Source organism: Emydura macquarii, unplaced genomic scaffold (assembly GCF_026122565.2).
Source record: "Emydura macquarii macquarii isolate MOO-44397 ecotype Brisbane River unplaced genomic scaffold, CSIRO-AGI_Emac_v2 contig_1630, whole genome shotgun sequence".
Classification (NCBI taxonomy): domain Eukaryota; kingdom Metazoa; phylum Chordata; order Testudines; family Chelidae; genus Emydura; species Emydura macquarii.
Window position 1 is genome coordinate 25,105 of NW_027131767.1, and position 71,808 is coordinate 96,912.

The 71,808-nt window shown below is 46.8% G+C and overlaps 2 protein-coding genes and 2 pseudogenes across 2 annotated transcripts; all 4 read left to right on the plus strand.

Moving 5' to 3' along the window:
* Positions 1-12,596: 12,596 nt before the first annotated feature.
* LOC137157923 (putative olfactory receptor 10D4) lies at positions 12,597-25,306 on the plus strand. The gene is made up of 5 exons (XM_067555350.1): positions 12,597-12,847; positions 13,030-13,260; positions 17,566-17,647; positions 18,400-18,461; positions 24,361-25,306. Exons 1-5 carry the CDS (start codon positions 12,597-12,599, stop codon positions 25,304-25,306), a joined length of 1,572 nt encoding a protein of 523 aa, XP_067411451.1.
* A 7,245-nt stretch (positions 25,307-32,551) lies between these two features.
* LOC137157933 (olfactory receptor 10D3-like) lies at positions 32,552-33,469 on the plus strand. Its single transcript, XM_067555355.1, has one exon. It carries the CDS (start codon positions 32,552-32,554, stop codon positions 33,467-33,469), a length of 918 nt encoding a protein of 305 aa, XP_067411456.1.
* A 5,565-nt stretch (positions 33,470-39,034) lies between these two features.
* Positions 39,035-39,960, plus strand: LOC137157924 (putative olfactory receptor 10D4; annotated as a pseudogene).
* A 14,059-nt stretch (positions 39,961-54,019) lies between these two features.
* Positions 54,020-54,998, plus strand: LOC137157925 (olfactory receptor 6N1-like; annotated as a pseudogene).
* Positions 54,999-71,808: the final 16,810 nt, after the last annotated feature.

Here is a 71,808-nt window from a genome sequence, read left to right on the forward strand (position 1 = left end):
ATCTCTATATCGTGAAGGTGCAACTTACAAATGTAGATTTTTTTTTGTTACATAACTGCACTCAAAAACAAAACAATGTAAATCTTTAGAGCCTACAAGTCCACTCAGTCCTACTTCCTGCAGTGAAAGTGTTCTTAAATAGAACAAGATGTGCTGGGTCGTCATCTGAGATTGCTATAACACAAAATCTATGATAGAATGCAAATAGAACCACAGGGCAAGAGGCATGCAATTCTCCCCCAAGGATTTCAGTCCCAAATTTAATTAATACATTATTTTTTTAACAGGCATGATCAGCATGGAAGCATGTCCTCTGGAACGGTGGTCGAAGCATGAATGGGCATCTGGCAGGTAAATACCTTGTAACGCCAGCTATAACAGTGCCATATAACTCCTGTTCTCACTTTCAGGTGACATTGTAAATAAGAAGCAGGTAGCATTATCTCCCGTAAATGTAAATACACTGGTTTGTCTTAGCGATTGGCTGAACAAGAAGTAGGACTGAGTGGACTTCTAGGCTCTAAAGTTTTACATTGTTTTATTTTTGAGTGCAGTTAAGTAACAAAAAAAATCTACATTTATAAATTGCACTTTCACAATAAAGAGATTGCACTACCGTACTTGGATGAGGTGAGCTGAAATACTATTTCTTTTGTTTCTTTTTTATGGTGCAAATATTCATAAGCAAAAAAATATATATAAAGTGAGCACTGTATACTTACCGTGTTGTAATTGAAATCAATATTCTTGAAAATGAAGAAAACATCCACAACATTTAAATAAATGGTATTCTATTATTGTTTAATAGTGCGATTAATCGCATGATTAATCACAACTAATTTTTTAAATGCTTGACAGCCCTACTCTTTATCCAATTTAAAACAAAATGTCAGAAGGGCAGACTTCCTGAGGCTTGTCCACAAATGGCTGAGGATATGACATTCTTTTGAAAGAAGATATGCATTACTGGGATGTAAGAAGATATATTTAGTATCTTTAACCTTCCATAATGGCCAATAAGAATGAATTAGAAATGGACATCTATACTATATTACGGGCACTAGTTCCATTCTACATAGACCAATTCTGGGAGTAATTTTCTTTTAAGGTAATAGCTAAAGAGACGTTATAATGTAGGCCCCAGCACTGTGATGTAGGCCTGAACCAGAGCAGGCCCGGACGATGAATACCTATTTGAAGCTTAAGGGTTAATCCTCACACTAAAAAAACAAAACTAGGCATTATAGATAAGGATGTTCTCGACACATTTATTGTTTGTTCATGCCACCCAGGCTCCACTATGATAAATGACTGCTTGAACATATGAGTGGGAACATCCTGCCTAAACATTTTGTGATTTAACTTTTATGACACATTGGGGCCCTGCTTGTAAACATCTACGAATGAATGTTTAGGAACATCCCAAAATCTAATTGTAATAATTTACAAGTGAAAAAAAGTGTTCAGTGCATATCAGGAATGTGGTTGATGTGTAAATCATGCGGCAATGAGAGGGTAAATAAGATTTATTTTATATTCTTTTTATAAAATTAGTATTAATAAATTTAGTGAAGGTATAAGGATTTTATGATGTTAGTAAGTAAGTATAAAATAACGTACTAATGTAATTAAATAAAAATGTATTGATTTTTAGTAAAAATAAATAAGAAGTGAATGCAATTTTGAGTCTGCTGAGATAAGACGGCGAGGAAGTAATTGCTGAGATAATGCTTCTCAGCCTCCAAGGGCAGAAGGGAGAGAAGATGCTTTTGTTTAAAGAACTTTTATAACCCAGATGGCCGAAGATCTAAATAACCCCGGAAAACAGGGAAGTTAACATCCAAGGACAGAAACAAGACAAAGTGTGAAACAAAAATAAAAAAATAATGAAAAAAAGTCACACTTGCGATATCAAACGTAAATAATAATTACATCAAACACGGAGACAATCTGACATGAAAAATCCAGAGACCTGAATGGGGATGGATAAGTATAAAAATGGGGTGAAGAAACCTGGACTTTGGGCTCGTTCTGCAAACCGCAAGGACCATTGTGTCGTGACTGACAGAGCCTGGCTTCATCCTCATGTCTGAGTCACCTGGCCAGTGATTCAGTTCAAGCAACACAGAGACTAATAATTATATCCCTCCCGCAGAACTGTGTGTGTGTGAGTGAGAGTGGGTTTTAGGCAATTGCTTTTCAGAATATTTTTTGTGTTCATAATAAATGCGACATACTGCCTTATCCCCTAAATAAGATCCTGCTGTTTATTTTATAAGTATAACAATTCCTCTCTGTGGCCCAATCAGCGAACCACCATAAAGATGATCAATAGCTATGGAAACAGTAGAAGATCTCACAGAAGAATCACCTTCCACTTTATCAAGCCCTTATCCAGATTTCGTCCTTTCATATATTTATTGCCTGTGTAGCCTATTGAGCTAGCTTTAGCATTTATTTTATTGAGTAGTAACACAAGGGACCTACAGGTAACCTGTGAGAAATTGACTTCAGCAGTCAGTATAAGGCTTTAGGCCTATGCATTTGATACGGTAAATGGCCCAATATCACCCCAAAGTTTTGGGGAATTGGGAATAGAATGTTTAAGGGGGAAGTTTGTACATAATGACTCCAGGCAACCACAGGAATATGAGCCAATACCAGTTTTTGCATAGGATAGGAACATCTGCAGATGTCATAGTGCTCTTGAGGTCAGACAACGCTTTGATGTAGTGATAATAAATTGAGATCATTAATATGCTAGCCTGTAGGAGAAGGGGACCTCAATGTTAGTAGGGTGAGGAAATAGAAATAAAAAAGAGGAGAGAAATCCCTACCAAATACGCATTAAGCATAATGGCATCAGCGTAACATATAATCAAAGTTGTCTTCCAGCCTGTGGGCAGGAGGAGAGAGAGATGTAGCCGATGGGAGATGCCTGGTAGATGACCACTGGCGATGAGGAGGGAGGAGATGGTGGGGAGGAAGATAATGGCTGACATTTCCAGTTGTTCTGCAAGGGATGGTGTGAGTATATGGATGTTCGGATGTTCATTCTGTATTATCTCTACCTACTTTGCTGGGTTAGAGTGTTTGTGACTTTGCCGAATGCATTAATAAACTATTAAAAATACAGAAAGATACCTAAAGTGTGAGTATGGCAGCCGTGCACATCGGGGTTCCCAACTGAACAACAATTTTAATAATACTGAGTCTGATCTTGGGACCAGAATCTGTCAAACCTCAGAGTGATAACTGGGAATGCCTAAGGAATCGATATAATGAATACACAATTCATGGATCAGGCTATACCTCCATGGACCTTCTTTGCTTTGTTTGCCATGGCCACAATCTTAACTATTTATTTTGCTATCTGTTAATGACTGCAGAGCACCCATCCTTACCATGGAAGCACTGAGAAGGTCTCGTCCAGGTCAGCTTGTCTAGGAATGCGAAAGAAAACAGATGTTTCATTGCTCTCTTGGCATCAAAGAAACACACACAGCTCTTATTGACTTCACTTTCCATGGTGGGGTACTCAGCTCGCTTTAAAATCATGCTGTGATGTTCCCCCCCTGCAATCTGCACTGGTGTGTAGCTGTGTCACCCCGATTCCTCACTTCTGGGCCCCGACTTACCCCACTTCGCTGTGTGAAGCACCCTCTCCTGGGTCAGCCCATGCCCAGCCTCCTGCATGTAATCGGTCGCTGACCTAGTGAAGGAGCACTTCTAGCCAGCCACTCACGGGATAGACTCCCAGCAAACATCCCCAGTCCCAGGTGCAACCCCGGGAACTGCCATTCTGCAGGGCTCAGTGCTGCACAATGCACCCTGCAAGCTTGTTTACTTTTATCTGTCAGTTTATCAAAGACATTGATATGCACCAGCTCTGTCACCCTAAGTGAGGGCTCTGCACACACTCAATCCACGTGCACTGCTTTAGATAACACAAACAAATACATTTATTGACTGCAGCAAGAGTTTCAGTGAATATAACCAAGCAACTAAAGCGATGCTAGGCCTGCAGGACAGAGGTCAGGCAACTCAGATTGCACTGGGTCTTGAACAGCAGCTAAATGCCCGATCAAGCAGACAAAAGATGTGCTAACTCCTGATGCTAAACAAAGGGACTGTTCAAGGTTAAGTGGCCCATTAATGCTGGTGTGGTCATAGACAAAAACAGGGGTTAGTGGGACATAGACTGTTGTAATAAGCCATACATCCAGTGTCTTTTTGTCCCATGACTTCAGGGGTTTTAATGAGCCACGTCATCTTGAATGGTCCGTTAGAAAATGCTGAACTATCCATTTGATCTGGTATTTAGCTGTGACTCTCTGAGTACCTTCCCCAGCCCTGAAGAAGAGCTTTGTGTAGCTCCAACACTTGTCTCTCTCTTCACAAGATATTGGTCTGATAAATGGTGTTTCCTCACCCCCCTTGTCTCTCTAATATCCTGGGACCCACATGGCTACACCGACACTGTCTACCTAAAATGATAACACACATCAGTGGATACAGGAATTGAACCACACAACTATTCAGCACAAGGAATGCAGCACAGCAACTTACTGAGACCCATCTTCTGGGTATGTGACAAATGCTTAGTCACTGGATGTAAAGCATGGGAGGTGCCTCCTGGGAGAGGGCAGGGAGGGAACAAATTAACAAAAAAATCCACCATGAAGTATTGGGTGTTTGTCAACAAGAAACTGCCTCGGTATTGGAGAGTCACATCCTGATGTGCTGAGAATTGGCGAAGATAAGCAGACTTCAACAGAGCTGCTTTTATCAACACCCACTGAGGATCTGGCCCCACTGGCGCTCTGTCACCTTTAGTCCAGTGTTGATAAACGGTACAGTCAATTGACTACACCTGGGTTCATTATGAAATATATTGAAGAGGCCAAATAAGCAGCATCGCTCACGTTTATTGCTATAAGCCAATAATAATATAGGACAGGACAAAGATTCAAAATGATGCCAATCTCCAGGAAGCCGTCTTGTGCAACGTTAAAACAACGAGAGTCCTGTAGCACTTTAAAGACTAGCACATTTAATTTGTGCAGTCATAAGCTTTCATGGGCTGCAACCCACTTCGTCAGATACAACATTGTTACAGTCACATTACACAGAAGGTGGGCTCACAAAGTAACAACCCTGAAACCTTCTTTTTATACCCAACCTGTTTACAAGAAGATCCTAATCTGGATAGTTCCCCTATTTACTTAAAACAAAACTTACTTCAGCAAATGCAAGCTGTTATGGGTTACTTAGCATAAATGGACAGGATTATAGCAAAGGTACAGCCCAATTTAGGCTGCACAATTGTTACAATATTTCTGCTTAATGCATGCTAATATATATATGGTGAGAATAAATCATATTAAAATGTAATAATCTGCCTTGGAATTTTTTTTATCAAAAAATTTTTTTATTCACCCCTAGGTGAATGCTGCCATTAATTCTGGATTCTAGTCCGTCTAGTCATCTAGTCCAACCCCCTGCTCAAAGCAGGACTAACCTCAGCTAAATCATCCCAGCCAGGGCTTTGTCAAACTGCAGCTTAAAAACCTCTAAAGATGGAGATTCCACCCCTCCCTAGGTAACCCATTCCAGCAATCTGCACACGCACCAATTTCCCGAGTAGAACTGCTCTTAAAATAAAGAAAAACAAATTCTGTGGGTGAAAAAAAAATGAAATTTTGGAATCATTTTAATTTTGCAGGTTTTTTTAAAAGAAATTATTTTCAGTTGTTTATTGGCAGTTTTTATTGAACATATTTGGTTTTCCAAAGTTTTTATTTATTATTTCCAAATGTTCCAGTTTTGTTTGGTTTTCATTTTTCTTTCTACTCCCCGCCCCCGCCCCTTTCATTTTCCTTTTTTTCCCTCCTCTCCTTTTTGTGTCTGAACCAGTGAGAGAAGAAGGACAAAATGCCAGAAAAATGAAATACCTCCTCCAAAAAATCTCCAAAACAGCCCTAGACAAACACATGCACCCGAAACCAAGAAAACTCACCTCACTCAAAAAAGGCTACATTTTTCCATTTCCTACTGTGACTGGAAAAGGGAATATTTATTTTAATGAATACTTTCTATGGAGATTTTCAATTTTGAATAAATCATTTTGAATGAAATATTTTGAATGAAAAAAATAATTTGAAAAAAGTTTCATCCAGCCCTACTGAATATGTTCTCTCCCTGTGCCTATTCACGCACCGAGAAAAATGAAAGTTAGCTGATGGACTGGTGCAAATTGGTGTATGCTGCCTGAGGATCAGGCCTGAGTATTTATTGAAACACCCAAAGAACTGATCCCTGCCCCAGCCTGGCTCTCTCTCTCTTTCCCCTCTCCACCTCTGGACCTTGTGTACCCAGCTGCGGCTGGGCTCAATCTCGCCCGGGGGTGTCAGCCGAGAGACACCCCGCATCTCTCTTTCTCTATCTGGGGTCTCTCCTGGAGTCAGGGTCACCCTCCACTGATGGAAGAGGTGCCTGGAGGTTGCGGAGAGTCTCGCTTGCTCAAGTGGGGATGGCTCCGTCAAAGGCAGAGTCGCGCCTGCCGACGTCCTCCGCTCCCGCGGGGTCTGTCCGCCAGCTACCTCGTCCCTGGAGCGCGGGGTGTCCCTCTGCCCCACACGGAGGGAGCCCTCCTTGCTCATTGTACAACAGGGGGGTCACCTAGCCTCCTGTACAACAAGAGCAAGAGCCTTGTGTCCGGCAAGTGTAAATGGGAGTGGTTCCCCCTGGGCTTTGTCTGTGGGTCTGGGAGCCCAGGAGGGGGCCACCCTCACTTCCAGGCTGGGGTGGCCGCATGGCTGGAGTGAGACTGCTGTTAGCCCTGCCCTGGGGGGCACTTGGAAGCTCCTGATGTGTGATGGGAGAGAACACGTCCCATTGACACACCCGGCAGGAGTTGGTTCAGTTGAATATTTTACTCTTTTTTTAAATTTTGTATTTTACTAGGTATTTTAAGTTTTAAACTTTATTTTATATATATTTCAAAACTCTTTAGAAAAATATTGAGATCAAAAGACATGTTCCCCACAGACAACACGCTGAGAGACTTCAAGAAAGTTCTCTCTGTCCTCTACACGGTCCTGACTCCCCTGGTCAATCCCCTCATCTACACCCTGAGAAACAAAGAGGTGAAGGGGGCCCTCATGAAAGCTTTCAGGAAATTCATGTTAGGACAATGGTAGCCGACCATATACCTCAGCTTGAAATAAAATAGATATGCCAGAGGCTGGTTTAGGGCCTGAACCGAAACTTCACTGGGCTGTGTCATGCTTTTAGAGACACAGACAGGGGAGGAAGTGGAGACGGACAGACATCTTGGAACCTGTGACCGGTTCTTGTTAGGGTCTTTATCAGATGCTGCAGTTGGCTGCCACTTGGCTGGTGGGAAATTTAAACTAGTTGCTGCTCAGAGGTCAGCCAATGATGGGGGATTGTGCTCAGTGAGACAGTGCAGGAAAAACAGACTCAGCTGGGAAGCTGAGCATCCCTTCTTGTAGGGTGAGAGACTTAGATTTTTGTATGTCTGTATCGACGATGTCTACATTATACAACTATCTGGTGGCAAAGTCAGATTGGGACTCCAGCGTTAGGATTTTTATAGTGTATTTCATCCTCAGGCTTCTTTCCAAAGGGACAAGAATCAGAAGGAAACCCCCTAACCTGTGCCATAGGGCCCAGCACAGATTTATTACTGGTCCATTCTCAACAACGACATAGGGCCAGTTGCTCAAGAATCTTTGGTGCCCTTTGAGATTTTTCAAAAGCATCTGGGCACCTCACCTGCCAGATCGGGCCCTGCAGACGAGTCAGGCAGGGAAATGTCTCCCTTTCCCAGGTCCCAGTATTTCTCTGCAGCCTCGGCTGCCTGATGTGAGGCTGCAGAAGTCATGGCTAGAGACAGAAACAGAGGGGCCTGTGGCCCTTTTGCTGCAAACACTTAGGCACCCACAGGGTCGCAGGCAGCTGAGCAGGGCTTTGCGAATCCCAGGAGGGCCAGATTCTGGGGTTCAGGTGCCTAAAGTGGAAGCTTTGTGACTCCAGCCCTAGGCCCACGTCCTTATCCTTGTGTTACAGCTGAGGATTTTGTGGGGTTTCAGTTATTAACTATTTTAATTTTTACTCCCTGCACGGCAGCAAGGCCAGTGAAACCAACTCTGCAGGCGCAAGGTGCGGGAGGAGGCTGCGCTAACGTCCAGTGTTACTGACCATTTTTGTTGCTGGTTTCGGTGTTTCAGCTGACATCAACGTTTACTGATGTCTAATGATTGAAATCGAATCCTGCCAAGCTGATCTGTAGGTTTCAAAGAAGGCTCCAGGCATTAGCTGTCCAAATGCCATTGAAATCAGAGGGGCCCATCTTTGAAGTCAGTGGAAGTTTTAGCTTAGGCTTCAGTGAGTGAAGGCTCAGACTGCACAGAGTCATTCCAAGAGCATAAAATTAACTCTGTGCATCACTCATTATTCCGACCCTTTGTTTCCTTTCTTTTAACCAGTTACTGACTCAGGAGAGGGTCCCATGACCACTTATTTTTAAGAGATTTTGATGAGGGACCTGGTCCAAGGCTTTCTGAAAATCTAAGTACACTATCTCTGCTGAATCGTCCTTGTCCACATGTTTGTTGACCCTCCTCAAAGAATTCTTGTAGATTGGTGAGGCATGATTTTCCTTTACAAAAACCATGTTGACTCTTCCCATACAAATCTTGTTAATTTAGGAGTCTGATCATTCTGTTCTTTACTATAGTTTCAACCAATTTGCCTGGTACTGAAGTTAGGCTTACTGGCTTGTAATTGCTGGGATTGCCTCTGGAGCCTTTTTAAAAAAATGGCGTCATATTAGCTATCCCCCAGTCATCTAACACAGAAGCTGATTGAAATGACATTACATACCACAGTTAGTAGTTCTGCAATTTTACATTTGAGTTAATTCCGAACTTTGAGATGGACACCTGGTCCTGTGGACTTATTATGGTTCAATTTATCAATAAGTTCCAAAACCTCAGGCCGGTTCCTCAAATTTGTCACCTTAAAAGAATGACTCAGATTTGGGCACCTCCTTCACATCCTCAGCTCTGTCGCTGTGAAGACCGATGCAAAAAACTCATTTAGTTTCTCCACAATAGCCTTATCTTCCTTGTGCTCCTTTAGCATCTTGTGTCTCCGCTGGCCCCACTGGTTGTTTAGCAGGCTTCCTGCTTCTGACGTACTTAACATTTTTTTTGCAGTTGCTTTTTGAGTCTTTTGTTGCCTGTTCTTCAAATTCTTTTCTGGCCTTCCTAAATATATTTAGGGGCACCCATTACAATGAGTGTCCCCAAAACTGACTGTAACAAGGGCACATCCAGTGAAGGCTAATTCTCAGGGCACAGTGTCTAGCCAGCCCCAGCTACCTTACACAGACGGGCTGCATGCAGGGCCTTCTCCTCAGGGTATGAGGCAACCTATGGCCAGAAGAAGCAGCTACCAACAGGAAAAATTCCAATGATATCAAATATGGCTGTGCTGGCTCCATCTCTGGGAGACTGTCAGGACTTGGTCAGAAACAGGGACACTGCACACCCGTGAGAAGTGTAAGGCTCCAATACGTTTCAAACGATTTCTCAAGGGCCCCCGTAGAGTTAAGCATCCTTTTCTCATTTCAAAGAGATTTTGGAGCCTAACTCCCTTAGACGACTCTGAGAATCTCAGCCTGGAGAGCCACTGGGCTTCTCTCACCATAGGCTCTTTTGGAAGCCTGCCTTGGCCTGTTGTAAGCACTAATGTAGATATCAATCTCTTGTACCATGTGGTTCCCAGTGGCTGTAATCTGGAAAAGCGCACACCGAGCAGTAGGCCGGAAGAGAGGAAAGATGTGATTATCCTGTCTAGGGCCACGAAAGTGCAAAAGAATGGGACACGTCCAGCGGTGCTGCTCAGTGGATAACTGCAAAATTGGAAGGGCTAGAAAGGAGACGTTATGTTGCCAAATGACCAAAAGAGGGAATTGAAAAGGCGGGTGAAGCTGTCTAATGGTGTGTAACTTTTGAGCACAGAGCACTGGAGAGCAGAGGACAGATATACCATGGAATGAATTCTGTGCACAGTAGCAGATGTTAAGGAGTGAGTACATGTGTCATCGGAGCCTCGAATGGGAAAGAGCAGAGCAACAGGCTCTCGGGCTGGGAAATCAATACTATACAGCAGCAAGATCAAGGAAATGGAAGGAGGAAGAAATACTGAGCAGTGACCAAGAGATTTCATTAGCCAATGCAGCCATGGGAAAGCAATACTGTTAAATGGCCATGGGCGGAAGCAAATTGAAAGGATGAGCTATGGGCAGCTATTTATTAGAAATGCCGATTAGCTGGGAGCCTCCATTGAATATTTATCGAGGGACGGTGCAATTGTATTGTAACAGGCCATCAGCTTGGACAGGCATCACTCCAAAGTTTGAGCTGGTGTTTCAATTTGATCTCAAATACTTTTCACATCAGATAATTAGACTAAAAAAAGACATAATTACTCAAGTCTCATTGCACACATCCAACTGGGCGTTGTTAGCTGCAAAGTTTTGGAGACACAAAATTAATCAAGTGGGAGAAAGGTTGAAAAGGAACCATATTAAGAACAGTGAGGACTGAACACTAATCCAGAGGCAGCATTTACACAAATTGAAGGGCAGCCCCTTTTCCAAAGATAGATCAATGCACCTGCTCATCACTTCAGATAACTGCAGGTCTCTGCACTGAGCAAACCCAACTTCTGCAGAAAGAGGAGACACAAGAACCTCAGCTGGGGATCCTGGGTCCTGGAGTCTAATCCGGAGAAGTAGGACATCATCGCTTCAAGCTGGGGCTGCCCTGGGGTGACAGGTGAGCACTGATACCCTGACAGCATTTCTCTCCCACCTTCCAGACAGGGGCATGCATGGGCTTCTCTGGGTGAATGAGTGAATCTTTTGAGCTACTCCGAGCTCTTCTTCAGGCGAATGTTAACAGCTTTAGCCTCACCTTCCCACAGCAGCACCAGTTGGCACCCATAGCACCATTTAACAGAGATGCAGATTGACATACAGCTCTTGTGACAGGTTCTCAGCTGGGGAACTGCCCACCCGACACACAAAATGAGCTACCTTGATTTATATCAGCTGAGCGTCTGGCTCAGTGTGTCCCAATCGGGTGGCAAGTGTAGATAGAGTCTTACTAGCCCAGATCACACATGCCACGTTCTTTCTAGACTCCAAGTTCAGGGACAGCATCTTTTCCCCCCAGCCAGTGTCTTGTTCCTGTATTTATCATATCACAGACGTTGTGCAGTGGGGAGGGACACTCACCAATAAGGACTGAATGTCAGCTTGGTTCTGCCTCTTCCCAAGATCCAGCCTCCAAAGAGCTGCATTGTATTACTGCTACAAAGTGATTGTCGGTAAACAGAAAAGGCACTGCCAATCCCTCAGCACTTCACCATCACCACCCCATGCACTAAGGAAGAATTTACTCCACTTCACTATTTATGGAATTAAGGCATCTCGTGCAAGGGGTGACAATTGTTCCGTTTCCTACCAGACACTGAAATGCTGACCACACCAAGATATATAGTTAGATTGTTTCCATTATAATAGAATCTCAGAGTTACCAACACCAGAGTTACAAACTGCTCGGTTAGTCTCAGACCTTGTTTGGAACTGGCAGCATGCATTCAGGCAGCAGCCGAGAGAGAGAGAGAAAGCAAATAGAGCACAGTACTGTGTTAAAAGTAAACTTAAAAAAAAAAAAGATTGGACAAGGTAAGGAAACTTTCTGTGCTTTTTTCATTTTAATTCAGATGGTTAAAAGCTGCATTTTTCTTTTACATAGTCAAGTTTCAAAGCTATATTAAATCAATGTTCAGTTGTAAACTTTTGAAAGAACAAATCAGAGTTACGAATATTTCAAAGTTACGAACAACCTCCATTCCCGAGGTGTTCGTAACTGAGGTTCTACTGTAATTCTGACAGAAGGTCATTGCTTAAGGACATTAGACTGAACTGGAAATCTCACTGCAAGATTTCTGTTGATGTATTTGTTGATTTCGACTCTTGAGGCATGGCATGATTCTGGACATTGCCAGAAGTGAATTACAGCATTTAACATCATTGTTAAGCTCCTGTATGTCACCAGATGGGATACGATAGCAGATAAAGAAATGCTCTGATCTGACTTTTAAGTACTCAGCTACCAGAGAAATGGACTGTTACTGTACTTATTGCTCTGACACGGCAGAGGGTGGTCTGCATGGGCACCAAGGTTCTGTTCTCCAACTGAGACTTCTGCCACTTGGCTCCAAAGTCTAAATTTTGCCTTAAAATTATAGCCTGTGGTCAGGAGACGGGGAGTATTGGAATAATTATGGAATGAATTCACAAGACTTGATCCACTTTTTAAATCTATGTTCTCCCAATTCCAATGCCAGTTTATTTCATTATTGCTAGACTCAACCCATGGCAAATACAGACTGGAGAAATCAAACGGTTGTCACAGAATTCTCCTGGGATTTGGAGATCTCCCTGACCTGCAAATTCTTCCTTCCTGGTGTTCCTAGAGATCTACATCACAACCATGGCCTCGAACACCCTCATTGTGGTGCTTGTTGTGACTGATCGACACCTTCACACCCCCATGTACTTCCTCCTGGGGAACTTGTCTAGCTTGGAGACCTGCTACACCTCCACCATCCTGCCCAAAGTGCTAGCCAGTCTCCTGACTGGGGACAGAACCATCTCATTCAGTGGCTGCTTCACACAACTGTACTTCTTTGGTTTTTTGGCAGCTACTGAATGCTATCTCCTAGAAGCCATGTCTTACAATCGGTATTTAGCTATATGGAAAGCCCTGCGCTATTCCACTCTTATGAACACCAAGTTTTTGCCTCCAATTGGCTGCTGGCTCCTGCCATCTTTGACTTATTCCTATCACAGTTAATATTCTGTGGCCCGAATGAAATTGACAATTTCTATTGTGATACCATCCCACTGGTGGAACTCTCCTGTAGTGACACCCATGGGGTCATACTGATGGATTTCATCCTAGCCTGTGTATTCACCCTGCCTCCATTCCTGCTAACCCTGACATCCTACATGTGTATCATCACCACCATCCTGAGAATCCCTTCCACCACTGGGCGGCAAAAGGCCTTTTCCACCTGCTCCTCTCACCTCATCGTGGTGACAGTTTTCTATGGAACCATAATGATTGTCTACCTGCCACCGAAACATGACTCATGGTGAGACCTGAACAAAATGTTCTCTCTTTGCTACACGGTCCTGACTCCCCTGGTAAACCCGCTCATCTACAGCCTGAGAAACAGGAGGTCAAAGAAGCCTTGAGCAAAGCCATCCATAAATGTGGCTTTCACAGAACCATGCAAAGACTCTGAGATAATAACTTAACCTGAGGTTTGCAAAGCTGCCTGGTGATTTAACTGATCAGCCCCCATTAAAATTAAAACTCCCATTGAAAATCTCAGCTTCAGTGTGAAAAATACATAGATAGTTGCAGAGAGTTACTGAGGGTGTTTATGGTCCCATGCTCTGTTCATGTAACACAACACAAAGGAAAGTGAGGCTAAGGACAGCTCTGGCACTCTCTCATTAATACCACTGATACACACAATATCATAGTATTTTTCTCCTTGGAATTGGCTAAATGTTCACCCTATTGGGGGTGGGTGCACAGCATCTGAACATGCACAATGCTGTCTTTGTGTAAGGCATAAAATCCACTAACTATCTAAGTAAATCCCTGGGTACATCCCCTGTTCATTGTTTCTCTATATTAAATAATAAAGTCTTGTAATCAGGCAGTCTAATTCAAATAAAACACAAGAGTTGACATCATGTTTGTTGCTACAGTTTCTTATGCCCCTGAGGACACAGCGGAAAAATCCAGGAGGAGTTTAGGTAAGCGTTATTCAGCCAAAGGGAAAGACCAGGGAGGGACGTGGCCAAACAATGTTCCCATCAAGGCGTGTTCAGTTGGGCACTAGGACGAGGGGAGACACAATTGTAACCAGATTTTTATGTCCACTAAAAAGCCATTTTTGATCAAAATAAATGTTTCCACAATAAAACTACTAACTTCTGGGACAGGATATGTGGGGACGTAAGGTTGGAAAATCTGCCACCCCTGAAAATGTGCTTATTGCCATCAAAGGCATGTACAATGTCATCGAGATGATCTGTAACTGCTAGCGGCAAATATCTCCAAAGGCCGGTGATGGGGAACTAGATGGGGCGTTGCTTTGAATTACTACAGAGAATTCTTTTCCAGGTGTCTGCCTGGTGAATCTGCCCACTGTGACGTTTCCCTCTACAATCTGGACTGCTGTACAGCTGTGTCACCCCAATCCCTCACTCCTAGACCCCGACTAGCACTTGCTTCGCCATGTGAACACCCCACTTCTGGATCAGCCCATGCACAGACTCCTGCAAGCCAGCATCTCTTACCTTAGTGAGTGAGTGCTTCTGGCCATCCACTCATGGGATTATGGAATAATGTGACCCCCAGCCATATCTCCAGTCCCAGATGCAACTCTAGGAAATGCCGTCTTACAGAGTTCACTGGACTCTGCAAGCTCATTGGTTAGTCAATTTATCAAAGAAATTCATATGTGTCACTCTGGCTGGATGGGGGGGGGGCATTTATTATATTTTTTTAACGTTAATATGGCAGAATCATAGTAATTCATGTGAGATATGCCATGTCAGGTACCGTTAGAAAGGCTACAATGTGCTAAGTAAGATGACGATGTTTATGTTCATGTGTTATGGGTGTAATGGAAGTTATGGATATGTTTGTATCTATATTTCATATTGTGCTGTGTTTCTGGGTGACACCCCAGACAGGATGTCTGCAGCACTAGCCTCCTTCATGGCCCATTAAGGAAATTCACAGGTACAATGGGCCCAGGCGGAGAAGCCAGGGATATATACCAGATGAGTCACCAGGACTTACTCGTGTGACTCTGGACTCCATCTTATTCCTGTAAATTTCCACAAGCAGCATGGCAAAGGCCAAAGGACATAAAAGGCAGCTGCACCACATCCATTTTGTCTTCAGTGTTTTCCTACCTCTGGATCAACTCATCTACAACTGAACTGAACTTAAGCTGTGAAACAAAGGACTGAGACCATCCAGGTACTCTATGTATACCAGAGGGACTATACAAGCCTGCAAACTCCACAATTCTAATAGAAACCTGATATATATGGACTTTCCAGTTATTTGTATGTATGTGATTGCTTTAATCCTTTAACAGGTCTCTTATAGTTTCTTTCTTTCTTTGTATAATAAACCTTTAGTTTCAGTTACTAAAGGATTGGCTGGCAGCGTGGTATTTTGGGTAAGATCCAAACTTATATTGGTCTGGTACTGTGGCTGACCCTTTGGGGTTAGGAGAACCTTTTTGGTAGAGCATAACTGGTCTCTTTACTGGACCTAGTGGCTGATTGGGAGGCAGAGACTGAAATGCAGTAAAGGGGGCTGTGTGTATTTTTATTTTGGCTTCTTGATAACCAGTGTGGGGAATCAGAAGCACAGTTTGTGGCTGGTTGGGAAGTTTGACTTCAGTGTCACGCACCAGTGTTGGGAGAATCTGCTCTCCTTTTACAGCCTGCCCTGACCTTGGCATTTTCAAGTGGCTACCCTAGGCATAGACGGGTCACAATATGCACCAGCTCCGTCACTGTAAATGAAGTCTCCACACACAGCCACACCACATGCACTGTTTTAGATAAAACAAACAAACAAATAAATGTATTAAGTACAGAAAGATTTTAAGTGGTTATAAGCCAGAGCAATATAAATCAGATTAGATCAGGAAGAAATAAAGCTAATTGCATTCTAAACAAAGCTTAACACTTTCAGTAGCCTTACAGTCTTAGACCTGGTCTACACCGGCAACTGAGGTCGACGTAACGTCACTGATGTCGATCTCCCAATGCCTGAGTCTACACTGGCACGGTAGTTCCGTCGACTTAAAGCACGGAAAAAGTCGACGTAATAAAACCACTTCTGCAAGTGGCGTAGCGCGTAAATCAAATTTCATGGATCGATTTTGTTTCAGTGTAGACAGAGCATAATTGTGGACGTGCCCCTGGGGGGGGGGGCAGCATCTGGGGCCCTCCCTCCGGGTCCTTCGCAGAGGTGGACCACCCCTCCCTGCTATCCTTGCTGGGACGTCGTCTCAATCCCTTTTAATCGGGCTTGTAAGCAGTCCTTCACCCGGCCCTTAGGCAGGGCTGGCAAGTAAACAGGTCCGCTCTCTGGAGCGGTAAGGAGGGGGAGGCTCTCTCGGGTGGCTCGGGAAGGGGGGAGGGGGACGCAGGCCCACGCGTCTCCACTGCGTCCCTGTCCATGGCCCTATCAGTGGCAAAGGCAGTTGCCACTGAGTCAGCGGGGCTCCCGCCGCAACACGCTGATGGAGCGGTTTTGCCCCTGACTCAGCCGCACCATCGTTGGCTTCCCTGGGCTTCTTCCTCCCACCTCCTGTTTAAAGTACCTTTGCTCCGTCGCCTGCCTCTGGGGTCCGGAGTTCGAGGGGGTGCGGGAGTCCCACGAAACCCTCTTCGTCAACTGGCGGCAGCTTCGGCAACTCCATGGGCTCTTCCACGGAGGGCAATTCCTCCAGGTCCTCCGGCCCCCAAGCTGTGGGTAGGGCCGGTAGGTTCTCCGAGTCCCAGGCCCTGTACTGCTCAGATAGGCCTTCCTCTGGCCCCCAGGTGGCGGGCAACTTGGGTAGGCCCTCCTCCAGTCCCCCATCCATGGGTAAGACCGGCTGCTCCCCCTCGGCAAGAGCCTCTGGTCTGGTTCTAGCTGGGAGCCTCAGAGAAGAGGCATCCCTTTCCTTTGGCCTTACTGAGCTCGCAGGCCTGGGTTTTAAATGCCGGGCTCTGCCCCCCTGCTCCCGGTCAAGTGGTGTACATTGGGCTTCTAAAGGCCTGAGCCCGCCCACCTGCTTCTGGACAGGGGCTGTCCTTCTGGGCTCTACCAGCCAGGGTGGGTTTGGTTCTCCCTCCGGGTCCTTCTCAGAGGAGGACCACCCCTTCCGGCTAAAATAATGTAATAGGACGTTAATGGCCTCCGGGAAGTATCCCATAGTGCCCTGTTGCAACCACTCTGGACATTCGCGCTCTGCTGTTATGTGGCCATGCGAATCAGAAATGCCCCCTAACCTCATGCCCCGAGAAAATTTTAATTTTCATTTCCTATGCAGCCAGCGTGGAGAGAGCATTGTAGCTGAAATACTGCAAGGCCCAAATGTGCTACAGCAAGGAGTCTACCAGAGGTCTTAGATCGCCTCAGCAGAGAGCCAGCAAAAGACATTTGGACATTTACGGGAAGATATCCCAGGGCATGCTGGAGAAGGGGCACAACAGGGACGTGCAGCAGTGCCACATGAAGATCAAGGATCATATCAAAAAGCCAGGGAAGCGAACAGCCATTCTGGCTCCTCACCAAAAACATGCCCCTTCTACGATGAGCTGCATACAATTCTTGGTGGCGGCCCCACCACATTGCTGCCACACAGCATTGATACCTCCGCTGGATCCCAGTCCAGGGATGATGAGGACTCCATGGATGAGGAGAAGGATGATGATGAGGAGAGCAGGGTACAGGAATGTGGGGTGTCCCTTCTCCCAGACAGTCAGGACCTATTCCTGACCCCAGAGCAGTCCAGCAGTACACAGGACAGGAATAATGATCCCGGGGAAGGAGCATCTGGTGAGTTTTATTTTTCTTCTTAGCAGTTATGTCCTTATTGTGGAATCAAATAATTAATCATAGAATTGATTAATAGAATGCCTGGCCTGAAACTGGTTGTAGAAGGCCTGGCCTGAAGTTGTAGCCTGAAACTGAAATAGAAGCCCCAGGCTAAACCTTTAACAGAATGCCTCAACTGAAATTATGATAAAGATGCTAAAATCCCACAAGAGGTCTCTGAACCACACCCCAAATGCAAGTTCTCTGATGGGATCCTTAAGCCTTTTTGAAGTCTTTTGTATATGTGAGTGTGTCACAATTAAAGCTGCACTCGATCCAACTCTATAGTATAGCAGAGCGATTTCTCATCGACAGGATATGTTTAATATATCTGTATTTCAAATTGTGCTGTTTGGAACATACCCCAGACAGAGAGGCGGCAGGACAATAGCCTGCTTAATGGTCCATTAAGACACACAGGGATGCAAGGGGCCTAGGAAGAAACTAAAGCCATACCTGAAGAGTTACCAGGATTGGCCCATGTGACTCTGGACTCCATTTTAGTTCTTGTAACATTCCACAAGACAGTATGGCCAAGGCCAGAGGGTACATAAGGCCGAGCCACAGATTCCATTTTGTCTTTGATCTTGTTCGGCTACAGACACATACCTACCTCTGGATCTATTCATTTGCAACTGAACTCAAGGATTACGACCTGTCCAGGTATTGGATGTATACCAGAGGACCTATACAAGCCTGCACCTCCGCAGTTCTTCCAGAAACTTGATATATATGGACATTCATTCATATGTATGTATCTGATTGATCTGACCCTTTAACATTTCTCCCATAGTTTGTTTCTTTCATTTTACAATAAACCATTAGTTTTAGTTACTAAAGGATTGGCTGGCAGTGTGGTATTTTGGGTAAGATCCTAACTTATATTGATCTGGTGCTATGGCTGACCCCTTGGGATCAGAGGGAACCTTTTTAGTAAAGAGCAGAGAGTTTAAATAACTGGTCTCTTTACTGGACCTAGGGCCGATTGGGAGCCAGAGACTGAAATCAGTAAAGGGGGCTGTGTGCATTTGTGTACTGGCTTCTTGAAGACCAGAGTGAGGAATCAGAAGTACAGTTTGTTGCTGTTTGGGAAGCCTGACTTCAGTGTCACCCACCAGCGCTGGGAGAATCTGCTCTTCGTTTGCAGCCTGCCCTGATCTGGGCATTTTCAGGTGGCTGTCCTGGGCACGGACGGGTCACAATTAGCCTGCATTAGGTTCTTTTATTGTTTTTAATAGGTTTTCTCTATGATGTTTTTAACCTTAAGAATAAACCAGGCTTGCTTAGACAGAACTGTGTGGTAAGTTGCACCTGACGTAATTACACAGTGAACCACTTCTGAGGGAGAAGCAAAGCAGGGCTGCTCAGGCAGATTTTCCTTTGAGGGAAAAACACAGTGAAGGGAACTGTTCAGCCTGGAAAGACCCCAGTCAGCAAGGAGAGATATGTGGGTTTCCACCCAAGAAAGGCAAAGGCCAGGGAGCTGAGAGAGTTGGCCCTTGCTGGACCATTAAGAAAAAATGCAGGTGCAGTTGCCCTGAACTGTAACAAAAATCTGGGTCTAAACACAAGGATCCATTGAAAATCCCACTATGTGCCTGTCTGCACCTTTGAAAATCTGGCCGTTGGGAGCCTACGTCCCACTGAATGTCAGTGAGAACTGGGCTCCTTAATGGCTTTTGGAAATGAGACTGACTCTCCTAAGTCACTTGGGGGTTTTGTACATTTTACCTTCTGCTCAGACAGAGAGAGAAAGATAAAGAAAAAGGATGAAAAAAAGCTAATAGGAGATTTAATGGATGTGAGAACTCTATACTCATCACATGCACTGTGTTTTGGGCTTTTGCTACGTATGTATTGTGTCTTCTGCATCCATTGCACTTGAGTTTTGAGTAACATGCAGTGTGTATGAAACCTAAACCTGGGACTCAAATGCATATTTTTTTCTTGTTTCCCACCCTCAGCTGTTTTACTGGAACTTGCTTCTAAGTTGCTTCTGCTTGTTCTTGGTGTGCAAATTAAAAATAAACCTGCAAACCAGTGTGTGGAGAGGACTGGACCCATTTATGAGACTCGCAAATAAAAGTTGAAATTTAACAAAACAACAAGAATATGAAAGGAAAACGAGTTGGACTTTGAGGCTGTGATTTCCAAGGGTCCAAGGAAGTTAAATGTCTGCGGCAATTGGAAAACTGGTTCCCTTCAGGCTCCTTTGACATTCCCAACCTAAAGGGGAAGTGTGAGATTAGAAGTTAGAGAAGTGACAATCTCTCTGGGGCTCAGTTCTTCACCTGATGCACTGTGGTACAAATCACTCTTTTCTCTCACCCATTTCTCTTGTAAGCTCTTTGGGGCAGGGTCTGTCTCTCTCCGGTGTGGGTGCAGTGCCCAGTACCCTCTAATGGCCTTCTACCAAAAAAATATATATATTTTTGTGAATTGTCATCAACTCTTAGGTAGTGGGTTTTGGTCCATAAATGAGAAAAAATAAAGATAAATGAAGGAAAGGCAGCCGGGGCAGATAATGTGAGCCATGCCACTTGTCCTTTTCCCTGCAGGACAATCCACACTACCACAACATCCTGGCATTAAAAAACAGCCCTGACTGAGGGAGGAGCGCCCCTCCTGAGTTGCCTGCACCATCCCCTGCACTGCAGCTCCCCTTTTGCACGGCCAGGGCTTAGCCTGAATTTTCCCTTTTTTTTCTTTGCCGTTGTCCAGGAAACTAATTTCCAAAGAGCCACAAACCCAGAAGAGGGCGACTGAGCAAAGAAAACTTGGAATGGAAGAGAGGTGCACAGCTGTGCACATTGACTTTTAAAAGGGCTGTAACTTCTGATGGACAATGGGGAAGCTGCATTGACCTGCAGGTGCTGGGCACTGGATGGCTGCAGAGGGAGAAGGAGGGAGAGCAGGTGACTATAGTGTTTAGTAACTGAGAACTGTATCAGCTCAACACACCTACATTTAAAAAGCCCATAGGAATTATTTGCAAAACATTGTCTTGTGGCTAGGACAAAGGAGTGGGACACAGGAGATATAGGTTGAAGTACATAGAATCATAGAATATAAGAATTGGAAGGGACCTCAGAAGGTATCTAGTCAACCCCAATTCAAATCAGAGCTAACCTCAGCTAAATCATCCCAGCCAGGGCCTTGTCAAGCCGCAGTTTAAAAACCTCTAAAGATGGAGATTCCACCACCTCCCTAGGTAACCCATTCCAGTGCTTCACCACCCGCCTAGTGAAAAACCTTTTCCTAATGTCCAACCTAGACATCGCCCACTGCTCCTTGTTCTGTCATCTGCCACCACTGAGAACAGCCTAGCCCCATCCTCCCAGGAACCCACTTTCAGGTAGTTAAAGGCTGCTATCAAATCCCCCCTCACGCTTCTCTTCTGCAGAATAAACAAGCCCAGTTCCCTCAGCATCACCTCAAAAATCATGTGCTCCAGCCCCCTAATCAATTTTGTTGCCTCCGCTGGACTCTCTCCAACTTGGCCACATCCTTTCTGTAGTGGGGACGATCTGTGGCAGATTCCCTATTTGACCTTAAGTAACTCACTGAATTGCTTTGTGCCTCAGTTTCCCCATCTGTTAAACCGGGATCACTAAATCCTTTGTCTCTCTCATCCATTAAATGTGTATCCATTTCAGACAGTGACAGTCTCTTACTATGTATCCGCGCAACACCCAGCAGAAAGGGGCCCACATCTGAGTTCCAGTCTGTAGGTCCTACAACAAATATCAATGATAAGAATCAGAGGCGACCCAGGGTGGGGACACGAGGGGTCAGGTGTCTTTGCAGATTTTTGCCAGGGTTTGCTGGCCAGACCCCTCCCTGTCCAGAGGCTCCTGGAGCAGGCTGCAAGCCGCGACTCCGGGGAGACAGAGAAGCGAACACTTTGCTGTGGGAGCTGCAGGGAGGGGCAGCTGAGAGCAGAGCGTGTGCGTGTCTTTGAACCGTGCCCTCTGCCCAACATCAGCAGGTCCAGCCGCCTCTGATCAGAACAGTGAGAATACAAGTAAAGGGAGTAAAATGAAGCTTGGCCTACATTTAAAGAGCCCCATAGGAATTACTTGCAATTCATTATCTTGTGTCTAAGACAACGGAGTGGGACACAGAATGTCTGGGTTCAAGTACAGGTTTTGTGGATTATTGCGTGTGTGACATTGAGTAAATCACTTAATTGCTTTCCGCCTCAGTTTCCCCATCTGTTAAACAGGGATCATTAAATCCTTTGTTTTTCACATCCATTTAATGTCTATCCATTTCAGACAGCGACAGCCTCTTACTATGGGTCTGTTCAACACACAGCAGAAACGGGCCCACATCTGAGTTCCAGTCTGTAGGTCCTACCATAATACCAATGATAAGAATCAGAGGCAACCCAGGAGCCGATCACACAAGTGCATGACTACGTCCATGTGCACAAAGAGACAGGGGGGAAAGGGAAGCTGCTAATACAAACCAAGGGGAAAGCTCTGCTGGCTACACAGACCACTAGGTGAACACCAGGCCCAGTTCACACCTGTTTCACACTCCAGGGTGGAATTTGCTGGCTTGTGTTACACAGCAGGAGACTAGATGATAAGTAACATCCTATGTCCCCTTATGATTTTTGGGTTAGATTCTCAGCTGGTGTAAATCTACATAGCTCCATTGATTCCAAAAGAGTTAGTCCTGATTTACACAAGCAGGGTGAGTGACAGAGGGGAATCAGCCCCATCAAACCCAATGAGGTACTCAGGATTGAGATCATGGCGAGTGAGAGGAGAATCTGCAGTCTGGTAGAGCTGAGGATCCAGCCCTTTCAGGTTAATAGTGCTACCTTTATTTATGCCAGCTGAGCAGCTGGTCCTGGGGGTCTGTGAGTGTCCTCTAAAATGATGCAAAATCACAGTTAATTGGTGACTCCGCTGAGGTCTCAGACCAGGAGCCTGGAGGGGATTCAGAGACCGGGTCCCAAAGGGACTTTGGGTGATTTAAAGACCATGGACAGACTAAAGGCTGTGGAAAGCTGTGAGAAAGCTCTGGGGCTCTGCAGCAGCCTGTGGCAATAGGCTGTGGACATCCCTGGCTACCTTCGGAGACGATGAGGTCTGCAGGCTGGATAACAAAACCACAGACTGGGCACCTCTGCTGTGTGATGTGCTGTTTTGGATGAGAAATCTGGACACTTCTACACAGGGGTCACGGCCAGGGGAAAAAGGAAAATTCCATTCAGCTGGATCATCCTCTTCCAATGCATACAGTGTAAGACTCGTGGCTTGGTGAAGATTTTCTCTCTTTCCCTCACTCTCTTCCTGTCTTGAAATCTGTCAGTCTCTGCCTCACTCAAGGATGATGTCACACAGATGTTTTCTTTACAAAAAAATCCATCCGTCCATCTGTCCCTTCTTCTCTCTATAGTACCTGTCTGCCTGTCTCTCTCGTGTGCATGTGTATCATTTATCTCCCTCTCTCCATTAATCTCTGTGTGGCTATGTACACACCACAGCTTAGGGCGGTGTAAATTACGTTGTTCAGGGGTTGAATAAGCCAGCGTAAGTTACACTGACCTAAGCGCTGGTGTGGACAACTCTGTGTGGATGGGAGAGCTTCTCCCACTGCTGCTCGCGGGGGCTGGAGTATTTTACATGACGATAGAGCTCTGTCCCATCTGCTTAGCCTGCCTGTACTAGCAGTGCTACAGCGACGCTGCTGTAAGCTGTGTAGTGTAGCCTGCATGTGATCACACCAACACAGCAGCTTCTCCCTTTCAACAGCACCTCTCATGCCTGGGGAAAGCTCCCTGAGAAAATGCAAATAGACACTTCATTATTGTCCTTCAAATCTGACCTTAAAAATCCCCTGTTGTGATATTTACAGAACGCAGCCTGCGGATCATGGCTGAGCAGATGACAAGCTGTCGCTATTCCTCTTCCTTCCTTTTCCCTTTTTCTCTAACCCCCATAGCAATTCATATAATTAACAAAGCTGGGACAATTCTTCACCAGATTCATTTGTTCGTATGTTGCACCCTCACCCTCTCCTTTAACACAAACACAGAGCAGCACCTACATTGATAAAAATGAATCCCTGCCGAAACATACTACTCCACTGCACACACAATAATCCCTCTGCAGAGAGGATGAGAGAAAGAACAAACCACATATGACAAATGTTGGTCACATCACCTAATCCACCAATGGAAGAATCTAAGATGCTGTGGAGAGCCTGTATAGAATAGAGTTGAAGAAATTAGAACAGGAGAGGACAGAAGAGAAGAAACTGGAATAGAGTAGAATAGAATAGGACACCCCTTTGTGTGTTCGTCTTTGGATCATAAGATCTTTAAGGCAGATATTTTCTCTTTCTGAGTTCTGCACTGCACAGTGAGGACCTGATCCCAACAGGCATGAGAATGATGTAAATATAAACTACTACGAGTGAAAGTGAGTAATGGGGTGACATGCAGTAAAGAGGCGGTAGTGGAAGGAAGGGTGAACATTGCAGCAATAGGAAGATATATCCTTTTGTTTCTGTAACTCATGAGCATTATTTCTCTCCCGTACCACAGGAATGATTCCCATCTGGGGTTGGTCAACCACACTGTGGTGACTCATTTCATCCTCTTAGGAATCCCCAACACTGACGGCCTTCAGACCATCCTCTTTGTTGTCTTCTTAGTTTTCTACCTCTGCACCCTGCTGGGCAACCTGCTCATCTTAACAGCCATCCTGGGTGACTCCCACCTGCACACCCCCATGTACTTCTTCCTCTGCAATCTCTCTGTGCTGGACCTTGGAATAGCCTCCATCATCACCCCCAAACTGCTGGCCAACCTCTGCGGTCAGAGTAGGGTCATCTCGCTGGGTGGGTGCATGTCTCAGGTCTTCTTCTACCAGTTCCTAGGCTGCACCGAGGGCCTGCTTTACACCGTCATGGCGTTTGACAGGTATGTGGCCATCTGCCATCCACTGCGCTACCTGATCATCATGAACTGGAGGGTGTGCGCCATCCTGGCTGCCGGCACCTGGATCACCAGCTCCTTCCACGCCACCATTCTCACCAGCCTGACCTTCACCCTGCCCTACTGCGGGTCCAATGTGGTGGACTATTACTTCTGTGACATCTTCCCTGTGGCCAAACTAGCATGCGCAGACACGTACGTCATTGAGACTGTGGGGTTCTACAATAATGGCCTGGTGCCCATGACCTGCTTCCTCCTCATACTCATGTCCTACGTCCGCATCGTCTACTCCATCCTGAAGATGAACTCAGCCGAAGGGCGACGCAAAGCAGCCTCCACTTGCGCCTCACATCTGACGTTGGTGACGCTGTGCTTTGGGCCTTGCATCGTGGTCTACACACAGCCACAGCTGAGCGAAGTGGTGGCGACTGCTCTGCAGATCTCTGCCGATTTGGTAGCGCCCTTGCTGAACCCGGTCATCTACACACTGAAGAACAAGGATGTGAAACGGGCTCTGAGTAAACTGAGAGGGGGTCAGACGACCGCACGTTGATGTGCTGCATCTGCAGAAGTAGCATGTGGGTGAGCAGTGAAATAAGTCTACAAATTCATCTGCATGGCTCTTCAAAGGCTTACGTGAGAGTCTGTCTCTCTCCTTCCCCATACAGTCCCAGCTATCTATCTGGAGCTGTACAAATTATAAAAGTGCTCCTAAAAGCGTCTAGCTGTCTTGGACATGATTTAAGGCTGACATGTTCAAAGCTGCCTAACGGATAGGCACACTCTGTCTGCATTAAAATTAATAGGAATTGGAGATCCAAATCTCATAGCTGACTTTGAAAGTCTTAGCCTCATTGCACAAAGCTACAGAAGCCAGGGCAGCATCTTCTGCAAACTCAAGAAAGGGAAGAAAAAAATTCTCTTCATCATCTGGCACAAACCACATGTCAGCAGGAAGCTGTGCTAGAGAGCTGCCTCACGATCCTGGGAGAACAGCTGGTTTTTCAGCACGTCCTGAAGTTCAAAGGATTTGTGGTAAAATTTTCAAAACCACCTCAGTGATGTAGGAATGTAAATCCTATTTTCATAGAATCATAGAAGAACACGGTTGGAAGGGACCTCAAGAGGTCATCTAGTCCAGCCTCCTGCTCAGAGCAGGACCAACCCCAGCCCCATCAGAAGTGATGGAGGCATTTAACAGTCTAAGGTACGTCTTCACTGACGGCTGCAAATTTGCCACCATCAGATCAATCTTTCTGGATTGATTGTGTGGTCAGTGAGGAGCCGCTCAATCGATGTGGAAGTCGACTTGTGAAAACGACCCCTTCAAGTACTGCGGCGCAGTGAAGACGCCGTGTAAAACGGAAGTTAAGAAGTTGACGGACGTTACGCAATCTACTCTGCGTAGCTTGTATAACTCCCGTCAACTGCCGTTGAATTTTAAGGTAAGTGTAGACCAGGCCTAAATCTCACTGAAAGGCCCTGGGATTGAGGCTCCTGAGGACCAGATTTCAAAGGCATTTTGTCACCTAATAGGGTTTTCAAGAGCACCTTGAGTGAGTCAGCCACCAGCCTCCCATTTACTGTTAATGGGAGTTGAGCACCTGACCTATTTAAAAGCCTTAGTAAATTCCACTAGGCACATAAACCCCTTTGTAAATCTAGATGTTTGGCTAGAGGATATTTAGACACCTGGCAGGATTTTCAGAAGCACGCAGGCACCTAGCCCCCCTTGAAATCAACCAGAGTCTGGGGCCAGATTTTTAAAAGGGGGACAGACAGCAATTTCCTGCACTATTCTGGATAAAACTTACTGCATGAGCTTTAATACCTTGGAGGCCCATTGTATTAAAAATGCAGCTGTGTGTGTGTTATTGCGAAGACCCCAGTCAGCAAGGAGAGAGATGTGGGTTTCCACTCAAGAAAGGCACAGACTACGGAACTGGGAACTGAGAGCATTGGCCCTTGCTGGACCATTAAGGGAAAATGCAAGTGCAGTTGCCCTGAACTGTAAAAAAAAATCTGGGCCTAAACACCAGGATCCATTGAAAATCCCACTATGTGCCTGTCTGCACCTTTGAAAATCTGGCCATTGGGAGCCTATATCCCACTGAATGTCAGTGAGAATTAGGCTCCTTAATGGCTTTTGGAAATGAGACTTACTCCCCTAAGTCACTTAGGGGGGTTTTGTACATTTTACCCTCTGCTCAGACAGAGCTAGAAAGATAAATAAAAAGGAAGAAAAGAAGCTAATAGAAGATTTAATGGAGGTGAGAACTTTACACTCATCACATGCACTGTATTTTGGGCTTGTGCTACGTACGTATTGTGTCTTCTGCATCCGTTGCACTTGAATTTTGAGCAACATTCAATGTGTATGAAAACCAAAACCTGGGAATCAAATGAGGATTTTTTCCTGTTTCCCACCCTCAGCTGTTTTATCGGAACTTGTCTCTACGTTGCCTGTGCTTCTTCTTGGTGTGCCAATTAAAAATAAACCTGCAAACCAGTGTGTGGAGAGGACTGGACCCAATTATGAGACTGGCAAATAAAAGGTGAAATTTAACAAAACAACAAGAATATGAAAGGAAATAGAGTTGGACTTTGAGGCTGTGATTTCCAAAGTGCCCAAGGAAGTTAAATGTCTGTAGTAATTGGAAAACTAGTTCACTTCAGGCCCTTTTGACATTTCCAACCTAAAGTGGAAGTGTGAGATTAGAAGTTAAAGAAGTGACTTAATCTCCCACCTGAGACACTGAGATACAAATCACTCTTTTCTCTCACCCATTTCTCTTGTAAGCTCTTTGGGGCAGGGTCCGTCTCTCTCCGGTGTGGGTGCAGTGCCCAGTACCCTCTAATTGCCTTCTACAAACTAAAATTAATATTTTTGTGAATTGTCGTCATCGGCTCTTATGAAGTGGGTTTTTGCCCATAAATTAAAAAACAATTAAAATAAAAAAAAGGAAAAGAACCCGAGGCAGATAATGTGAGCCATGACACTTGCCCTTTTCCCTGCAGGACAATCCACACTACCACAACATTCTGGCATTGAAAACAGCCCTGACTGAGGGAGGAGCGCCCCTCCTGAGTTGATTGCACCCCCCTGCACTGCAGCTCCCCTTTGCACGGCCAGGGTCAGCCTGAATTTTCTCTGTTGTTTCTTTGCCGTTGTCCAGGAAACCAATTTCCAAAGAGTCACAAACCGAGAAGAGGGCGACTGAGCAAAGAGAACTTGGAATGGAAGAGAGGTGCACAGCTGTGCACATTGACTCTAAAAGCGGCTGTAACTTCTGATGGACAATGGGAAAGCTGCATTGACCTGCAGGTGCTGGGCACTGGATGGCTGCAGAGGGAGAAGGAGGGAGAGCAGGTGACTATAGTGTTTAGTAACTGAGAACTGTATCAGTTCAACACACCTACATTTAAAGAGCCCATGAGAATTATTTGCAAAGCATTATCTTGTGGCTAGGACAAAGGAGTGGGACACAGGAGATCTGGGTTCAAGGTCAGGTTCTGTGGAAGATTCCCTATTTGACCTTCAGTAACTCACTGAATTGCGTTGTGCCTCAGTTTCCCCATCTGTTAAACAGGAATCATTAAATCCTTTGTCTCTCTCATCCATTAAATGTGTATCCATTTCAGACAGGGGCAGTCTCTTACTATGTGTCCGCGCAGCACCCAGCAGAAAGGGGCCCACATCTTAGTTCCAGTCTGTAGGTCCTACCAAAATACCAATGATAAGAATCAGAGGTGACCCAGGGTGGGGACAGGAGATGTCACATGAGTGCAGATTTCTTCCCAGGTTTGCTGGCCAGGCCCCCTCCCTGTCCAGTGGCTCCTGGAGCAGGCTACAAGCTATGACCCCGGGGAGACAGAGAAGCAAACACTTTGCTGTGGGAGCTGCAGGGAGGGGCAGCTGAGAGCAGAGCGTGTGCGTGCCTTTGAACTGTGCCCTCTGCCCACCATCAGCAGGTCCCAGCCGCCTCTGATCAGAACAGTGAGAATACAAGTAAAAAGAGTAAAATGCAGCTCCGGCCCTGCTGTTTGTGGCAATGACACATGGAACTCAGCTGGTGCCAGCCAAGAGTAACCTGGGAGCTGCTACCCAGCACAGTGATAAGGGCCCCCCTGGGCATTCATTAGAACACCTGCATTTTAATTAATCCCAAAGGCGGCTGCACGTCATGGTATGTTATGACTGAGCTGGGATAATCTGTCTACAGAGACTAATTATAACTTCTGCCTTCTGCCACTTCAGTCCGGCTCCCAAATAAGATGCCCACCACAGGAACAGCAAGAAATGACAGCGATGAAAAGAATTGCAAAGGGCCTTACTGACACTGCTCTGCTATGGCAGCAGCAAACGGATCCATGATCTCAGTGCTGACAAATCCCTAACACAGCCCTGCTTCCCTGGCTCTGTCACACCCTCTGTGTGTGGGTCTATGGACTGGTTTAGGTTACAGGCTATGCCAGCGATGTAGCTAACCACTGCTAAGCCTTTAGCATTAAAGCACAATACAGGTGCAAGACAAGCCTTACCAGGCTAGTGAAGGAGCAGCTTTTATAAGTTAAATCAACCTTAATTCTCTAAAGATCCTTTCTCCCCATGAACACTGGTGCTGCAAAGGGCTGGGTAAGAGAACATGCACGAGACCCAGAAAGACGCAGAGCAATGTTCATCCCAGTGGAATGAGAAGGGATGGTGTTGGGGGTAATGCACAGACTGGAATCCTAGACCGCTGGGCCACATTCCTGGCTCTTCCACACACTCTTTTTGTGACCTCAGACAATTCAATCAGTCTGAGATTTTCAAGCAAGCCAACAGGTGTTAGGAGCCCAAAGCCCAATGCACTAGAATGAGCTTTGGGACCCTGGCTCCTTTGAAAATCTCACCCTCAAATTCTCTGTGCCTCAGTTCCCCCTTGTAAAACGGGCTGGTAACCCTTCCTCTGTCTGTGAACTCTCAAAGGCAGGGACTGTCTCATGCTGTGTCTGAGCAGCACCCAGAACACTGGGTCCATGGTCTTCCTGGAGTTTCTAGGGACCACAATACTGCCAGTCTGTACTGTATTGTAAAAAGTGATGCCAAGTTGTGCACGGGACATACCCTGTCCATCTGCACAGCGCTGACTTTTACCCCCACAGATAATCACACAACTGCATGACTACATCCAGTAGCCCAAAAAGACAGGGGGGGGAAGGGAAGCTGCTAATACAAACCAAGGGGAAAACTCTGTTGATGACAGAGACACTAGGTGAACACCAGGCCCAGTTCACTTCTATTTCACACTCCTGGGTGGAATTCACTGGCTTGTGTTACACGGCGGAACAGACTAGATGATAATTAACATCCCATGTCCCCTCATCATTTTTGGGTTAGATTCACAGCTGGTGTAAATCTACATAGCTCCTTTGAGTCCAATGGAGTTAGTCCTGATTTACACAAGCAGGATGAGTGACAGAGGGGAATCAGCCCCATCAAACCTAATGGAGTTACTCAGGATTCAGATCATGCCGAGTGAGAGGAGAATATGCAGCCTGGCGGAAATGAGGATCCAGTCCTTTCAGGTTAATAGTGCTACCTTTATTTATGCCAGCTGAGCAGCTGGTCCTGGGGGTCTGTGAGTGTCCTCTAAAATGATGCAACATCTCAGTTAATTGGTGACTCTGCTGAGGTCTCAGACCAGGAGCCTGGAGGGGATTCAGAGACCAGGTCCCAAAGGGACCTTGGGTGATCTAAAGACCATGGACAGACTAAAGGCTGTGGGAAGCTGTGAGAAAGCTCTGGGGCTCTGCAGCAGCCTGTGGCAATAGGCTGTGGACATCCCTGGCTACCTTCGGAGACGATGAGGTCTGCAGGCTGGATAACAAAACCACAGACTGGGCACCTCTGCTGTGTGATGTGCTGTTTTGGGTAAGAAATCTGGATGCTTCTACACAGGGGTCACGGCCAGGGGAAAGAGGAAAATTCCATTCAGCTGGATTGTCCTCTCCCAATGCAGCCAGTGTAAGACATCCGGTCTGGTAAAGATTTTCTCTCTGTCCCTCACTCTCTTCCTGTCTTGAAATCTGTCAGTCTCTGCCTCACTCAAGAATGATGTCACCCAAATATTTTCTTTAGAGAAAAATCCGTCCACCCATCTGTCCATGCGTCTCTCTGCCGTACCTGTCTGCCTGTCTCTTTCTTGTGCATGTGTATCATTTATCTCCCTCTCTCTGTTAATCTCTGTGTGGCTATGTACACACCACAGCTTAGGGCGGTGTAAATTACGTTGTTCAGGGGGTTGAATAAGCCAGCGTAAGTTACACTGACCTAAGCGCTGGTGTGGACAACTCTGTGTGGACGGGAGAGCTTCTCCCACTGCTGCTCGCGGGGGCTGGAGTATTTTACATGACGATAGAGCTCTGTCCCATCTGCTTAGCCTGCCTGTACTAGCAGTGCTACAGCGACGCTGGTGTAAGCTCTGGGTTGTAGCCAGAATGTTATAACCCCAACACGGCACCTTCTCCCTTTCCAACAGCACTTCTCATGAATGGGAAAAGCTCCCTTAGAAAATGCAAATAGACACTTCATTATTCTGAGTTTACAAATCCCGTCATGATATTCACCGAATGCAGCCTGCTGATTATGGCTGAGCAGATGACAAGCTGTCGATATTCCTCTTTTTTCCTTTTCCCTGTCTTTCTTACCCGCATAAAAACCACCAAAAAATTCATATCATTAACAAAGCTGGGACAATTCTTCACCAGATTCATTTGTTCGTATGTTGCATCTCCACCCTCTCCTTTAACACAAACACAGAGCAGCACCTACATTGATAAAAATGAATCCCTGCCGAAACATACTACTCCACTGCACACACAATAATCCCTGTGCAGAGAGGATGAGAGAAGGAACAAACAACGTATGACAAATGTTGGTCACATCCCCTAATCCACCACTAGAAGAATCTAAGATGCTGTGGTGATAAAGATGGGGTAAGAGCCTGTATAGAATAGAGATGAAATTAGAAGAGGTTAGGAGAGAAGAAAGGAAACTGGAATAGAGTAGAATAGAATAGGACATCCCCTTTGTCTGTTCATCTTTGGATGGTAAGATTTTGAAGGCAGACATTTTCACTTTCTGCATTCTGCACTGCACAGTGTGGACCTGATCCCAGCAGACATGAAAATGATGTCAATATAAACTACTACGAATGAAAGGCAGTAATGGGGTGGCATGAAGTAAAGCGGCGGTAGTGGAAGGAAGGGTGAGCATAGAAGGTATAAAAAGGATGTTATGTTTTTTTGTTTCACTAACTCATTGGCATTATTTCTCTCCCCTACCCTAGGAATGAGTCCATTGTGGGGTTGGTCAACTGCACTGTGGTGACTCATTTCATCCTTTTAGGAATCCCCAACACTGATGGCCTTCAGACCATCCTCTTCATCATCTTCTTAGCTTTCTACCTCTGCACCCTGCTGGGCAACCTGCGGATCTTATCAGCCATCCTCGGTGACTCCCTCCTGCACACCCCCATGTACTTCTTCCCAGTATGATCTATAAGAACTGAATAGATAGAAGATGGTTGAATGGAAAAGAAGAAAGGAAAATTAAATTGAATAGCATCAAATAGAATCAATGAAATATTAAAGTCCCGATTCTCCACTCACTTTCACCTAACTTATGATGCTTAGAAAGGTTCACCCTTGTAGATTAAGTTGTAGTGTGCTAAGGAATAAACACACCATAATTTATTGAGATTGCTAATCTGGCTGCATTATCTCTGTGCTTCCAGGAATTACCCTGTCTAGCATGGAAATGGGGAATTGCACTGTGGTGTCAGAATTCATTTTGTTAGGGATCCCCAACACCAAAGGCCATGAGACCATCCTCTTTGTCATCTTCTTAGCTTTCTACCTCTGCACCCTGCTGGGCAACCTGCTCATTCTATCAGCCATCCTCGGTGACTCCCGCCTGCACACCCCCATGTACTTCTTTCTCTGCAATCTCTCTTTGGTAGACCTTGGATTCGCCTCCATCAGCACCCCTAAATTGCTGGTCAGTCTCTGGACCAAGAGTAGAACCATTTCGCTGGGTGGGTGCATGTCCCAGGTCTTCTTCTTCCACTTCCTAGGCAGCACGGAATGCCTGCTCTACACCGTCATGGCCTTTGACAGGTACGTGGCCATCTGCCACCCGCTGCGCTACCTGATCATCATGAACTGGAGGGTGTGCACCATCCTGGCTGCCAGCACCTGGATCAGCAGCTCCTTTCATGCCACCATTCTCACCAGCCTGACCTTCACGCTGCCCTACTGCGGGCCCAATGTGGTGGACTATTACTTCTGTGACATCTTCCCTGTGGCCAAGCTGGCCTGTGCAGACACGTACATCATCGAGACCGTGACTTTTACCAACACTGGGGTGGTGCCCATGACCTGCTTCCTCCTCATCCTCATGTCCTACGTCAGGATTGCTGCCTCCGTGGTGAGAATGCACAGTGCTGAGCGCCGTCGGAAAGCGTTTTCCACTTGTGCATCACACCTGACAGTGGTATGCTTCTTCTTTGGGCCCTGTGCCCTCCTCTACACCCAGCCATCCCTGAGCAATGTGCTGGCTACTGCCATTCTGATCTTTTGTAACGTGGTCACCCCGATGCTGAATCCAGTCATCTACACGCTGAGGAATAAGGAAGTCAAGGAAGCATTCAGGAAACTGAAAGGGGGCTAATCCCAGTCCTGCAAAAATTGCTAGCTGAAATGGAATGTCTTCCAACAGAGGTGGTCAGGATGTCAACGGATTTATGCCAGGGTTAGGTTAGAATTAGGAAGGAGGTCAGTGGAGTTACTCCAGGGTTAGAGTTAGATTAATAGATTATAGGGCCAAAAGGGACCACTGTGATCATCTGGGTCAGACCAATGGTCCATCTAGCCCAGTATCTGGTCTTCAAACAGTGCCCCCTAGAACATGTCTTGTAGAAAAACATCATTCTTGATATTAAAATTGTCCTCGATGGAGACTCCATTAAACCATTCAGACAAATTACCAAGGATCAAATTACTCTCTTTATTGAAAATGTACGCGGTATATCCAGTCTGAATTTGTCTACCTTCAACTTCCAGCTATTGGATCATGTTAAACCATTCTCTGGTAGGCTGAAGAGCCCATTATCAAGTATCTGTTCCACATGTAGATACTTACAAGTGTTAATCAAGTTACTGCTTGTCCAGCTTTTTGTTAAGGTAAATAGCTCGAACTCTTTAAGTCTATCGCTCTAACACACGTTTTTTAATCCTTCAGTTATTCACATGGTTCTTTGCTAAATCCTCTCCAATTTAGCAGCACATTTCTTGAACTGTGAACCCCTGAACTGGATAGAGTATACCATCAGCAGTTGCATCAATGCCAAATCTAGAGGTAAAAGAACCTTTCTGCTCGTACTCGAGATTCCTCCTCTATGCACTAGGATTACATTAGTTCTTTTGGCCACAGCATCTCACTGCGAGCTTAGGTTCAGCTGTTTTTCCACCACGACTGCCCAATCTTTTTCAGAGTCGATGCTTCTCAGGATACAGCCTCCATCCCATAAACATGGCCTATATTCTTTGCTCCCAGATATACATGCTTACATTTCACTGTATTAAAATACACACTGTTTGCTTGACCCGCCCTTACCAAGAGATCCAGACTGGTGAGGAGGTTGGTGGAGTTATTACAGGTTTAGGATTAGGTTTAGGATGGAAGTCAATGGAGCTTTCCAGGGCTATTGAGGAGGACATGGGTGTTTTCCTAAGGTTAGGGAAAAGGTCAAAGGAATTATACTCTTATTGAGGTTGGGCCGAGGGCAGTTAGGTGATGCTGGGGGTCAGGTTACGCATGAAATCAATAAAATTCCCCAGGCTTTGGGTGAGGCAGGAAGTGAATATATTTATGCAAGGGTTAGTATTAGAGCTTGGCAGGAAGTTAGAGAAGTGACTTAATCTCTCTTGGGCTCAGTTCCCCACCTGAGACACTGAGATACAAATCACTCTTTTCTCCCACCCATTTCTCTTGTAAGCTCTTCGGGGCAGGGTCTGTCTCTCACCGGTGTGGGTGCAGTGCCCATTACCCTCTAATGGCCTTCTACAAAAGAAAAAGAATATTTTTGAGAGTTGTCATCAGCTCTTATGAAGAGGGATTTCGCTCATTAATTAAAAAAAAAATAAAGTAAAAAAAGGAAAGGCACCCGAGGCAGACAATGTGATCCACGCTGCCTGCCCTTTTCCCTGTAGGACAGTGCACACTATCACAACATCCCGGCATTAAAAACAGCCCTAACGGAGGGAGGAACGCCCCTCCTGAATTGCCTGCACCACTCCCAGCACTGCAGCTCCCCTTTCAGGGTCAGCCTGAATTTTCTCTGTTGTTTCTTTGCTGTTCTCCAGAAAACTAATTTCCAAAGAGCCACAAACCAAGAAGAGGGCGACTGAGCAAAGAGAACTTGGAATGGAAGAGAGGTGCACAGCTGTGGACATTGACTCTAAAAGCGGCTGTAACTTCTGATGGACAATGGGAAATCTGCATTGACCTGCAGGCGCTGGGCACTGGATGGCTGCAGAGGGAGAAGGAGGGAGAGCAGGTGGCTATAGTGTTTAGTAACTGAGAACTGTATCAGTTCAACACACCTACATTTAAAGAGCCAAAGGGGGTTATTTGTGAAGCATTATCTTGTGGCTAAGACAAAGGAGTGGGACACAGGAGATCTGGGTTCAAGGACAGGTTGTGTGGAAGATTCCCTATTTGACTCACTGAATTGTTTTGTGCCTCAGTTTCCCCATCTGTTAAACAGGCATCATTAAATCCTTTGTCTCTCCCATCCATTAAATGTGTATCCATTTCAGACAGTGACGGACTCTCACTATGTGTCCGCGCAACACCCAGCAGAAAGGGGCTCACATATGAGTTCTTGTCTGTAGGTCCTACCATAATACCAATGATAAGAATCAGAGGCGACCCAGGGTGGGAGCATGAGTGGTCAGGTGACGGTTCAGGGTTTGCTGGCCAGCCCACCTCCCTGTCCAGTGGCTCCTGGAGCAGGCTACAAGCTGTGACCCCGGGGAGACGGAGAAGCAAACACTTTGCTGTGGGAGCTGCAGGGAAGGGCAGCTGAGAGCAGAGCGTGTGTGTGCCTTTGAACCGTGCCCTCTGCCCATCATCAGCAGGTCCCAACCGCCTCTGATCAGAGCAGTGAGAATACAAATAAAAAGAGTAAAATGCAGCTCGGCCCTGCTGTTCCTGGCAGTGACACATGGAACTCAGCTGGTGCCAGCCACGAGTAACCTGAGAGCTGCTACCCAGCACAGTGATAAGGGCCCCCCTGGGCGTTCATTAGAACACCTGCATTTTAATTAACCCCAAAGGCGGCTGCACGCCCTGGTATGTTATGACTGAGCTGGGATAATCTGTCTACAGAGACTAATTATAACTTCTGCCTTCTGCCACTTCAGTCCGGCTCCCAAATAAGACGCCCACCACAGGAACAGCAAGAAATGACAGCGATGAAAAGAATTGCAAAGGGCCTTACTGACACTGCTCTGCTATGGCAGCAGCAAACGGATCCATGATCTCAGTGCTGACAAATCCCTAACACAGTCCTGCTTCCCTGGCTCTGTCACACCCTCTGTGTGTGGGTCTATGGACTGGTTTAGGTTACAGGCTATGCCAGCGATGTAGCCAACCACTGCTAAGCCTTTAGCATCAAAGCACAATACAGGTGCAAGACAAGCCTTACCAGGCTAGTGAAGGAGCAGCTTTTATAAGTTAAATCAACCTTAATTCTCTAAAGATCCTTTCTCCCCATGAACACTGGTGCTGCAAAGGGCTGGGTAAGAGAACATGCCCAGGACCCAGAAAGACGCAGAGTGATGTTCATCCCAGTGGAACGAGAAGGGATGGTGTTGGGGGTAATGCTCAGACTGGAATCCTAGACCGCTGGGCCACATTCCCGGCTCTTTTGTGACCTCAGACAATTCAATCACTCTGAGATTTTCAAGAAAGCCAATAGGAGTTAGGAACCCAAAGCCCACTGCACTAGAATGAGTTCTGGGAGCCTGGCTCCTTTGAAAATCTCACCCTCCAATTCTATGTGCCTCAGTTCCCCCTTGTAAAACGGGCTGGTAACCTTTCCTATGTTTGTGAACTCTGAAAGGCAGAGACTGTCTCACACTATCTGAGTGGCACCCAGAACACTAGGGCCATGATCTTCCTGGAGTTGCTAGGGACCGCTAAACTGCCAGATTGTACTGGATTGTAAAAGGTGATGCCAAGTGGTGGACGGGACATACGCTGTCCATCTGCACAGCGCTGACTTTCACCCTCACAGATAATCACACAACTACATGACTACATCCAGATACACAAAGGGACAGAAGGGGGCACAGGAGCAGCTGGTCCTGGGGGTCTATGAGTGTCCTCTAAAATGATGCAACATCTCAGTTAATTGGTGACTCTGCTGAGGTCTCAGACCAGGAGCTTGGAGGGGATTCAGAGACCGGGTCCCAAAGGGACCTTGGGTGATTTAAAGACCATGGACAGACTAAAGGCTGTGGGAAGCTGTGAGAAAGCTCTGGGCTCTGCAGCAGCCTGTGGCAATGGCTGTGGACATCCCTGGCTACCTTCAGAGACGATGAGGTCTGCAGGCTGGATAACAAAAGCGCAGACTGGGCACCTCTGCTGTGTGATGTGCTGTTTTGGGTAAGAAATCTGGACACTTCTACACAGGGTCACGGCCAGGGGGAAGAGGAAAATTCCATTCAGCTGGATCATCCTCTTCCAATGCAGCCAGTGTAAGACTCGTGGCTTGGTGAAGATTTTCTCTCTGTCCCTCAGTCTCTTCATGTCTTGAAATCTGTCAGTCTCCACCTAACTCAAGGATGATGTCACCCAAATATTTTCTTTAGAGAAAAATCCATCCATCCATCTGTCCATGTGTCTCTCTGCAGTACCTGTCTCCCTGTCTCTGTTGTGGCTTTATCTCCCTCTCCCCGTTAATCTCTGTGTGGCTATGTACACACAACAGTTAAGGTTGGTATTAGTTACATTGTTCAGGGGGTTGAATAAGCCAGTGTAAGTTACACCGAGTTAAGCACTGGTGTGGAGAACTCTGTGTGGACGGGAGGGTTTCTCCCACTGACATAGCTACTGCTGCTCGGGGGGCTGGAGTATTTAAGTTGACGGTAGAGCTCTGTCCCATCAGCTTAGCCTGTCTGTACCAGCAGTGCTACAGCGACGCTGCTGTAAACTCTGTGGTGTAGCCAGCATGTGATAATCCCAACACAGCCCCTTCTCCCTTCCAGAAGCACCTCTCATGCATGGGGAAAACTCCCTGATAAAATGCAAATAGACACTTCATTTCTGTCCTTCAGATCTGACCTTAAAAATCCCCTGTTGTGATATTCACAGAAGACACCTGCTGATCATGGCTGAGCAGATGACAAGCTGTCACTATTCCTCTTTTTCCTTTTTCCCGTAAAACACCCATAACAATTCATATAATTAACAAAGCTGGGACAATTCTTCATCAGATTCATTCGTTCGTATGTTGCATCCGTACCCTCTCTTTAACACAAACACAGAGCAGCACCTACAGTGATGAAAACAAATCCCTGCCAAACAAGAACTCCACTGCACACCCAATAATCCCTCTGCAGAGAGCGTGAGAGAAGGAACAAACCACATATGATAAATGTTAGTCACTTCCCCTCATCCACCAATGGAAGGCTCTAAGATACCCCATCTTTGTCACCATAGTAAGGGTCCACATAGAATAGAGGTGAAGAAATTAGAAAAGGAGAGGAGAGAAGAGAAGAAACTGGAATAGAGAGTAGGACATCCCCTTTGTCTGTTCTTCTTTGGATGGTAAGATCTTCAAGGCAGACATTTCCTCTTTCTGCGTTCTGCACTGCACAGTGAGGACCTGACCCCAAGCTGCGGATCTTATCAGCCATCCTCGGTGACTCCCACCTGCACACCCCCATGTACTTCTTCCAAGTATGATCTACAAGAACTGAATAGATAGAAGATGGTTGAATGGAAAAGAACAAAGGACAATTAAATTGAGTAGCATGAAATAGACTCGATGAAATATTAGAGTCCTGATTCTCCACTCACTTTCACCTAATTTATGATGCTTAGAAAGGTTTACCCTTGTAGATTAAGTTGTAGTGTGCTATGAATAAACACACCATAATTTATTTAGATTGCTAATCTGGCTGTATTATCTCTGTGCTTTCAGGAATGACCCCGTCTCGCATGGAAATGGGGAATCGCACTGTGGGGTCAGAATTCATTTTGTTAGGGATCCCCAACACCAAAGGCCATGAGACCATCCTCTTTGTCATCTTCTTAGCTTTCTACCTCTGCACTCTCCTGGGCAACCTGCTCATTCTATCAGCCATCCTCGGTGACTCCCGCCTGCACACCCCCATGTACTTCTTCCTCTGCAATCTCTCTGTGCTGGACATTGGATTCACTTCCGTCAGCACCCCTACATTGCTGGTCAGTCTCTGGACCAAGAGTAGAACCATCTCGCTTGGCGGGTGCATTTCTCAGGTCTTCTTCTTTCAGTTCCTAGGCTGCACCGAGGGCCTGCTCTGCACTATCATGGCCTTTGACAGGTACGTGGCCATCTGCCATCCACTGCGCTACCTGATCATCATGAACTGGAGGGTGTGCGCCATCCTGGCTGCCGGCACCTGGGTCACCAGCTCCTTTCACGTCACCATTCTCACCAGCCTGACCTTCACGCTGCCCTACTGCGGGTCCAATGTGGTGGACTATTACTTCTGTGACATCTTCCCGGTGGCCAATTTGGCCTGCATGGACACGTATGTCATCGAGACGTGGGTTTCTACAATAATGGCCTGGTGCCCATGACCTGCTTCTTCCTCATCCTTGTATCCTACGTCCACATCGTCTACTCCATCCTGAAGATGAACTCAGCTGAGGGGCGATGCAAAGCAGCCTCCACTTGCGCCTCACATCTGACGGTGGTGATGCTGATCTTTGGGCCCTGCGCCCTGGTCTACACACAGCCACAGCTGAGCAAAGTGCTGGTGACAGATATTTATCTCTTTGACTATGTAGCTATGCCCATGCAGAACCCGGTCATCTACACACTGAGGAACAAGGAGGTGAAAGGGGCTCTGTGGAAACTGAGAGGGGTTAAAATGACTGCACGTTGATGTGCTGCATCTGCAGAAGTAGCATGTGGGTGAGCAGTGAAATATGTCTACGAATTCATCCGCATGGCTCTTATGTGTCTTATGTGAGAGTCTCTCTCTCTCCTTCCGCGTAGAGCCCTCCCTGTATATCTGGAGTTCTACAAATCATAGAAGTGCTCCTAAAAGCATCTAGCTGTCTTGGACATGCTTTCAGGCTGATATGTTCAAAGCTGCCTAAAGGATAGGCACACTCAGTCTGCATTAAAATTAACAGGAATTGGCGAACCAAATCTTCTAGCTGACTTTGAACATCTCAGTCTCATCGCACAAATCTACAGAAGCCAGGGCAGCATCTTCTGCAAACTCAAGAAAAGGAAGAAAATAATTCCCTTCACCAGTTGGCACGGACCCAATGTCAGCAGCACCTGACTTGTTTAGAAGTCTTAGTGCATCCCACTAGGCACCTCATCCTCTTTGTAAATCTAGAGCTTAGGCCACATGTTAGAAGATATTTAGGCACCCAGTGGGATCTTTCAAAACACCTGGCTCCCAGGGAGAACTGGGCTTCTTAATGGCTTTTGAAAATGGGCTTGCTCTGCTAAGTCACTTCGGTGGTTTTGTAAATGTTCCCCTCTACTCAGACAGAGAGATAGAAAGAGAAATAAAAAAGGAAGAAAACATGCTAATAGGAGGTTTAGTGGATGTGAGAACTCTACACTCCTCACAGGCACTGTATTTTGGACTTGTTGTACATATGTATTGTGTCTTCTGCATCTGTTGCATTTGAATTTTGAGCAACATTCAATGTGTATAAAACCTAAACCTAGGACTAAAATGAGGGGTGTTTTGTTTTTGTTTTTCATCCTCAGCTGTTTTATTGGAACTTGTCTCTAAGTTGCTTCTTCTTGGTGTGTAAAATAAAAATAAAGCTGGAAACCAGTGTGTGGAGAGGACTGGACCCATTTATGAGACTGGCAAATAAAAAGTGAAACTTAACAAAACAATAAAAACATGAAAGGAAAAAAAGTTGAACTTCGAGCCTGGGGTTTGCAAAGGGCCGAAGGAAGTTAAAAGTCCATGGGAATTAGACACCTAGCTCCATTTAGGCCTCTTTGAAATTCCCAGCCTAAAGTGGAGGTGTGATATTATGTTCATTCGTTTTTGCAGAGGGTGAGTTTAACGGTTATATACCACTTAAGTCCGGAAATATTTATTATATTTGCACACTTAGCCCGAAAAACTGATCACCACAAGATATTATTGAGGTCAACAGCTTAGTAGATTTCAGAAAAGGATCAGACATTTATATGAATCATGAACATTGTGAGTTGTATAAAACCCCCTCATCATCGTTGTCAAGGACTAGTTGTACATTTTCCTTTGAAGCTTTTCTTTGATGGAAAATTGGGTTTTCAAGGGACCTGCACAGGGGTAAACATCACCCTCTAGATGGGAAAGGGAGCTTCTGCAACTGAAAACCTGCTTACAACAACACACAATCAGCTGGGCACCAAGGAAAGTAATTCTACTGGGCCAGAAATGTATAGAAATCTCACTGCATACAGTGATGGCCACTTTGACATCACTTGGCGATCTGAACCACTGACTCCAGCGGAGCTACGGCTGGTTCTCTCCAGTTGGGGAATCTGGTCCATGGACTCCAGTGCAGGTAGAGCAGATTCACAGCACTCAGGGATCTGTCCTATTTAACGCCGTGTGGATCTCTAACAATGCCTAGAGCTCTGGCTCCATGGTGGCAAGTTCTGTGCAGGGTCAGTCCTTGCCTTAAGGAGCTGATGCTCTAAATCGCCAAAGGAGGCATCATTATCCCCATTTTACAGATGGGAAACTAAGACACACACACATCAATGACACAGGGAGTCTACGGCGGAGCTGGGAACTGAGACGGGCTGTCTGAAGTCCCACTACGGCGCCCTCACCACAGATCCAGCCTCCCGTGTGAAATATTGAGCATGGTCTTTTGTAGCACTGAAGGGCCTGCCCAGGATCCCTGTCAAGGTTCATGGCCCCATTGTGCTGAGTGTGGCACTAGACAGACAGACAGAGTGTGCTCCAAAGACGGGACGTGCTGACGGGAGACAAGACGTGTTCGTGTGGCATAGCAGGGGACGGGGTGGGGGTTTACAAAAAATAAGACACAGGGTGACATACGTAATTTTCTTTGTATGAGCTGAAGAGCGTGGACAGTTCCAAAGGGTGGGAGAAGGGCATGGGCGAACCAATGGGCTGATGCAGTTTGGCCATTGCTATGTCCCTAAAGAACTTCAAACATGCTGGATTCTTCCCTGGGATCCCTTCTTCTGGGATCATGAAATTCTTTTTTTCCTTTTCCTTTTTGCATTAGAACATTAGAGCCACAGTCACGGCCCAGGACCCCATTGCAACAGGGGCTGTACAAATACACAGCTCCTGCCCCACAATGCTAATCCCATGCCCCCCCCCCAGCGGTCAGAATGGCTTTTCTATGGCCCCTGTGACTGCAGCCCCACCTCCAACCAGGCCTGAATGGATTTAGCCTTGCCACCCTGGGTTTTGTGCAGTCAGAAAATAACCCTCATGGAGAAATGAATGCCAAGTGACTTGCCCAAGGTCATACAGTGAGTCTGCGGCAGAGATGGAAAAAGAATCCAGGAGTCCTGACCCCCCACCCCACCCTTCTCTTATCATATGAAAGAGAAATGCAATGCAAGAGTCACGCATGCCAAGCTGTGCTTCTCTAGCCATAAGAGTATTGGAACAAACGCCCCCAGAAGGAGGGCTCGAACCCAGGAGTTCAAGCGTTAGACCCCAACCCTCCTCCCAGAGCCACGGATAGAACTAGGAGTCCTGAGAACCATCTCCAAGTCAGCCAGTTCTCAGGAAGCTCCTGCTGAAGGCAGGATAAATCACAGCTCAGGCCCGGGCAGTTTCCTGCCCCCCCATCTCATCAGGGTGTCTTTCATCTCCGTGTTCCTCAGTGTCTATCTGAGGGGGTTGAGGGGTGGGGGTCTGTTTCTATGACTCATTTTTTACATTTCTCCTTCAGCTCTGACGTAGCTTTTCTCTCTGCAGCGTTTTATAACCTTGCACCTTGTTTCTGCCATTCCTCCTCTTCACTCCCCCCGCCCGGCCCCTGGTGTATTTCTCTCCCTCAAGGTCGCTCACAGCTGCGCCAATATTCAGCTGTTGACTTTTGCTGGGTTTTTAAGCACATGATGATGATGCCTCCAGGGGACATTATTAGAAGCCTGGTTTGGGCAAAGTGAAGACGACCCACGTATTTCTTTAGTGAGGAGAGCCCGGGGGGCCTTGCTTGAATGGAGCACTCCTGCAGATTGCACCTGGTGCTGGCAAAGACCAGTACACGGAAATGCCTTGCTTCATTTAATGCACCAATTCTGACAGAACACTGCTCTGGCTGGTATCTCAGGCCTGGCCTCTCCCCACATGCAGCCCCCCTGCCAGTCAGGCTGAGCCCAGTGCTCTGCTAGAGGATGCTGCTTTGCAGAGCGTGGAGCGGGCGACCCACTCGGATGTGCTTGGAGTCAGTGCTAATCCCAATGTCCCAGGAAAGTTCTAGGGGGCACTGTGCTGGGGGGAAGTGGGTGGAGGGCTCAGTAGATAGCCCTGTTCTCTCTGGGTATGTCTACACAGGGATCAAAAACCTGCAGCTGACCTGTGCCAGCCGGGGCTGTGTGGCAAGTCTTTTATCCCTGTGTAGCTGTACTCTCTGAGTCAGGGTGCAGGACATGAATGCAGTGCTTGGGTCATTAGTCATGGCCATTGGCGAGGTCACGGCACTTTTTGATCAAAACAGAGGTTATAACCTTCATTTCGTGGCTAAATTCTAACATAGACACTTCTTTACATTGTAGGTACAGAGACAGCTCTAACGTGAGGCAGGTCATATCTATCCCCAGCTGGCAAAACTCACCAAAGCACCATTGCAGTTAATGCTCCTAGGTCTTTTTACACTGAGCAAATTCACTTTGACTTCTGGCTGTAATGTGTAGACGCCGAGGTGCATGTCTCTCAGACAACATGTGAGCAGGTCTCCTTTCAAAGCAGGGCTGGGTGGGAAAAGGTTTTCCCGTCTCAGGAAAATTTTTGACATTTTGAAATTTGTCAGAACGGAAAAAAGCAAAATCTCAACAGTGTAAACTGCCAAAAATTCACTTGGCGGAAAATAAATGTTTTATTCTGATCATTTCAAAGTTTTTCAGTCAATATTGACCTTCTCCCCTTTTTAAAATGGCTAAACCAAGAGCTGCTTTCACTCAAATACCTTACAACTTTCTGGTGTGACAAGATTGAAATGTGATGCTTTGACAATCTTGAAAATTTTTAACCAAATATCTATCTTTTGGGGTTAGGTGTTTCATTGAACCAACACTGTTTAATGAGCAGTTCTGTTTTAGAAAAATTGGCATTAGCCTACCAAAAACATGTCCTCCCTTCCCCCTCCAAAAAAACCACCCCAACAAAAGAGATTCATGCACACAAAACACCAGAAAATTCCTGACCAGCTTAAAATCCAAGGTTCTTTTTCCTGGCATGTGGCTGAGCTAAGTGGAGAGTTAGGGGAAGTGTGAGGAGCCTTGGAAAGATCCATTTCTGCTTGAGTGCATGCATCGCTCTGGGTTCCTCCATGGCCCCTCATTTACACCAGTGCATCTAACCTCACTCCTGCAAGGGACAGAAGAGTTTTCCTCCCCATTTCACAGGCTGAGCAGCAGAGAGGTTGTCACATGCTCCTTTGACATGCCCAGCATAGGTAACTCACCCCAAGTCACCCAGGCAGCCTGTGGCAAATCTTGAACCCAAGTCTCCCGAGTTGCAATCTGCCCACAACAGCAAGTTGTGTTGCTCCTACAAATGGCAGGAACTCTGCTGCACGTCGCTGAGCGCTGCATCCTGGCAGCTTGTCTGTTCACACGCCATGTGCACACACCCGGGCACCTCTCCTTCACAGAGAGCTCTTGGAACGCAGCCCAGCACTGCGACCGCAAGAGCAGCCTTTGCAGGAGGAAAGGTCTCTGCATCTTTCTGAAGAACCCTGGCCCAGATCCTTCGCTGGTGAAAATGACCCCAAGGGCTGCAGCCCTTTTCTCTGATGCCATGGCTCTTGGCTGCTCGCAATCTGGGCAGCGTTCAGCCTGCAGACCTAGAGATGAAAGGTTTCCTAGGACAGCCTCAAGTCAAGTGCCCCAGGTCTAGGCCAGCCTGGCAGATCTCATTTACACTTATTGCCTCTATTATGGTAGCACCTGGAGGCCCAACTGAGACCGGCGCCCTGTTCTGCCAGGGGCTGCACAGACAAACAGTACCAGCGAGAGCAGGACCCCACCTGGCCGGTGCCACCCAGACACACAGACACACAGAGATCAGGACACCGGCGTGCCAGCGCTGCACAGACAAACAGTAACAGAGCTCGGGACCATCACGGGTCTACTCACCGCTAGGGTGCCTGGGGAGTCTCACCTTCCAGCCCAGCACCTCCTTGCGCTGCTCATCCATGCGCCCTGCCGTGTCTCTGAAACTCCGAGTGCTCTGTCTTCGTGGCTTGTCCCTCTGGCCAGGTCATTAAAATCCTCCCCTTCCAGGGTAGGAAAGTCCCAGCAGACAATTGTCCGAGGCAGCCTTCTGCTCCATGGCCGAGTCTGCGCCGCTGCCCCAGTGGGTGGGGTGGGAACCCAGGCTCACCCGCTACTGCAGGGTCCAGCCCAGGGGGACCCTCTGTCTAGCAACGATGGGCTGCTTGCTGCCAGCCCCTCTCACTATTTCCCTGGAGCTCTGCCGGCTCACCCCCTCTCTGGGCTTCCCAGCCCAACCTTCCTCCTTCCAGGGAATCACTGCTTCACTCCATAGCCCAAAACACACCCTGCCCCTTCTCCCAGGGAGCGACGGTTGCCAACTTCCTGGCTTTATACCATCCCCACCTGCTCCTTCCCAGCTGGGCTCCATCAACCTTTCCAGCCTTGCTTCTCCCCAGGTGCTGCTTAATTAACCTCATTTAACCGGATTTGCCTTGCCTGGGCTGGACGCTCCCTTGTGCCAAGCACCGCACAGATGCTCAGGGACTGGCACCCCTTTGTGGCAGGCACTGCTTAGACACACAGCAACAGACCCCCCCCACTGTGCCCAGCGCTTGGCAGACACACAGTAACTGAGACGGGAACCCATTGTGCCGAGCAGTGCCCAGACAGTTCTACCCCGGAGCAGCTCACCGTGTAGCCGGCAGCTGATGGAATCTAGTGGCTTGGTCAAAGCAATGGGTGAGGAGTGGTGGGGTGGAAGGACAAGGGAACCATGTGATCGTCTTTTCATAGCCTTTAGGGCCAGAACAGACCCTTGTGAGTTTTGCAGTTTCAGGGTTAATTGCATCTCTGCCCCTTCGTGGCAGCCCCTCAGAGCACACACCTCCGGTTGTCACCTCTCTCTGGGCGGAGAGCCGTCTGCCTCTGCCTCTAGACCAGGGATTTCAGCTGGAAACCGCCCTGCAATGTGCTGTGACTAGCTGCACAGGTCTGAGCACCTGTCGTTTGCGCTGTCTCAGGGACAAGGAGAAGAATGACCAGTCACCTGCCAGATTTCACAGCGCACAGTCCATTTCTGTTAGCACAAAAGCATCACAGAGAGTATATACAGGGGTCCTGGATCCAAACTCCAAGTGTCCCTGCGAGTGAACCCCAAGGGGGTAATGATTAACCAAGGGCGAAACAAGGAGTGATCTTTGCAGGGGCGTCTGGGCTAAAACTCACTGCTATGTAGAGACCAGAATTGAACCCAGGAGTCCTAGCTCCCTGCTCCCCCACTCTAGCTCACTGAACCCTCCACTCCTCTCCCGCATCCAGGAATAAAACCCCAGAGCTAAACAGAGACAAATCCCAGTCAGCAGGGTGAGTACCACTGGCAGAAACGCTCAAGGGAAGCAGTGCATGCTCTGGCTTTTGAGGTCTTCAAGTCAAGATTGCCTCTGTGGATGACAGGCTTTCCGCAGGCACGAGTTACTGGGCTTGGCCCTCTATGGTGAACTTCTGTGGCCTGCCAAGGCCTGGTCAGGGTAGATGATGCTGCTGGTCTCCTCTGGCATTAAACACCGAGCAGGCTGTGAATCCCTGCATCTGGACACACTGCCTGGCAGGTGTTCAAGCTGCGAGGTCATGGCCAGAGCCCTACGCTCTGAGAGCTCCCTTCACCCCTTTACATCTCCCTGACCAACCTCTTCACGCAGAAGGAGGATTTGTCCCCCCAGGTGAAACCAACGTCGGACTGGAAGGGTTTGAGGGTAAACGTTCTTGTGGTGATTAGCCCAGAGTCGCCCACTTCAGGGTCCTTGCACCTACTTCTGAAGAAGCTGGTACCAGCCACTGGGGGAAACCTGGCTGGAGGGGCCTCGGTGCTGATCCCATCAATAGAAATAGAGAAACTGCCTAACTGTTTCTCTGCTCTGTTTAATTTCTTCTTCAGCTCGGAGGTGTCTGTTCTCTCTGCAGCTTCTTATAACCCTGCACCCTCCCTGTGCCCTTCCCTGTGTTCTCTGCCCTTTCCCCCTGGTGTATTGCACTCCCCTGGGTCACTCACAGCTCCGCCAATATTAAATCCTGGACAGTTGCTGTGTTTTTAAACACATCATGATGCCCCCCCGCCCTCCATTGGCAAACTCCCATGGGCATTATCAACATTGTCTGGGGCACAGCGAAGGAGATCGCTCATGTATCCCTGAGTGAGGCAAGTCCGAGGGCCTTGCTAGAACGGACTGGTGGTGCAGATTGCACCGGGTGCTAACTAGGAACATTACACTGAAGCTCCTGTCTTTGCTTAATTTAATGCAGCAGTTCTCACAGCAAACTGCTCGCACTGATATTCCAGGCCTGGCCTCCCTCTCTGAGTCCCGCGCTCTGCTAGGAGGTGCTGTATTGCAGAGTGGAAGGGGTTACTCAGTAGGATGTGCTCTCTGCTTGGAGTCAGTGCTGATCCGTGTCCCAGCCAGCTGCGAGGGGAGCACAGTGTTGCTGGGAACATGGTGGGGGGCTCAGTAGACGGCCTTGTTCTCTCTGAGTTCTTGCTGATCCCATGTCCCAGCATGAAAGCAGGGAATGGTCGTGGGCTCTCAGCAGGGGATGAGCTCTCCTGAAAGTCAGAGCTGAGCCCCAGTTGCGAATGCAGCGCTTGGCTCCTGGCGAACTCACGGCACTTTTTGGTCAAAGCAGATGTTTTAACCTTCAGTTCCTGGCTAAATCCTAACTCAGGCTATGTCTTCACTGAGGGTGGCAAATTCGCCGACTTATCTGGATCGACTGAGTGATCAGTGAAGACCCGCTCAGTCAATCCAGAAATCGACATATTAAGAACACCTTCTCAAGTGGCGTAGCACTGTGTTGACGGGAACGCAGTTCCCGTCGGTGCTGTGCAGTGAAGACGGCGCGCAGAACAGGAGCACAGAAGTCAACGGGAGTTACGCAAGTTTTTTGCATAGCTTGAGTAACTCCGGCCGACAGCCACCAAATCTCTGAGGTAAGTGAAGACAAGCCCTTAGTTAATTCCATGCTTGTTATGCAGACAGCTCTAACGTAAGGCAGCTCGTGCCCCAGCTGGCATAACTCACCCAAGCGCCATTGGAGTTAATGCCCCTATGCCTTTTTACGCTGAACAAATTCACTTGGACTGTTGGTTGTAATGAGCAGACTCTAAAGTGCATGTCTATACGTGGGCAAGTCTCCTTTCAAAGGAGGCCTGGGCAGGAAATGGTTTTCCCATCCCATGAAAATTTTTGATATTTAGACATTTTTCTTGTCATCAATCGGGACAAAAAGTCAAAATCTCAAACTTTTGTGTACCAAAAATCTGGAAAAAAAAATTCCATTTGGTTGAATCAAAAATGATAATTTTTAATATAATTTCACAATGTTTTATTTCATTTTTAACCATTTTTTCCCTTTTATAACATTTTTAGTGTATATTTACTAAAATTTCAAAATGAAGTCATTTTGACTCAAAAAACCAAAACTTTCTGGTTTGACAGTCTTAAAACAGGAGGCTTTCACCACCTAGAAAATGTTCTAACCACAAAATATTTTGAGCTGTGTTTTCCATTGAACCCAAAACTGTTTTGCAAGCAGCTTTGGTTTTGCTGAATTGGCATTTTTCAACAAAAACAACACAACATTTCAAAAGAAAATTCCCATCCAGAGCTGCTATTTCAAAGGTCCTTCTTCCTGGCAGCTGGCTGCAGTGAGGACAGCAAGGGGAGAAGTCAGGCGACTCTGAAGGATAAAATTTCCACTTGAGTGCGTGCATGTCTCTGGTTCCTCTATGACCCCCCCCCATCTCTCCTCATGCCTGTGAGGTAGGAAGGGTTATCAGCCCCATTTCACAGACTGAGGACTAGACATATTAAGTCTAATACTCCCAAAACTGTCCAAAAGACCTGGGCTGCTGTGGTGGAGGCCACCCACCTCCTGAATGCTTTCTAGCGGCTGGGTACAGTCCCCAGCTAAAATCTCTCAAACGCATCATTAAGGATCTACAACCTATCCTAGCAGATGATCCTCACTCGCTCAAGCCATGGGAGGCAGACCTATCCTTGCTTACAGACAGCCCCCCAACCTGAAAGAAATACTCACCAGCAACCGTACACCACACAACAAGAACACTAACCCAGGAAACTATCCCTGCAACAAACCCCGTTGCCAGCTCTGCCCGCACATCGACTCTAGTGACACCATGACAGGTCCTAACCACATCAGCCACACCATCAGGAGCTCATTCACCTGCACATCTACTAATGTAATATATGCCGTCATGTGCCAGCAATGCCCCTCTGTCATGTACATTGGCCAAACCGGACTGTCACTACGCAAAAAAATAAATGGACACAAATCAGACTAGAAAATGGTAACATCCATAAACCAGTAGGAGAGAACTTCAGTCTCCCAGGACACTCTGTAGCTGACTTGAAAGTTGCCATACTTCTACAAAAAAACTTCAAAAACAGACTTCAGTGAGAAACTGCAGAGCTGGAACTCATCTGCAAACTTGACACAGTCAAACTGGGTCTGAATAGAGACTTGGAATGGTTATCTCAGTACAAGAAGTAATTGTCACTGTTCACACATTCTCACCTCCAAATCAATGGTTGTGACTAGGCCTCAACTACTCTAACTGATTGGACTTTGCTAACACCTACTCTCCCCATTGTTGTTCCTTACCCTCGGATGTATATATATATATACACCCCCTATCTGATTTCTATTTCTTGCATCTGACAAAGTGGGTTGCAGCCCACGAAAGCTTATGCCTGCAGAAATTAAATGTGTTAGTCTTTAAAGTGCTACAGGACTCTCATTGTTTTTGCTGTATACAGACTAACACGGCTACCCCTCTGGAACTGAAAATTTAAGTACACTATATCCAGTGAACCGTTCTTGTCCACATGTTTGTTGACCCCCCTCAAAGAATCTCAGATTGGTGAGGCGTGATTTCCCTTTACAAAAACCATGTTGACTCTTCCCATACAAATCGTGTTAGTTTCAGAGTCGGATCATTCTGTTCCTTACTATAGTTTCAAACAATTTGCATCTTACTGAAGTTAGGTTTACCGGCCTGTAATTGCCGGGATCACCTCTGAAGCCTTTTTAAAAAATTGGTGTAACATTAGTTATCTCCCAGTAATCTGGCACAGCAGCTGATTTAAATGATAGATTACATCCGACAGTTAGTAGTTCTGAAATTTCACATTTGAGTTCCTTCTGAACTTTTAGAAGGAGGCCGTCTGGTCCTGGGGACTTATTACAGTTCAGTTTATCAATATGTTCCTAAACTTCAGGCCAGTTGCACAGATTTCTCACCTAAAAGGAATGGCTCAGATTTGGGCACCTCCTTCACATCCTCAGCTGTGTCGCTGTGAAGGCTGATGCAAAAAATTCATTTAGTTTCTCCACAATAGCCTTATCTTTCTTGTGCTCTTTTAACATCTCATTTTTCCACTGGCCTCACTGGTTGTTTAGCAGCTTCCTGCTTTTAAGGTACTTAAAAACATTGTTGCTGTTGCTTTTTGAGTCTTTGTCTGGCTGTTCTTCAGATTCTTTTTTGGCCTTCCTCAGTGTATTTAGGGGCCCCTGTTACAATGAGTGTCCCCAAAACTGACTGCACCCAGGGCACATCCAGTGAAGGCTAATTGTCAGGGCACAGTGTCTAGCCAGCCCCAGCTACCTAGCCAGACTGCAGGCAGGGCCCTCTCCTCAGGGCATGAGGCAACCTATGGCAAGAAGAAGCAGCTATCGGCAGGCAAAACTCCCGCGATATCTCCTATGGCTGTGCTGGTTTCATCTCTGGGAGCACGTCAGGACATGGTCAGAGGCAGGGACACTGTGCACCCGTGAGAAGTGTAAGGCTCCAACAGTTTTGAAATGATTTCTCAAGAGCCCCCATGGAGTTAAGCGTCCTTTTCTCATTTCAAAGAGATTTTGGTGCCTAACTCCCTTAGACGACTCTGAGAATCTCAGCCTGAAGAGCCACTGGGCTTCTCTCACCATAGGCTCTTTTGGAGGCCTGCCTTGGCCTGTTGTATGCACTAATGTCAATCAATCAATCAATCAATCAATCAATCAATCTCTTGTACCATTTGGTTTCCAGTGGCTGTAATCTGGAACAGCGCACACCAGCAGTAGGCAGGAAGAGAGGAAAGATATGATTATCCTGTCTAAGGCCACTACCGGGCCAAGGAACGGGACAGGCCCAGTGGTGCTGCCCAGGGGACAGCCGCCAAATTGGAAGGGCTAGAAAGGAGACGTTATGTTGCCAAATGACCAAACGAGGGAATTGAAAAGGTGGGTGAAGCTGTCTAATGGTGTGTAACTTTTGAGCCCAGAGCACTGGAGAGCAGAGGACAAATATACCATGGAATGAATTCTGTGCACAGTAGCAGACCTTACGGAGGGAGAAATGGGCTGTTCTACGTGTGTCACCGGAGCTTAGAGTGGGAAAAAGGCGGCGATAGCCAAAAAAATCCATTAGAGGAGAGCAGAGCAACAGGCTCTCGGGCTGGGAAATTGATACTAGATGGCAGCAAGATGAAGGAAATGGGGGGAAAGGGGCAGAAATACTGAGCATTGACAGACAGGTTTCAGTAGCCAGTACAGTCATGGGAAATCTAGACAGTAAAACGGCCATGGGTGGAAGCATATTGAAAGGATGAGCTATGGGCAGCTATTTATTAGAAATGCCCATTAGGTGGCAGCCTCTGTTGAATATTAATCGAGGGACAATGCAATTGTATTATAACAGGCCATCAGCTTGGACAGGCATCGCTCAAAAATTTGAGCTGGTGTTTCATCATGATCCCAAATACTTCTCACATCAGATCATTAGACTTAAAAAAAGACATAATTACGCAAGTCCCATGGCACACATCCCACTGGGCATTGTTAGCCACAGAGCTTGGGAGACACGAAATTAACCAAGTGGGAGAAAGTTTGAAGTGGAACCATATTAAGAAGCGTGAGGACCGAACACTGATACATAGGCAGCATTTAAACTAATCCAAAGGCAGCCCCTTTTCCAAAGGTAGATCAATGCACCTGCTCATCACTTCAGGTAACTGCAGGTCTCTGCATTGAGAAAACCCAGTTTCTGCTGGAAGAGGAAACACAAGAAGCTCAGCTGTGGATCCTGGCTCCTGGCATCTTACCTGGAGAAGTAGGAGCTCATCGCTTCAGGCTGGGGCTGCCCTGGGGTGACAGGTGAGCACCGACTCCCCGACAGCGTTTCTCTCCCACCTGCCCTCCCACAGACAGGGGCGTGAATGTGCTTTGGGAGGAGCAGAAGGACGAGGCAGGTGAGGTAATATCTTTTATTGGAACAACTTCTGTGGGTCTCCAAGAGAAGCTTTTGAGCTACTCTGAGATCTTCTTCGGGTGAATGTTAATGGTTTTAACCACACCTTTCCCCATCAGCGCCAGTCGGCGTCCATAGCACTGTTTAACAGAGATGTAGATTGACACACAGCTCTTGTGGCAGGTTCTCAGTTGGGGATCTGCCCCCCGACACAAAAAATTGGTTACCTTGATTTATACCAGCTGACGGTCTGTCTCAGGGTGTCCCATTTGGGTGGCGAGTGGAGATGGAGTCTTACTAGCCCAGATCACACATGCCACATTCGTTCTAGACTCTGAGTTCAGGGACAGCATCTTTTACCACCCAGTGTCTTCTTCCTATATTATCATCCCACATTCGTTATGGCGAAGAGGAGTCCACCCTGATAACTTTGGAGTCAGCCCACTTCAAAGAACAAAATCTGATCTGGCTTGCAACAATGTGGGTGATTAAGGATCACACCAAATGCAGATGCAGCATGACAGAGCAAAAACCCATAGACGTACATGAGGTCTTTTCCCTATAAAATGGGACAGAAAGATGAAGGCTGGAGGTTTGGGTCTACATCACCATACCAGCCAGGACTACCAATGTGCATCAGCAGAACCTTGCTCCTCACCCTCATGCTACAGTCACCTGGCTGGTGACTACCATGAGCACCAAGAGGCTGGTAACTATAACATCTCTGAGACCCCTATGTATGTTTGTCATTCTCCCTGTCTGTGTGTGCCTGTCAGTGTGTGTGAGTGTAAATGAAAGCATCAATTGAAATATGTGTCAATGCAGTATATTTTCTGTGTTATTATTTACCAAATTTCTGTATTCACAATAAACGCGACTCGTTGCCTTATCCCCTGAAAAAGATCCCGTGATATTTGTTATTTGAACAGCAATAGAATACAACAGCAGATAAAGAAATGCTCTGATCTGCCTTTTTAGTACTCTGCTACCAGAGCAATGGACTGTTCTTTCTGTAGTTATTGATCTGATGTGGCAGACGATGGTCTGCATGGCTACAAATAATCTGTTCTTGAGTTGAACCTCCTGGCAATTTGCTCTTAAGTCGACACTCAGTCTGTGGTCAGGAGAGGAAGGGGAGATTATCAATATCTTTTGAAAGAATTCACAAGACTTGATTAACTTTTAACTCTTTGTTCTTCTGATTCAATCGCAGAGTTCCTTTTCCTGTTCCTAGACTCAGCTCATGGCAGACACAGACTGGAGAAACCAAATGACCATCACTGAATTCATCCTCCAGGGATTTGGGAAACTCCCTGACCTGCAAATTCTTCTCTTCGTGCTGTTCCTAGTGATCTACATCACAACCATGGCCACAAACACCCTCATCATGGTGCTTGTTGTGACTGATCGGCACCTTCACACCCCCATGTACTTCCTCCTGGGGAACCTGTCTAGCTTGGAGATCTGCTACACCTCCACCATCCTGCCCAGGATGTTGGCCAATCTCCTGGCTGGGGACAGAACCATCTCACTCAGTGGGTGCTTCACACAATACTTTTTCTTTGGCTTTCTGGGAGCTACCATATGCTATCTCCTAGCAGCAATGTCTTATGACCGGAATTTAGCGATATGTAAACCCCTGCACTATTCCACTCTTAAGAACACCAGGTTTTGTCTCCGATGGGCTGCTGGGTCCTGGGTAAATGGTTGTCTGGCTACTACCATCTTAGTCCTATTCCTATCACAGTTAATATTCTGTGGGCCAAATAAAATCGACCATTTCTATTGTGATATCATCCCAGTGCTGGAACTCTCCTGCAGTGACACACACCTGGTCATACTGATGGATTTCATCCTAGCCTGTGTAGTCGCCCTGCTTCCATTCCTGATAACCCTGACATCTTAAGCGTCTATCATCACCACTATCCTGAGAATCCCTTCCACCACCTGGAAACAAAAGGCCTTTTCCACCTGCTCCTCTCACCTCATCGTGGTGACAGTTTTCTATGGAACCATAATGATCGTTTACCTGCTATCGAAACATGTCATTGCAAGAGCTAAACAAAGTGTTCTGTCTTTGCTATACGGTCCTGACTTCCCTGGTAAACTCCCTGAGAAACAGCCTGAGAAACAGGGAGGTCAAAGAAGCCTTGAGCAAAGCCATCGGTAAATGTGGATTTCACAAAACCATGCAGAGACTGCGAGATGATAACTTAAACTGAGTTTTTCAAAGCTGCCTGGTAATTTAACCAATCAGTCCCCATTAAAATGAAGTTGAAAACTCTCATTGAAAAATCTCAGCTCCAGTGTGAAAAATACATAGATAATCTGCAGAGAGCTACTGAGGGTGTTTATGGTCCCATGCTGTGTCCATGTAACAACACACAGGAAAGTGATGCTGAGGACAGCTCTGGCACTCTCTCATTAATAGCTCTGGTACTGTGTGTATCATAGTATTTTTCTCCTTGGTGTTGGCTAAACATTTACCCTATTGGGTGTGGGTGCACAGCATCGGAACATGCACAGTGCTGTTCCATTGTACGGCATAAAATTGACTAACAATCCACATAAATCCCTGTGTACATCCCCTGTTCATTGTTTCTCTCTGTTAGATAATAAAGTCTTGTAATCAGGCAGTCGAATTCAAATAAAACACAAGAGGTGACATCATGTTTGTTGCTACAGTTTTTTATGTCCCTGAGAACTCAGCAGAAAATCCAGGAGGAACTCAGGTCAGCGTCGGGAGAGAAGTGGCCATAACAATATTCCCATCAGGGCGTGTTCAGCTGGGCACCCACCAGGGGATACACAATTGTAACCAGATTTTTATGTCCACTGAAAAGCCATTTTTGATCAAAATAAATGTTTTCGCAATAAAACTACTAACTCCTGGGGCAGGATATGTGGGGAGGTAAGCCTGGAAAATCTGCCACCCCTGAAAATGTGCTTATTGCCATTAAAGGCATGTACAAGGTCATCGAGATGATCTGTAACTGCTAGCGGCAAATATCTCCAAAGGCCGGTGATAGGGAACTAGATGGGGAGGTTCTCTGAGTTACTACAGAGAATTCTTTGCCAGATGTCTGCCTGGTGAATCTGCCCACTGTGAGGTTCCCCTCTGCAATCTGGACTGCTGTACAGCTGTGTCACCCCAATCCCTCACTTCTAGACCCCAACTAGCACTTCCTTCACCATGTGAACACCCCACTTCTGGGTCAGCCCATGCATAGACTCCTGCAAGCCAGTGTCTCTTACCTTAGCCAGTGAGTGCTTCTGGCCAGCCACTCACAGGATTATGCAATACCGTGACCCCCGGCCAATATGTCTGGTCCCAGATGCAACCCTAGGAACTGCCATCTTACAGAGTTCACTAGACTCTGCAAGCTCATTGGTTAGTCAATTTATTAAAGAAATTGATATGCACCAGCTCTGTCACTCCAAACGAAGTCTCCACACACACATTCAACACACGTGCACTGCTTCAGATAAAACAAACAAATACATGTATTAAGTACAGAAAGATTTTAAAGTATAAGCCAGAGCAATATAAATCAGATTAGATCAGGATAAAATAAAAGTGAATCACGGCTCATTCACCTGCATATCCACTAATGTTATATATGCCATCCTGTGCCAGCAATGCCCCTCTGCCATGTACATTGGCCAAACTGGACTATCACTACGCACAAGGATAAATGGACACAAATCAGACATAAGAAATAATAATATCCATAAACCAGTGGGAGAGCACTTTAATTCCCCAGGACATTCTGTCTCTGACCTGAAAGTTGCTGTACTTCTCCAAAAAACCTCCAAAAACAGACTTCAAAGAGAAACTGCTGAATTAGAAATGATCTGCAAATTTGACACATTCAAACTGGGTTTAAACAAAGACTTGGAATGGCTGTCTCACTACCAAAGGTAAATTACTTTGCTCGCCCATTCTCACCTCCTACTCCATGGTCGTCATTAGGTCTTAAGTATCGGACTCCACCTCCTCCATTTTTCTCAATGCACCTGGATATCTATAAGATTCCTCTATGTTACCTATTTTCTGTATTACTGCATCTGAAGAAGAGAGCTGAAGTCTCTCGAAAGCTTATGCCTGCAAATATTAAATTTGTTAGTCTTTAAAGTGCCACAGAACTCTCGTTGTTTTTGCTGCATACAGACTAACACGGATACCACTCTGGAACTATTCTAAACTAAGCTTAACACTTTCAGGAGCCTTCCAGTCTGAGATGGGTCTCACCACAGGTTAGCTGGTCGGCTCACAACCAAGTTCCCCCACCCAGCTCCCTGTGGCCAGTCTTGATGTTGCCTTGTAAATGGATTGTAAGAGAGAGGTCACAAGACCAAAACGTCTCTGCCTTTAACCTGATGCCCCTCGCCACCCTCTGGGGTCAGGTGATCGGCTATGTCCGGCATGGTTTCCTCCCCTTGAGTCAAAGAGCATCACCTTATCAGATGCTCAGGTCAGTACGTTTCTCCTGGAAGAGCTGCCTTAGTGAGGTGTGAATCACCTCTCTGCTTTTAGTGGTTGCCTGGACCTACATATCCTAACAATATGAGATACGCATCTGGGAATATTACATAGCAGAGCCTCAGCCAACACACGACATTGCTGGAAATATGCTGTCGTGACAATAACATTCAGTGTGTCACGTGCATTTCAAAAACACCGCACATGACATACTTTGCATTAAACAATACAGTTACACTGGAAGAGTAAACAGGAAGGATACACAATCACACCATAAAGGTGTACATGGGGTACAATGTCTCACACCCACATGCTCAGCTTCTAACTGGTTGTCAGATTCGGGGTCGAGAAGGAATTTCCCCTGATCAGATTGGCAGAGACTCCAGAGCTTTTTGCCCTGCAGTACAGCACGGGTCACTTGCAGGTTTAAAGTCGTGGCAAGGGTGGATTCTCTGTATCCTGACATCGTTAAACCATAATTTAAGGACATCTGTCACTAGGCCAGAGGTGAGGGGTCTGCAACGGGAGTGGATGGGGGAGGTTCTGTGGCCTGCAGCGTGCAGGAGGTCAGTTTAGATGACCATGACGGTCGGTCCTGACCAAGTCTATGAGTTTATAACCATCTGCAAACCAGCCATCTCACTGGTGCACACACAGACCAGATGCAAAGAGCCAGGCCCCAGCAGTGACCTCCGGATCCTTCCCCAGGAAAGGCTTTATGGCTCTTACATGGCCTAAGCCAAGCTGGGACCAGCATCAGCAAAACAACTGCAGCAGGCTCACTAGGCCCCTGGAGGCAGGGCGGTTGGGCAAACAAAAAGAGTCGACTCACAAGCCAGGGGCACTGGACTGGGCAGAGCCAGCTGGGGGTTTGCCATGGCACACAGAGAACTGAGGCCGGGCCTGGGGCTGGGCCTGTCAAACGGTCCCCGAGGAGGGACCCTGCACATGGTCTTGCAGGGCAGAAACCGCTCTGCTGCCGCCAGCTGCACCCAGCAGTAGAAAGGGAGGGGACCTGTTACAAAGAGGGTCCCCAAAACTGACTGTAACAAGGGCAGGCCTCAAGAGGACTAATTCTCAGGGCACAGCTGCCCAGCCAGCCCCAGCTACCTTAGACAGCTCTGCTACACCCAGACCCTCTCCTCAGGGAGTCAGGTAACCTACAGCAAAAGGAAGCCGCTACCGCCTACCAACGGGCAGGACTTCTGTGGTGCCAACCATGGCCATGCTGGCCCCATAATGGGAACACATCAGGGCCCGGACATGGCCAGAGGAGCTCGGCACTGGTAAGAACTGTAGGGCTCCAACTCTGCATTAGCAGGAGCACTGCCAGCAGATGGAGGGAAGTGATTATTCCCCACTATTCGGCTTTGGAGAGGCCACATTTTTAGTAATGTGTCCAGTTTTGGGCCCCCCAGTATGGATAAGATGTGGACACATTGGAGAGTCCAGCTCAGGACAAAGAAAATCATTACTGGCCACGAGCATCAGATTTATAAGGAGAAATTGAGAGAACTAGGCTTATTTAGTCTGCAGAAGAGAAGAATGAGGGGGGATTTGTTAGCATTCTTTAACTACCATAAGGGAAATTCCAGAGAGAATGGAGCTAGGCTGTTCTCAGTGGTGGCAGATGACAGAACAAGGAGCAATGGTCTCAAGTTGCAGTGGGGGAGGTCTAGGTTGGATATTCAGAGAAGCTTTTTCCATAGGAGGGTGGTGAAGTACTGGAATGGGTTACCTAGGGAGGTGGTGGAATCTCCATCCTTAGAAGTTTTTAAGGCCTAGCCTGATAAAGCCCTGGCTGGGATAATATAGCTGAGGTTAGTCCTGCTTTGAGCAGGGGGTTGGACTAGATACCTCCTGAGGTCCCTTCCAACCTAATATTCTATGATTCTATGACAGAGTTCTGGCAAATCAGTCTATTTGTTAAGCACCCAATTAAAAAAAACCAGCACACTCTATGCTTCCCTGGACTTGAGCCGGACTCCCCGGCTTCCCCCTTCAGGGCTGGCGAGGGAGAAAGAGAGGGGAGATGTGTCAGTACGGGGCTAAAGTTGCAGCCACCCGTCCCTTGTTAGACTTATTGCGTTGGCTCGTCATCTTCCTCTCCCTCCACCTCCACCTCCTCTCCGGAGCCCACACACAGAGGGGAGTGGGAGGAGGGGAAAGTGCCCCCCACCTCCAACTTGGCTGCACAGAATCGCTCGTGCCCTTGGAAGGTGGGGGGGATACTTGACCCAGGAGTATGGAAAGAAATCCCGCTGGCCACCAAGCTCCCCATTCCCGCAGCCAGGGAGGCGATGGGATACGAGCCGCCCACTGGACCCAGAGTTACACGGTCCTGCCTTAAACCCTAGTCCCGGCCCAGCTGCTGCCCAAAGGCGGGATCCCCACGTATTACAGCAGGAGAAGCTTTCCTGTATTACATTCTCCAGCTCTCTCTTTTTGCCCTTTTTCTAGCCCTTTATGAAACTACCTGATTTTATATTTCATTCAGTTCACTATCTAAGGCATGTCAGACAAAAATCTCCTTATTCCTTTCCCTGGCTACCATTTCACGTTCTTTATTCCACCGTGGTATGCTTTTCCTGTCTTTCAGCAGCATTGGTATCCTAGAATAGCTGGGCTGGCTGTCTTTAGGATTCCCTTATTAATATAACTGTACAAGTCCTCAATATTTGCACTGAGACATTGCTCATTCACTTATTCCACACTTCTGGTTCCAAAGATTTCTACTGTTGGCTTTTATTTATTTATTTTAAGAGTCCAACTGGAGCTATTATCCTCATCTTCAGTATTTCCTTCCCCTCAATCTGTAGCTAATCACAGGAAGTGGTCACTACCCATTCCCTCCCCTGGTCAATTTCCCAGCTGCATTTGCTCCCTATGATGCAAGAAGCTAGACCCAGATCCAGACATGAGTCACTTCCATCAGCCGTATTGAAGCCAGTAGTTGCACCATCATTTCATATTACTAAATTATTCTCTTTAAAGATTTGATATTGACAGTTTCCTTTTTTTTTCCTTACTTCCCCACAATCTGTTGAGACTTCTCAGATCAGCAATCTGTTCAGTGGAAATGGAGCAGAAATAAGAGTGAGGAAATGAGGCAGTGAAGAAGATGAAGACAGACACTCAGGCGGGGCCTGTCTAACAACGACCAATAAGAGCCCTGCCCTGCCTGGCCTGGGCTCACTCAGCAGTGATGGTGGAGTTGGGGGAAGTGATCTGGTTTGGGTCATCCTGATCTAAACACAGCCCTTTTCCTAGTCAAGGGCTTGTCTACACAGGGAATGTTACCAGCATCCTGACACCGCAGCGGTTACACCAGTGTAATGCCCCATCTGGACCCTCGCATGCTGGATGAAGCCGGCTTTTTCTCAGTGTAGCCGGCATGACTTTCAAAGCAATATAAGCTGAAGCAGAAAATGACACTCTTGGTCCAGAATAAGTGTTTCCACATGGGGAGTTTTCCCAGTCTAGCTATAGCGGTGCATTTATACTGGCTGTATTCCCTGTGTAGACAAGCCGGGCAGTGTCCCCAGCTGAAGCAAGCTTATGGTGGAAGATCCTTGCTCTCTGCACCTTGTCTTGTCCCAGTAATTGGCTGGTGGGGCCCCAATAACTGGTCTGGGTGACTGGACTGCACGGGGGGTGAATGCACTGGGAGGCGGGACTCTCGCCCCACCCAGTTGTAGTTACTGTTTGGACTGGAAGACTCGTCCCAAGAGGAGAGAACTTACAGCCAAGCAGGCAGATTTCATCAGGACGACTGTTCTTGCCATATGTGTGGCACAGCTCCCCAGACTCAGCCTCTCAGAAGTAGCATCAGCTATGAGGAGGCGAGTGCCATCTGTCAATAGAAGAGAACAGGCTCCTGGAGAGAGCTTGGCACCTGCTTCTCTCTTCAGGGGGACGTGGGAAGTTTAGATTGGGGTGGAAAAGAACAAAGAATTGTGAACATATATGATCAAATGGTGAGCAAACCTTAGACATGATAGTTGGTGCGTTTTGTCAGTCATGGGAGTTTATATTCCTTGTAAGTGTTTTTAACTTTGCTAGTGGAGATTTTAATGGGGATTTTCATCATTCAGTTTCAGAATCTCACTAAGCCGTTTGAATCAATAATAGCCATTGGCAGAGAAATCCAAAAGCTAACACAGGCTTGTGTGACAATGAGGGGCCAGACACCTCAAGGGCAAAATAGCTGTTAACCCAACTGATTCTTTTGGTGTGTATATAAAAATTTGTTGAGTAAATTCTCCTCTGAAATCTTGTAACGCTCTATAGTTAATTGAGCTGTGCCAGACAGACTGTCCTTGTGGCTGTAGATATAGATCTAGGTTATGAACACGGTTTATTACAATTTCTGCTCCACCTCGCAGTGGCCAGCCTAGTAGGGCAGTGCTGCACCACCAGCAGAGGAGACTAGCTCCAAGCCCCTGGTGCTGTATAGCCCAAGGAATGCTGGGCTGTTACAGTTAAAGGGAAGACACTTTGACACATCCTGGTGATCAAGTAGAGATGGAATTTCCCCTACTCTAAAATAACCACGAATCACAGTAGCCTGAGATAAAGGGATGGGGAACCAACCTGCAAATCCTGTTTAAACGGGAAGGGGTTTGAAGTGAAATCTGTCCAGTAACTGAGGGACAGTTGATGAGTGGGTGCTGTCTGGGAAATGCTGCATCACCCTACGTTTAGGTAATATGCTGGGAAACTGTCATTAGAAAAGGGAGTTTGATCCAATTTGTGAGTATAAAGCTTGATGTTTTCTGTTTTCCGTGGCTTGTATGTGTTTTTTTCCCTTGCTATTTCCTTTTGAATCCACAGTCTCTCTGCTAAATAAACATCATGTTGGCTTTTACCCCAGCAGGTTGCTGTTGTGCAAAGGAAGGGAAGTGTAGCTGTCAAGAAGGGGGAAAGGTGCCTCTTAATCACTGGGTTTGGGGTGGTCACCTGCCTGGTGAACCCTGCAAGGAGTAACTAGGCGGCTGGAAACCAGGGCAAGATCCTTATTCTCGCAGGCGCGTTACTTGGGTTAGAGCTCCGTGCCATCACTGCGAAGCATTAAGGCATCCAAAGTTACAGGGAGGTCGGGATGGAGGGACTCCTTCCTTGTCTGTGTGATCCCCACAGAATCACAATGATAGTCCCACAGCAGCATAACAACTGATCTGCCTTGTACAGCACAAATGAAATCAGACACATGCCTACCTAAAAAAGGTTTGAGTTCTGGTTTTGGACTGGAAAAACCCCCTTCCAGGGGTGTTTGGTTCTGCTGGAGACCAGGGAGGCTTTTCAAGTCCAAAACAAACTAATATTCAGCTGTTGGGCCCCTTTCGGCTCTGGAGTCTGACTTCAGCATGGACCTCCCACATCCTAGGGAGGTTATAGACTCACTTTCCCACTCCCTCCCCATCCCAATGACTACCCGCTGTAATTAATAATGGCAATTCATAGTCAGACATGATGAGCATGGATACTCCATCGGGCTAGGGAAGCAGAGTGAGAATAACCCTACAGCCTGGTCCTTTTCATCAGCCTCCCCTGTGCGGATCCCACCACCCCCGCCTGTCTTCTCAACCCACCATTTGGGCTGGGACCTCCAGGAGAGGGCGCATTTGAATATTAAACTTTAATCAAGTGATTGACATTGGTAGAATTTGATTCTCATTGTAGCGTACAGTTCATGTCGTTCCCCCAGATACATCTCATAGCAGACAGAGAAGAACAATGAAACGTCCACCACAGAATTCATCCTCCTGGGATTTGGGGAGCTCCCTGATCTGCAGTACTTTCTTTTCCTGCTGTTTCTAGTGGTCTACATTTTGACTGACTGAGAATATTCTCTTCCTTGTTGTGGCTAATCGGCACCTTCACACCCCCATGTACTTCTTCCTGGGGAACTTGTCCTGCTTGGAGACCTGCTACACGTCCACCACCTGCCCAAAGTGCTAGCCAGTCTCCTGACTGGGGACAGAACCATTTCTGTCCGGGGCTGCCTCACACAATGTTTGTTTGGTTTCTTGGGAGTCACAGAGTGATGTCTCCTAGCAGCAATGTCTGATAATTGGTATGTAGCAATATGCAAACCAATGCGCTATGCAGCCCTTACGAAGGGCAGCTCATGTCTCCGGCTAGCAAGTGGTTCTTGGGTATGTGGGTTTTTGACTCTTCCCATAATAGTATTTCTTATGATACAATTCACTGTCTGTGGTCCCAATGAAATTGACAACTTGTTCTGTGCAGCGATGCAAATAATAAATCTCTACTGAAGTGACACGTAACAGATGCAGCTTGCCGTTACCCTCCTGGTAGCTTTATTCACACTGTCCCCCTTTGCACTGATGCTGGCATCCAATGTTTGTATCATCACCACCGTCCTGCCGATCCCTTCCACCATCCGGAGGCAAAAGGCCTTTTCCGTCTGCTCCTCCCACCTCAGTGTGGTGACCATTTTCTGTGGAACCCTGATCGTTGTGTATCTGCTACCAAAACCCCACGTGGTTAGAGACCTAAAAGAAGTGTGCTCTTCCTGCTACACCGTTCTGACTCCTCTGGCCAATCCCTTCATCTACAGCCTGAGAAACAAAGAGGTCAAGAAGGTCCTGAGAAATTCTCAGTAAATGTCTAGATGTTACGATGATTCAGAAACCTCAATCTGTTCTGAAGGCAAAATGGTAATGAGCAGAGCTGATTTACTGTTCAATGCTCAGCTGCTGTGTAGCCCTTATTTCTCACTCCATTTTTGGTTATCTGCATTTATAACCCTTGAATGCGCAAAGCTTTGGAAGATCTGGTCATCGTTATCACTGTGAAATGTGTGGCTGGATAACATTTAAGGGGTTGAGTATCTATACTGAAAATGTGGTTGGGGAGTTAAGCCAGGTCGCCAGGAGGTTCCATACCTCAGGAAAAACTTCCTGAAGTAAGAACAGTGGAGCAGACTGCCCTTGGGAGGCGGTGGAGACTCCTTCCCTGGAGGCTTTCATAAAAGAGGCTGGAAACCACCTGACTTGGTTGGGTCTAAACCATCCAATCCTGCCTCTTGTCAAGGGTTAGACTAGGTGACCCTGGCATCCTTTCGAACCGTATGGTTCTATACCTCTGATATTCTTTTCAGGCAGCAGAGAACCGGATCTTACCTCTCTGCCTGGCCATTTGTGTATTGTAGGTCTCTGCTGTGAGTTCTACATCTATAGAATGTGCCAGGTGCAAGTTAAGAGACTGCACCATTTGAGAGAGAAACAGAAATGAGGGTTTATAATGAAGATTATTTATTCATTATTTAATGACAGATGTTGAGCTTCAAAACTTCAGAGCTGAGTAACTTAAAACACAAATTGTCAACATCACGTGTCACACTATACCCAGTAAATATCCTTACATCCAAGGAAGTTCTCAAGCAGCATTTTTCTTTCTTTGCCTACCTTTAAATTTCAATGATCGCCACTGGAAATATTTTTGTCATCTGTGTGTGTGTGTGTGTGTGTGTGTGTGTGTGTGTGTGTGTGTGTGTGTGTGTGTGTGTGTGTGTGTGTGTGTGTGTGTGTGAAATCAATGCATTCTGATAAAAATCTAATTATTCCAAGCCTAAATGCAGGTGATCCTTTTCTCTTTTTAATACCCTCTGCAGAATCCTCCCAGCTCTGCCTGCTGGCTTCTGGCACCTTGCTCAGTATCTATTTTCCCCAAGGCTCCCCAGATGTCTCCCTTACACTGTGCTGCTATCTAGTATCACGAGATATCTAGTAACCACAGCCCCACTGCTGTTTCCTTCCCTTGTTCCTATCCAGGGGACACGGTTCTATAGGTGCCCTTTTCTTTTGTGTTGCTCTCAGCTTGTGCCAATAACACAGCAGAGACGCCCTTATTCACACAATGGCAGCAAATGTAGAATACAGCTACCCTTTTCATAGTTCGTATCTTCCACTCTCATCTAGCAGTCATTACACAGTATAACAGACTTTTCCTTTTCCCCTCTCAGCTAGGGAGGGTCCTAAAGTGAAATGGCCCTTTCTCCTTTCATTACCATCTGCTCGTACAGCTGTATTATACCAGGGCTACTGGGTATCTTTGGTCAGGTGGAGACAGAAATTTTTACCAGTCTAGTAAGATTGGATAGGCTTTTTTTATGACTCTTCTACTCTAGCAAAATCCCCAGTATAGATATAGGTATACTAACCGAAAAAGTGCTCTTTCTAATGTTGCTTACTTCATTCTGGGAACCCACCCAGATAAGCTATACAAGCAGAAGCACTTTTTTTCCTGGTAAAAGCCATGCCTACAATAGGAAGATGGCTGGTATAGCTCCACCAATGTCAGTGGTGCAGCTAGCAGGGTTTAATCAGGGTACAATCTGGACTGATGGACAGCTGTGTTCCCTCAATTCACCAACCTGGGGTGCCTCTTTACACAGCTTTGCTGTGAGGGCCGCTGCTCCTGGTCTGCTAGTACGTCCCAGAGGCTGTGTAAATCACTCTGAGATGTAATGTAGTAGGGCCATAGCCAGCCAGTCATGAATTACATGGCAGGGTAACACCAGCAGCCTCCAGGCCCCAGACTTCCCCCAGAAATGTGTCTTGTGTTGGCCAGAAAGGCTGGTCAGCACAAGATCATATAAGGTCTGTCATTTCATAATAGAAAATCAGTGTAATAGAAAATGAGGGTTGGAAGAGACCTCAGGAGGTATCTAGTCCATGCCGCTGCTCACAGCAGGACCAACCCCAACTAAATCATCCCACCCAGGGCTTTGTCAGGCAGCATCTTAAAAACCTAGGGATGAGGTGGAATCTCCACATCCTACGTAACCCATTCCAGTGCTTCACTACCCTCCTAGGGAAATTTTTTCCTAATATCCAATCTAGATCTTCACCGTTGCAACTTGAGACCATTGTTCCAAGTTCTGTCATCTGCCACCACTGAGAACAACCTAGCTCCATCCTCCCTGGAACCCCTCTTCAGGTAGTTAAAGGCTGCTATCAAGTCTCCCCTCACTTGTCTTTTCTGCAGACTAAAAAACCCCAGGTCTCTCAGATTCTCCACATAAGTCGTGCTCCAGCCCCTAATCACTCTGTGCTGGACTCTCTCCAATTTGTCCACTTCCTTTCTGAAGTGGGGGGCCCAAAACTGGACACAATACTCCAAATGAAGCCTCACCAGTGCCGAATAGAGGGGAATAATAACTTTCCTCGATCTGCTGGCAATGCTCCTACTAATGCAGCCCAATATGCTATTAGCCTTCTTGGCAACAAGGGCACCCTGACTCATATGCAGTTTTTTGTCCACTGTAACCCCCAGCTCCTTTCCTGCAGAACTGCTGCCTAGCCAGTCGGTCCCCAGTCTGTAGCTGTGCATGGGATTCTGTCCTAAGTGCAGGACTCTGCACTTGTCCTTGTTGAACTCATCAGCTTTCTTTTGGTCAGATCTTACGCAGAAGATATGATATGCACAGATCTTATCTCAAATGGAGTTCCCCAACCCTTCCATCCAAACACACACTGATTTAGATCAAACAAGCTTATTAACAAAAGAGATTTGAAGTAATGAGGCATAAATGTCAGAATTGGTTAGAGAGCAATAAAAGGTAAAACACAAACTAATACCAGCTTGACAAGCTCAGTGATTTCCAAGCAAAGGTCTCTCTCACCACGTGCGTTAGCAGTCTTATGTGCTGGATGCTTTTCAGCCAGGATCTGTCACCAAGTTCAGTGTTCCTAGCAGGGTGATGTTGATGGTGTTTATAGAGGTGAAGGGCTAGAGATGGGGCCTTCAGTTCCCATTACGTACCCAACTTTTTCTGTGAAAATCCTCCCCAGCTGAGGTTCAGGAGACAGACGGTTTGGAGGGACAGGAACCTCCAGCTGCTTCTTTGCCAAGACGTAAACTTCTTGCTCACACCCTCTAACCCTTGATCCACAAAGTGACGTAAGCAGGGCGATACCCAGCTTCTAGGCACCTTGCCAGGCAGCGGTTCCACCGTTCAGGCTGGTGGCTAGGCTATGTGGGGAGAATTGGGTCTGAGATGCCCTAGGCTCCTAACTCCCATGGATTTCAATGGGAGGTAGGAGCCTGCATCCCTTTCGAGGAGCAGGACCAAAGAAAGGGAGCCCCAGAAGCCAGCTTGCTGAGCAGGGAGCCCACGGGGAACGCTGAGGAGGAGGACATGACCTAAGCCCTGCTCCGATAAGGGAATAAGATGCCTAAATCTCCTCCAGAAGGAGGACCGTGTCTGTGTGTGGGGTTCTCAGCTGTGACCCCAGCAGCAGGGGGTAATCGCTGTGAAAGTGGGAAACCAGGGTTCTCTTCCCCTCCACCTGCCATGCAGCAATAGTTGAACAGGGATTTGACCCCTGGGCCGTAGCGTCATTCCTCCTCTCTTTGGCCCAATGCATGATGAGTTAGTCCCACAGTGAAAGTATCCGCCCTGCCCCCCATGATCAGACTATCCCATAGCCTAGTGGTCAGAACCCTGCCTCCAAAGCGGGAGACCCAAGTTCTAATCCCTTCTCTACGACTGGCAGAAGGGACAGTGCCAAGTGTATCTCCCATGCCCTGGCCGAGTGCCTGAACCATGGGGGTAACAGTTGCAAGGGGGGGGATGGCTGCTCCCCCCGCCCTGTGGCTCGGGATTAGGGCTGCTCTGAACATGTGAACTGGGTCAAGCCCACAGCTGGGAAAAGGTGGGGCACTGCCTAGCCTGCAGATTCCCTGCAGATTGCATATGAGAGCAGAGCCTCGGCACGTAGAGGGAGGGGCCTGTGTCCTTGCCAGCTGCCACAGGCATAGGCAGGGAGAAGATCTTAATGGTGGAAATTCAGAGGCCAAGGAGATTTCCCTGAGGCTCAGTGGGAGGTTAGGCAGCGGCTGAGCAGGGCTTTTGAGGTCCCCAGTGCCATCACAAGGTTGGATTTAAGCAGCTGGAGTGACAAAGGCCTCCCTTCTCTGGTGGATTTAGCCCCTAAATCTCCTATTCAAAGGGAACTGAGGCACTTGGGAACAAATCTCACTGCTAAATCACATAAGCACTGCAGCAATGCCCCCCATTGTCGCCCTTCTGCCATCCCCCGCCCGACCCGGTCTGTTACAGCCCCTAGCAAACCACCGAGAGTAAAAATATGACACAACTGGCAGCTATACTGTGTAAGGGGCGCAGGGGGCATCAGGGGGCAGAGGGTGGCCATATTGTGTAATGGGTGGGGCAGGAGGCAGCCATATTGTGTAATGGGCAGTGGTGGGCAGGGCAGTGGATGGCCATATTGTGTAATGGACGAGGCAGGGGATGGCCATATTGTGTAATGGGCACGAGGGGCAGAGCCAGGGTTTTCTAGCCAATGTTTTGTGTCCATTCTTATGATCTCTAGATGGCAGCTGATCATGGAGAATAAAAATGGCCAGCACTAAATATTAAAACTCTGGTTTTAATTAAAAATGTTTAAGTGATTAAGAGTTGATAAATTAGGAATTAAAATTTGGAGTTAAAATGTCAAATCTTGAAGATTCAGGTCTATCCCTATATTATCCTATACTGTATATATTCTAGCCCTGTTTTCAGCTGGTATCCTTCAAGGAGCTAAGCAATAAGATTTCATCCATATATGCTGTTTTGCTCAGATTAATTAAACAAAAAAGAAGCCTCTTTTTTTAAAAACGCAATTATGGGAGCCACAAATATTGGACGTTTGGCGTTATGAAGAACAAATCTTTGGAGACCGTTATTCATACTGGCCATAAAATCAATCGAGCCCTTATTAAGTGATTAGGGAGATAATTCTGCTAGAAAAGGACTGGGAATAAACAAGTCTGTTTTGCATTCAGAAATAAGTGGAAATTTGCAATCGTCTGCAAAGCCTGCACAAAACATTTCCTTCAGGGCAAGAAGTGACCGTGTGTCAAACTTCACGTTGAAGAAGGCACTTTTAGACTCAGGTTGTAGAATATATTCTAATGCCCACAAATGAAATTATTATTCCCTGTACCCATATACGACTGTCAACTGGCTAGTGGAAAGTGTGGTGCTGACCTTTACAGGAGGGAATCAGTCCTGTGCTGTTGGTTATCAAACACTCCAATAGACCAGCTAACAGTGCATAATTCCTGATGAAAGGAAGAAAGGAGAACAGCAGGATACGGACCATGGACTTCAGAAAAGCGGACTTTGATTCCCTCAGGGAACTGATGGGCAGGATTCCCTGGGAGGCTAATATGAGGGGGAAAGGAACCCAAGAGAGCTGGCTGTATTTTAAGGAGACCTTATTGAGGGCACAAGAGCAAACCATCCCGATGTGCAGAAAGAATAGCAAATATGGTAGGCGTCCAGCTTGGCTTAACAAAGAAGTCTTTGGCGAACTTAAACGCAAAAAAGAAGCTTACAAGAAGTGGAAGCTTGGTCAGATGACTAGGGAGGATTATATAAACACTGTTCGAACGTGCAGGAATGAAATGAGGAAGGCCAAAGCACAATTGGAGTTGCAGCTAGCAAGGGACGTGAAGGGGAACAAAAAGGGTTTCTACAGGCATGTTGCCAACAAGAGGAAGATTCGGGAAAGTGTAGGCCCCTTAAAGAAAGGGGGAGGCGACCTAGTGACGGAGGATGTGGAGAAAGCTGAGGTACTCAATGCCTTTTTTGCCTCTGTCTTCACAGACAAGATCAGCTCCCAGACTGCTGTACTGGGTGGCACAGAATGGGAAGGAGGCGAACATCCCGCAGTGCTGAAGGAACAGGTTCAAGACTATTTAGAAGGATTGGACATTCACAAGTCCATGGGGCCGGATGCAATGCACCCGAGGGTGCTGAGGGAGTTGGCTGAGGTGATTTCAGAGCCATTGGCTATTATCTTTGAAAGCTCATGGCAACAGGGGGAGGTCCCTGAGGACTGGAAAAAAGCAAATATAGTGCCCATCTTCAAAAAAGGGAGGAAAGAGGATCCGGGGAACTACAGACCGGTCAGCCTCACCTCAATCCCTGGAAAGATCATGGAGCAGGTCCTTAAGGAATCCATTTGAAGGCACTTGGAAGAGAGGAAGGTGATCAGGAACAGTCAACACTGATTCACCAAGGGAAAGTCATGCCTGACCAACCTGATTGCTTTCTATGATGAGGTGACTGGCTCTATGGATGTAGGGAAGGCGGTGGATGTGATATACCTTGACTTTAGCAAAGCTTTTGATACGGTTTCTCACAGTATTCTTATCAGCAAGTTAAAGAAGTATGGGTTGGATGAAAGGACTATAAAATGGATAGTGAACTGGCTAGAGCATAGGGCTCAACGAGTAGTGATCAATGGCTCCATGTCTAGCTGGCAACCGGTCACAAGCGGAGTTCGCCAGGGGTTGGTCCTGGGGCCGGTTTTGTTCAACATCTTTATTAATGATCTGGAGGATGGGGTAGATTGCACCCTCAGCAAGTTTGCGGACGACACTAAGCTGGGGGGAGTGGTAGATACCCTGCAAGGTAGGGATAGGATACAGAGTGACCTAAACAAACTGGAGGATTGGGCCAAAAGAAATCTAATGAGGTTCAACAAAGAAAAGTGCAGAGTCCTCCACTTAGGAAGAAAGAATCCCATGCACAGCTATAGACTGGGGACCGACGAGCTGGGCAGCAGCTCTGCAGAAAAGGACCTGGGGGTAACAGTGGATAAAAAGCTGGATATGAGTCAGCAGTGTGCCCTGGTTGGCAAGAAGGCCAATGGCATATTGGGCTGCATTAGGAGGGGCATTGCTAGCAGGTCACGGGAAGTGATTATTCCCCTCTATTCGGCATTGGTGAGGCCGCATTTAGAATATTGTGTCCAGTTTTGGGCCCCCCAATACAAAAAGGATGTGGACAAGTTGGAGAGAGTCCAGCGGAGGGCAACCAAAATGATTAGGGGGCTGGAGCACAGGACTTATGAGGAGAGGCTGAGGGAACTGGGCTTGTTTAGTCTGCAAAAGAGAAGAGTGAGGGGGGATTTGATAGCGGCCTTTAACTATCTGAAAGGGGGTTCTAGGGAGGATGGGGCTAGGCTGTTCTCGGTGGTGGCAGATGACAGAACAAGGAGCAACGGTCTCAAGTTGCAGGGAGGGAGGTCTAGGTTGGACATTAGGAAAAAGTTTTTTACTAGGAGGGTGGTGAAGCACTGGAATGGGTTACCTAGGGAGGTGGTGGAATCTCCATCCTTAGAGGTTTTTAAGCTGCGGCTTGACAAAGCCCTGGTTGGGATGATATAGCAGAGGTTAGTCCTGCTTTGAGCAGGGGGTTGGACTAGATGACCTCCTGAGGTCCCTTCCAACTCTAATATTCTATGATTCTATGATTCTATGAATTCTGATACAAGATTTGTCATTTTTATTATTGCTGTGGCACTGAAGATCCACGTGACTCTGAAACTTTTTTCAGGGTCTTGGAAAGGAACAATTTGCAGTTTTCTAATTTCAAATTCCTGGACTTCAATGCTTCCGTTCTCTGGGCTTTTCCAAGAAGTCTAAGGGAGTTAGGTGCTAAGCTCTCACAGCAATTCAGTGGCAGTTGACTGTGTGTGTCATGTACATTACCTCCCTTTTGA

Excerpts from the sequence above, each read along its gene's own strand:
- LOC137157923 (XM_067555350.1), top strand. The coding sequence starts at position 12,597 with ATGGCCTCGAACACCCTCATTGTGGTGCTTGTTGTGACTGATCGACAC. Across the intron at positions 12,848-13,029 it reads GAAGCCATGTCTTACAATCG|TGACACCCATGGGGTCATAC; the intron begins GTATTTAGCTAT and ends ACTCTCCTGTAG. Across the intron at positions 17,648-18,399 it reads ATGATGATGAGGAGAGCAGG|ACACATACCTACCTCTGGAT; the intron begins GTACAGGAATGT and ends GTTCGGCTACAG.
- LOC137157933 (XM_067555355.1), top strand. The coding sequence starts at position 32,552 with ATGGAAATGGGGAATTGCACTGTGGTGTCAGAATTCATTTTGTTAGGG.